The 60,948-nt window shown below is 43.9% G+C and overlaps 3 protein-coding genes and 1 non-coding gene across 8 annotated transcripts; 3 read left to right on the top strand and 1 right to left on the bottom strand.

Annotated features, from left to right (window-relative positions):
- Positions 1-1,559: 1,559 nt before the first annotated feature.
- UBL5 (ubiquitin like 5) lies at positions 1,560-3,157 on the bottom strand. Its single transcript, XM_061150253.1, has 5 exons — positions 3,021-3,157; positions 2,601-2,718; positions 2,359-2,442; positions 2,160-2,197; positions 1,560-1,720 (listed from the first exon to the last, which is right to left on the bottom strand). Exons 2-5 carry the CDS (start codon positions 2,654-2,656, stop codon positions 1,677-1,679), a joined length of 222 nt encoding a protein of 73 aa, XP_061006236.1. The 5' UTR covers positions 2,657-2,718; positions 3,021-3,157; the 3' UTR covers positions 1,560-1,676.
- Positions 3,158-8,038: 4,881 nt separating this feature from the next.
- Positions 8,039-14,809, top strand: FBXL12 (F-box and leucine rich repeat protein 12). 4 transcript variants are annotated; one of them, XM_061150251.1, is made up of 4 exons: positions 8,304-8,369; positions 8,480-8,552; positions 11,064-11,140; positions 13,351-14,809. In XM_061150251.1, exon 4 carries the CDS (start codon positions 13,351-13,353, stop codon positions 14,170-14,172), a length of 822 nt encoding a protein of 273 aa, XP_061006234.1. In that variant the 5' UTR covers positions 8,304-8,369; positions 8,480-8,552; positions 11,064-11,140; the 3' UTR covers positions 14,173-14,809. The 4 variants fall into 4 exon arrangements, with proteins under 4 accessions (XP_061006231.1, XP_061006234.1, XP_061006233.1 ...); XM_061150248.1 differs by lacking the exon at positions 11,064-11,140 and having other exon boundaries at positions 8,039-8,369; XM_061150252.1 differs by lacking the exons at positions 8,304-8,369; positions 8,480-8,552 and adding an exon at positions 8,580-8,650.
- Positions 14,810-30,042: 15,233 nt separating this feature from the next.
- LOC133061916 (zinc finger protein 177-like) lies at positions 30,043-46,928 on the top strand. Of its 2 annotated transcripts, none has more exons than XM_061150246.1 (6): positions 30,043-30,111; positions 38,584-38,672; positions 39,287-39,413; positions 40,821-40,904; positions 42,033-42,115; positions 42,848-46,928. In XM_061150246.1, the coding sequence occupies exons 2-6, from the start codon at positions 38,586-38,588 to the stop codon at positions 43,016-43,018; spliced, it is 552 nt and encodes a 183-aa protein (XP_061006229.1). In that variant the 5' UTR covers positions 30,043-30,111; positions 38,584-38,585; the 3' UTR covers positions 43,019-46,928. The 2 variants fall into 2 exon arrangements, with proteins under 2 accessions (XP_061006229.1, XP_061006228.1); XM_061150245.1 differs by lacking the exon at positions 30,043-30,111 and adding an exon at positions 33,759-34,145.
- Positions 36,985-37,056, top strand: TRNAE-UUC (transfer RNA glutamic acid (anticodon UUC)). Its single transcript has one exon. It is a non-coding gene; the product is annotated as a tRNA-Glu (tRNA).
- Positions 46,929-60,948: the final 14,020 nt, after the last annotated feature.

Raw genomic sequence — 60,948 nt, 5'->3', positions numbered from 1 at the left:
CATGACACAAACTAAAGATTCCACGGCTGCCAAGAAAATAACTAGAAATAAATATTAATTAAAACATTTTTTAAAATGGAAGTTTACAGAAATACACTGAAAAAGCCTTCACCTCAGGAGAGAGAATGGGGCCAGGAGTGGGGTCTTACTTTTAGCTTGTACTTTTCTATGCTGATTTGAAAACAAGGACTCCAGCAGGTCAAGGCTGTCATGAAATTTAAAGAATTGGGGGGAGGGGGTTTCTTTTCTAAGCAGACAGATAAGGAGGAGACTGAGCTAAAAGAGCAGGGGTACCAGCAGACAGACATTTCTGATTTGTCAGGAGGAAGGTGAATCCTAGGGACAGTAGCAAAGTCAAGGGGACAGGTAAAAAGGCCAGCGGAGACCAAGGAGAGACCAGCTTTAGTGGACTATAGGCCAGCATCCCAGGCAGTCCGCAATACTGAGTCCCAAGAAGCTTGATGGCAAAAAGAAAGTATAAGGCTTGGGGGAAGGGGAGGAGCAGTGGACTAGACTTGAACATGGCTATGTCCTGAGGAAGGACCTACCAGGTCAATACACAGGGAGGGGAGAAGGGTTGGAGCAAGGTTCCAGGTGAAACTCTCAAAGCAGCTCCAGAATGTGGCTCTGGGTAAGGACAAGGTCAAGACTGACCACAGGAGCTGTGGCCAAGGGAACAGAAATGGAGTGTTTGATGTCCCGTCTACTCATACCTGAAGGAAGAAGCCCAGAGATGGATATAGCACCGGGCATCCTGCTGTTTTAACTGCATTATCTCATTATCTCATGCAGAGGTGGGTGTCATCATGGTGCCCCTTTTTAGAGGAAGAAACAGAGGATCAGGAAGGGCTGAATAGCCTAGGTCACACTGTTTTACTCTGTCCATTGGCATTTCACAGGTGCCAAGAACTGTGGCTGCTTAATCATGCTTATCTCATCTCTCCTTCACAACATACCGATGAAGTAAACACAATCAGTTCAATTGGATAAGGAAATGAAGGTTAAGGGAGATTAAGTAAGTAACTCCCCAGGGTCACAGTTCCTGGTAGGGCTGGGGTTCCACCCATTGTCTGTCTTAATCTAAACCTGTATTCCTAACTACTATTATTTCTACTAAGGTCCCTGCCCAGAGGATCCTTGGTCTATTGATGACAATAATCCCACGATCTCTTGACCTTCAGGAAAGTGTTAGTCCCTCAGTAGTGTCCAACTCTTAGTGACCCCATGGACTGTAGCCTGCCCGGCTCCTCTGTTCATGGAATTCTCCAGGCAAGAATACAGGAGTGGATTGCCATTCTCTTCTCCAGGGGATCGTCCCCATCCAGGGATCAAACCCAGGTCTCCCGCATTGCAGGCGGATTCTTTACTGTCTGAGCCACCAAGGAGACCCAGAGACATATGGCTAGCCCCAGAGCTCAGGTCCTCCACTCAGGCTCCCAGTCTACTGGCTCCCTCCTTGATCCAATCTTGAAGTATTATTGAGCAGCTGGGTGGGTACTGAGAATACAGTGACAACCAGATACCAACCCTCCCCTTAAGAGAGAACTCTCACTCAAAGATGACAACGAAGCAGCCTCTAAGTTTTTATTAACATGAGTTTCCAAAAACAAGCATCCATATTAGTGTGGGGAGTGAGGGTAGGAGGAGGGGGAAGGGCAGGAAGAAGGAATTCTGCTCTACTGGTAATAAAGCTCCAGGTTCATCCCATCGTGGATTTCATCTGAAGTGAAGGTGTTAAGGAATCCTTACGGTGGGCTCCATCCCCATCCCCATCTCTCACAACTGCCACATTTGGGACTGGATCATTTTGATTTGGAAAGAATCCAAACTTTGTAAAAAGTTCATGTTCCTTCTGCACAACAGACATCCCGGAATCTTGCTCCACCCTGATCTCCTGTCTCCACTCAGGTGGGGCTTAGTAATAAATATTTTGACCAGAAAGTGTCAAAGTCTTACCAGCGAAGTCAAAATATTTCACCACCCTCCTCCCCCAACAAAATAATTAGATGGTTCCCACTCTCTAAATACTTACTATGTGCCACATTATGAGTTAAATAGCTTATGTGCATAGTGCATAATCTCATACAGACCCGAGTATTGAACATTGAGAACCCAGTCTGGGTATGTAGATCCTTCCTCAAGAAGTCAAAAAAGGATACAGTCCCCCAGAGACACGTGGTCCTTAAAAATCGTGTACCTGTGGGATAAAAACTTTTTAGAAAAATGTCTAAGGAGACTCTTCACCCCGGAGACCAGCTGAAAAAGTTCTGCCTAAACAAATGGCTGGCTGCAGCCCTCCCCCAACCAAACCCTTCTGGCCCGCTCCTGTCCAACCCCTAGCTCTACCCCTGTACTCACCACTTCTTCAGTACGATCTTGTTCCAACGGGTGCCAGTTTGGGCTGCGATCAGCTTCTTAAGGTCCCCGATGGTGTCATCCGTACTGGACGCAGAGGAGTTAAGGAAAATGGAAAGGGGACTCTCCCCACCCCTGCCCCAACCCCCGGGTTTAACTACAATCACCCTAAAACAAAGACTGAGTTGCCTGCCTCATGCCAAGCATCCCCCGGAAGCCACAGCCTCTTGGTCGCCAGTGGATACTTGCACTTAACGCGCACCTTCTTCCCCAGACGGTCGTTGCAAACAACCTCGATCATCCTGGCTGGAGCAGCACAAGGCGGGGACCGGGAGGCAACTGAATCGGGACTTCAGGGGTCCCCTAGGCACCAAGACCCCCGGTTATAGAGACTTAACGTTCACGTGCCCATTACTCCCCGTCCCCATCACTCCCCCAGATCGGAGTCTCCCCAGGCCCCAAGTTCCGTGTCCCAAGACTTCGGACCCCAGGGCTACCGCGGACGCCGAGCAGCCGTGCTCCTCCCTTCCAGTAACCCGCCCAGGCCCCGACCCACTTCAGATAGCCTGAAGACCGAGCCGAGCCTCTCGCAGGCCGGCGGATCCTCGAAGGTCAGGTCCCATCCCCTTTCCCCGACTCAGGACTCCCCTACCTGGCCCCCTCACCTCAAATTGCCTGGAAGAAGCAGACGCCACAACCTCGTCGCACTGCTGCTGAGACCAGGCCAGAGTCGCAGCTAAGAACCTACGCTAAAACAGGAAGCGGAAGTGCGCAGCCGGAAGCTCCGCCCCCCAGTGGCTGTCAACACACAGCGGAGTGCTCATCCCAGCGTACGACGTGGGCTTGCAGTTCCCAGGAGCGGTTTTGGGGTCCTAAGCCTGAGCAGGGGGACACCTGTGAACGGAGCGTTGGGCCAAGTGAGGGTCCCGGCTAGGGAGAGGAGTGGAGTGTCAGAGGTCTTGGACCGGCGCCAAACCTTTTGGAGGGCCTTGGTTGAAGGCCCTTCCGTTGTGCCGAGACACCGTCTAGTGTAGCATCTGGTGGGGACGCCCAGGCACATCCCGGGGGAACAGGGTTGACCTCCTGTTCCGGAGCCCAACGAAGCCTCTAACAGCAACTTCAGGGCTACGGGGAGCCTGGATCAAGTCCTGCAGCTGTACTATCCCCCGCCCCCCACCCCGCCCGCCTTCATTCAGGGCTGGACCCCGGAAGCGTTTTGCTCATCCCTCCCCTCTGGCTATCTCGCCTGCCCCCAGGGACATCTGGGGTGCTGACTACAATCAGTAAGTAAGGAGTCTTCTGATTCTGGCCTGGGTACCAGCACTTATCAGCACTCCAGAATGGAGTTCAGCACTTAGCAGAATGTAGCACTGATGAGGAAGCTGGAAACCAGGACACGTGCAACAGCTCCCAGGTCTTCGTCTTCAAGGAAGGTCGCTCCTGCCCTGCAGAGGGCACTGTGTATCAAATCCCAAGCTTGCTTTTCAGCCCCAAGAGCAGCCCCTGGACTGATCTGGTTCCCCAGGGCTGGTGGGACAGGGAACACCCCTTCCTAAGTACAACCTGCCTGTAGAACTCACTATTGGACTGTTTCTTCTCAGCAGACAGGATTCTCCTAGCCTGACGAGCCTAAAAGGATTCACTCTGAAAAGGGGCCAGCAACCTCTGATTCACCCAATCCACCTTCTCAAAATAGGATGTGAGATTAGGCAGAAGACGTGAGATACCTTCCTGGGGAAAGGAAGCTCTGCGACCCTGTCGGGGCTGCTCTGACTTAAGGAACTGGCTCAAGAAGTGCCACCTCAAACACTAGACTCAGGGGCCTTCCTGCCTCAGGACTTTTTCTTTTTTCTGCCTCAGGGCAGAAATCTGTTATTTCTCCAGCCTCTGCAGAATCCCACTGAGTGAGCTTCAGAGGGCAGGGAATCTTAATGGAAAGTTTATTCAGATTGCAGACACAGATCCAGATGATGAATCAAAACCTCAGTCTCATTCCTTAATATTAAGCTGCATGGTCTCAACGGGCTTCCCAGATGGCGTTAGTGGTAAAGAATACACCTGCTTGGGTCGGGAAGATCCCCTGGAGAAGGAAATAGCAACCCACTCCAGTATTCTTGCTTGGAGAATCCCATGGACAGAGGAGCCTGGTGGGCTACAGTCCATGGAATTGCAAAGAATCAGACATGACTGAAGCGGCTTAGCATGCACACATGCACACACATGATCTCAGTACTTCCCCTCTCTGATTCTTCTTTTTCTTATCCAGAAGAATAGGTGGGGCAAGAAGGGAGATGGAAGGTAAGGGGTAAGCTTGAAGGGACTGATGTGCCTGGGGAAGTTTAGAAAGAGCACAGCTTTGCATTCACATAGAAAAACTAGGTCACACCAGGTGTTGATGGTGTTGACCACTAGACAGCAGAATTGCTTAGTCCATATTCCTCTTTTTAGTGCTTTTGGTGTTTTCCCAGTTATCGACAATGAACATATGTTACTCTTGTAATGAGGGGGAAAATAAATTTTTAAAAAATATTTATTGATTGCTTTGGCTGCATGGGGTCTTAGTTGCCGTATGTGGGATCTTTGTTCCCCGACCAGGGATTGAACCCCGGTCCCCTGCATTGCAAGTCAGATTCTTAACCACTAGACCTCCAGGGAAGTCCCAGAAGAAATTTTGGTGTTTTTTTTTTTTGCCATACCACACAGCATATTTGATCTCAGCATCCTGACCCGGGTTTGAACCCATGCCCGATGCAGTGGAAGCACGAAGTCTTAACTATTGGACCACCAGGGAAGTAAGTGTTAGTTAAAAAAAAAAAAAAAGTTCTCACTCATTTTTTATGTTTGATTCAAAGGTAGCTAGGCAATTCCCTGGTGGTCCAGTGGTTAGGACTCTACTCTCTCACTGCCTAAGGCCTAGGTTCTGTCCTTGGCTGCAGAACTAAGATCCTGAAAGCCATGCAACACAGAAAAAAAAAGAAAGAAAGAACTTCCTCCCCTCAAAAGAAACCCCACAAATTAAAAAGAAAAATTTTTTTAATTATAAAAAAGATAACTAAAGCACAAGATTGTGTTGCTGAGCTTATGAGCTGGGGGAGATTGAAAAGGGGTGAAGAGTGCTGCTGCAAGGGGAGGGAAATAAAGCCTGGGATTGTTGGGAACTTGGGGATCTACTGGGGGCCTGCCAGTCCCAACTGGGCTAAGGCATCCTGAGGAAGTGGAGGGAATGGGCCATGGGAAGTTCCAGGACTAGGCTGCCACTGCTGCAAGGACTCTCTCCTCCAGAGCTGGGTGGGAGGGGGAAAGGCCTCAGGAGACAGGACAATTCACGTTAGAGCTGCTGCTGCTTCTGCTAAGTCGCTTCAGCTGTGTCCGACTCTTTGCGACCCCAAAATGGCAACCCACCAGGCTCCCCCATCCCTGGGATTCTCCAGGCAAGAATACTGGAGTGGGTTGCCATTTCCTTCTCCAATGCATGAAAGTGAAAAGTGAAAGTGAAGTCGAGTCCGACTCTTAGCGACCCCATGGACTGCACCCTACCAGGCTTCTCCGTCCATTGGATTTCCCAGGGAAGAATACTGGAATGGGCTGCCATTTCCTTCTCCAGACTCACATTAGAGACTTCTCTCTATTTCCTGATAAATGTCATTCAGAACTTCTCATGAAGAGACTCAGTACCTGCCCACTGGGGGTCAGGACAGCCCCACGCTCCCATCTGGGCCTCAAAAGGATCTGCTGTCATCTGCTACTGGGAGGAGCTAGGTGCTTCCTAGGAAGGAGAGTTCTGAGTCACAACTCAAGGCTCAAGCTGGGCAGGGCCCCTCTGCCCCTTATTACCTAAATTTCTGACCCAGAGGAAAGAGCTTCTATGTGGGGGTGCCCATCCTTCCACTCCTGTTTGCTTGATGGGGAGGAGATGGTTCCTAGGAAACCTGTGTAACTGACAGAGGCATTGCCCCTTCATGATGCCATGGGCTTTCTAGAGAGAATCACAGCCAGAGAGCACTGAGATAGAGGCCCACACTCTGGCATCAGAAAAATCTGGGCTTGAGGCCCTAGCAAGCAACATGACATTTGCAGGATCCCTGGTGGGGGAATTAAGATCCCACATGCACTGTACAGCTGGCCAAAAGAAAATTTAAAAAAGCAAACTCTTAGATGTAGGTGTTAAATTTCTGCAACTATCTACCAACTATATCTGAATAAAGCTTAAAAAACCTATATTGCTTTCACTTATCCATAAATACATACATAAAAAGTAAAACACTGTGGTAGTCACCTGTTAAGACGAGGAAACCAGAAACCCCTGGACTACCGGAGTCCAGTGGACCACCATGTCAACCATTAGACAACCAGGGAAGTCCCAGTTTTGCATTTCATACACAATTTCTTCTCTGTGTGCGTGTATTAAAAACATATTTTGCCAGGGAATTCCCTGGTGGTCCAGTGGTTAGGACTTAGCACTTTTGCTGCAGTGGTCTGGCTTCAGTCCCTGCCTAGGGAACTAAGATCCCACAAGCTGCACAGCATGGCAAAACAACAAAGCCCCCAACAAACAAACAAAAACCATGTATTACCATTATAGGCTCTTGGGAATGTGATTTAGCAAAAGCTATTATATATATATATATGTATATATATATGTAATAATACTTTCTATGTTTCTATTAGAAATACAATTTATTTCTATTTGACAAATCAAACCAGGAATTGGATTGATGTGTCAAAGGACATGTAAAGTTTAGTTTTGAATAGCTTTTGCCAAATCACACTTTCAAGAGCCTATAATGGCAATACACGGTTTTTTGTTTGTTTGTTGGGGATTTTGTTTGTCTTGCCATGCTGTACAGCTTGTGGGATCTTAGTATATGTTATATATGTATATATATATACTTTGGCCACCTGATGCAAAGAACTGACTCATTGGAAAAGACCCTGATGCTAGGAAAGATTGAAGGCAGGAGGAGAAGGGGATGACAGAGGATGGGATGGTTAGATGGCATCACCAACTCGATGGACATGAGTTTGTGCAAAGTCTGGGAGTTGGTGATGAACAGGAAAGCCTGGCGAGCTGCAGTCCATGGGGGTCGCAAAGAATCAGACACGACTGAGCCACTGAACTGAACTGAACTAATAAATGTATATAAGAGAATGTTTAACTTCAGTATTGTTTGGCTTACCTGGAAGCAACCTGAATACTCATCAATACAGGAGTGTTTGAATACATTTCACTACCCTTATGACTTGGCAACTTTAAAAATGAGTGTTATATATGTGGAGGAAGTGTCAATTCAGGCTTTGTGGAGAACAATTTGGCGCCATCAGTAGAAGTAAAAAATTCAGTGTCTTTTAACAAGCTATTTCACTTCTACAAATGTATTCTCATGCACAAAAAAGCATTATTAAGTTAAAAAAAAAAGGGGGGGGGGAACTTCCCTCTCTGCCTAGAGCTCCTCTTTTGGTCCTGCACTCAATCCCGCAGTTTAGGGCTCAGCATCGCCCACTCACGCATTAGGCGCTCGGTCCTAATCTCCAGCCACGCCCCCAGTCTCGTTCCCGCCCTTAACCCCGCCCCAGGCCTCAACGTCGCCCGAGCCGCGCCTTTTGAGTTTGGCCCTCCTCTCCGGCCACGCCCCCGAGTCTTGTTCCCACCCTTAACCCCGCCCTGGACTTCGTCATTGCCTTAGCCACGCCTCCCGGGCTTGGTTCAAGTCCCCGTCCCAGTCTTCTGTGCAGAGTTCTGATACCGTGCTGGTCTGGCTACCAGGTCCAGCCACATCCCCTCAAGAGGAAAGCCGAAACTCCGCCAGCTACCGGAAGCTGCGACCACCTCTCTGTACGCACCCTCTCTTCCCCGCGCTTCTTAGGGCTCCCACAGGGCGAGTCCCGGAGTTCCTTTAGACGGAAGCGGAAGTGCGTGTCAACGGGATCATGGCGACTTTTGCCGACTTGCCCGACTCGGTCCTGCTGGAGATCTTCTCTTACCTCCCGGTCCGGGATCGGATCCGAATCTCCAGGTGCGGCCGCCCCCTGCGGGAGGGAAGGGCCAGGCGGGGGGCGCACCAGGAGATGCACATCTGGTCCTCGAGGAGCCGGGGTCGTTCTAACGGCGGGTCCCCTCCCCCAGGGTCTGTCACCACTGGAAGAAGCTGGTGGACGACCGGTGGCTGTGGCGACACGTCGACCTGACGCTCTACACGGTATGCGGGTCTGGCCGGGCAGTCCTGGGCCGAGGTCGGGTTGGTCAGACTTCGAGGACCACGCCTCCAACCCTGTGTTTCGAGCGAGGCTCTCCCGGGTGCGTCCCGCCCGCGTCCCTTACTTGCTCTGCAGTGACCTCCAGGCCTCAGCTTCCCCATCTCCAGAATGGGTATAACCAAGGTCTTGCAGGAAAAGAGCTTATTGATGAGTTTTCATGGAGAAATTTTCTGTAGTCAACTTAGTTCTAGAATTAATCTCCTGAGTAGTCAACCAAATCATTTCAACTTTCTCCCACTTGGGCTTTATTTATTTTTCTTTGTTGTTGTTCAGTCGCTAAGTTGCCCGACTCTTTCGACCCTATGGGCTGCAGCACACCAGGCTCCCCTATCCTTCACTGTCTCCCGGAGTCTGCTCAAATTCATGTCCTTTGAGTTAGTGATGCTCTCTAACCATCTCATCCTCTGCTGCCCCCTTCTCCTTTTGCCTTCAATCTTTCCCAGCATCAGGTCTTTTCTAATGAGTTGGCCCTTTGCATTTTTCTTTTTATTATGAACTATTTCAAATAGATATAGAAATGTATAGAGGATAATATCTGAAAGTATGTACTCACCACCTAGATTTAATCTTTTTAAACCTTTGGCGTTATTCACTGCAGAACTTGTGAAATACACATACAAATGTTTCAATACAAACATGTGCATACAACATTTGCACATATGTTTCTTGGACTTTTGAAACCCTCCTCAGAGATAACTGGGACTATAAAGTGGGTTTGTATCCCTTCATGTTTTTATTTACTGCCTATGTGTGTGCTTATAAGCAATATACAGTATTATTAATGTGTTTCTAAAATTGAGATAAAACTATTCTACTTTTTAGATAATTAAATGCTATTTTACTTATATTAATATATCCACCCATAAACAACTTTATTCATACATCACTTTTGAGATTTATTCTAATTAGTACTTTAAGTCTGATTCATTCCTTTTAATTGCTGTTAAATGAATATACCACAGTTTGTTTCTCTATTTTCCTGTTGACAGATGGTTAGATTATTTCCAACTTTCTACTGTCACAAACAGCTTTGTAAGACCATGTCTCAAACTTTATTGTGCATATGAATCACCTGTTGGTGTTAGGTTGGTGTTGGTCACTCATTCATGTCCAACTTTTTGCAACCCCATGGACTGTAGCCCGCCAGGCTCCTCTGTCCATGGGATTTTCCCAGGCAAGGATACTAGAGTGGGTTTCCATTTCCTCCTCCGGGGGATCTTCTCGACCCAGTGCATTAACAGGTGGATTGTTTACCTCCAAGCCACTAGACTATTTTATTATGAAAACTTTCAAACATATAATAGTTAAAACAACAGTACCGAGAACACGGAGTTGTCCACCACTAATACTTAATACGTTTGTTTTATCATCTCTTCATCCATCCCTCTTTTCATCAAACTTTTATTTTTTAAATTTTTGTTTATTTTGTTTTCCTATTTTATTTTTTAAGTATGCTTCAAAATCAGTTGCAGATGAGTCCACTTCTAAAACACTTTAGTACACATAATAGAGATTAACTAGGACATTTGTTTTACATTTCTCTTTTTGAGGTTTAATTTTTAAAACTCACACATCAAGAATAATTCTTACAAAAATGTGGAAGTGGTATAACTATGTATGGTGATGGTTATTAACTAGACTTATTGTGATGATCATGTCATAATACATACAAACACTGAATCATTACGTTGTATGCCTGAAACTAATATAGTGTTATATGTTAATTATATCTAAATTAAGACAAAACCAAACCAAAAAAACACTGAAATATTGTCACAAATGAAGCTAAGAGCCTTTGACAGTCATCCCCTGGTATCTCTACCCTTCCCCAGAATAACCACTATTATGTGGAATTTCCTTCTATAGCATTTTCTATGCTTTTGGACCCTTGAGGCTTTATAGGGAAAGAAAGGGCAGTGGTTACAAGAGCAGGATTGGCCTTTGGGGTCAGGCTGTGTTGAATCATAGTTGTATTCTTGCAGCAAGATTCGGCCAATGCGTTTTTTTCAGGCGAGGGGGTGGGGGTGGGGACGGAGACCTGCTGTGCAAGGTCTTTCTAGTTCAATACTCAGCGCTGCGTTTGGCAAACAGTAGTTGCTCAATACAAGTTAACCATTATTGTTGAAATAATTTTCTTCCCAGGTGGGGCTAGTGGTAAAAAATCTGCCTGTGACATAAGAGACGCCAGTTCAATCCCTGGGTCAGGAAGATCCCTTGGAGAAGGAAATGGCAACCCACTCCAGTATTCTTGCCTGGAGAATCCCTTGGATTGAGGAGCCTGTCGGGCTACAGTCCATGGGGTAACAAAAGAGTCAGACATGACTTAGCAGCTAAACAACAAAAATACTATTGTTTCTTTTTTCTTTAACCTTGAAGGTATCCTTTTACCACTCCTTCCTGCATGTCTTGAGGAGTTACCCATGTTTGAATCTTTGAATCCTCTTTGTTCTTAGTTGCTATCTACATGGCTGTTATCACAGGACATTTTTGCTGTTAAAACCAGGATGTCAGAAACCAACATTTCTGTAAGGTAAATTCCACAAAACAGGTATTACTAGGTTAGGCAGTGTGTTCATTTAAACCAACTAAAGAATTTGTTTAAAAAACATAAGTGGGGGAGGAGCCAAAGATAAATGCACAGAATTGAAAATGTACAAAATTATAAACATTGGAAAGTAAGGTCTCTCCCTGCTTCTGTCACCCAAGTCACCTTATTCTTTCCCAGAAAGGCAGTAGATGGTCCCGTATTTTTAAAAACAGAACAGGTGCCAGTGGGTGTCCATATTTTAAATTTCAGTAAAAACCAGATTGCATTTCAAAGTAGCCAGACCAAGTCCCACCAGCAGGACCCAAGAACTGCTTCTTCACATCCTGGCTAGTGTTTGATATCATGAAACTTAAAGGATTTTCTCATTTTGTCTTTTTACAAGTAAAAATGACTCAACTTCTGGCTTTGTGGCCATTTGATATTTTGCCAACAGTGGCTTCCACTCTTGTGAGTTACCTTTTAGTGGCCAGTGTTTCTAGTGAGTCCCTTTCCTCAGCCCAGATTTGCAGGTCTAAATTTGATCATTAAGATTTGATTCCTCTATCAAGAGTAGTTAACAGGGGGAGGGATAAATTAGGAGTTTGAGATTAAAATATACATACTACTATATAGAAAATAGATAACCAACAAGGACCTACTGTATAGCACAGGGAGCAATACGCAATATCTTGTAATCTAAAATGGAATAGAATGTAAAAAATATATACAGATCCAGCCATATGTATATATATTCACCCATATATATATATATACATATGGACTTCCCTGGTGGCTCAGATAATAAAGAATCTGCCTGAAAAAAATAAAATAAAATAAAATAAAATCTGCCTGAAATTCAGAAGATCTGGGTTTGATCCCTGGTCAGAAAGGTCTCCTGGAGAAGGGAATGACTACCCACTCTAGTATTCTTGCCTAGAGAACTCCATGGACAGAGGAGCCTGGTGGGTGACAGTCTATGGAGTCACAAAGAGTCAGACATGACTGAGTGATTAACTCTTTCACTTTTATATATATATATTATATATATACATGTGTGTATATATATATAATATATATATATTGCTGTACACCAAAATAGCAATCACTGAATCACTTCTCTCTGCACCAAAGCTAATGCACTGTAACACACTGTAAATCAACTATATTTCAATGAAAGTGTGAAAAACATGAATTTAGGAATAAAAGGATTAGGAATACCAGGAACCCAATAGAAAAGGAGTAGCTGAGAGACAGCAGACTATCATCTTGCCTGGTCATAGATTTTGCTAATAAAAAATTCATATTTACCAAAAAAGTCAACAAATTCTATGGTATGCAATTTCTTTTTTCTGCTTTTTTTTTTTTTAAAGATAAACTGTACATACAATAAAATACATGAAATACTAGTTATAGTTTGTTGTTTTCTACAAGTCTAACTTCCCAGGGTTAAATTTTGCAGCTTTCACTATTACTAAGCTATGATTTTTTTTTTTTAAACCTAGATCTAATTTACCCTGGGCAGTTTTAACCATTTTCAGTTTTTATTTTGTGTTGCTCATTTCTATGAGGAGGTGGTCATTAAGAATGGGATAGGCACTTCCTTGGTGGTTCAGTGGTTAAGACTCCAGACTTCCACTGCAGGAGGTGAGGGTTTGATCCCTGGTTGGTGAACTAAGATCCCACATACCACATGGGATGGCCAAAAAAAAAGAAAAAGAGATAAAAATATTGCTGGGTGGATTCACTTTTTAAAAAAAATCTTAAAAAGGTATAAAGTTTTATTAAACCTGGAATCAATAGTATTATTTCATAAATTAGACAGCAGTAACATTTTCCTAGGGTATATATACAGATCACAATGGTTTTCATTGTGCAAGGAGTTGAAAGGTTTAGAAACAGGCTTTTTGTTGTTGTTGTTTCACTTTCTTACTTATTCCAGAAAGTAATGAGACTCCCTGTCCTGGTAAAGACAGATATGTTATGATGATATCCACCATTGCTTTTGTTCAAACTTAAAGGTCAAAGTGGTGGGGTTAAACCATCCTGTTACTCCTGGAAAGGCATCTGGTTGAGTGAGGCTGGGGAGGGAAGGACAGAATTCCCAGGGAGCCTCAGAACCCCAGCTAGGGCTTGTCTGTCTCCAGGTGGGTGGGGTCCCTGGAAGATGCCCCATGTCTCTGGTCCAGACACCCTCCCACCTCTGGCTCTTGCAGATGCGGCCCAAAGTCATGTGGCACCTTCTCCGCCGGTACATGGCATCCAGGCTCCATTCCCTGCGGATGGGCGGCTACCTGTTCTCAGGCTCCCAGGCTCCCCAGCTGTCCCCTGCCCTGATGAGGGCCCTGGGTCAGAAGTGCCCCAACCTCCAGCGCCTCTGCCTGCACGTGGCCAACCTGAGCATGGTGCCCATCGCCAGCCTGCCCTGCACCCTGCGGACCCTGGAGCTGCACAGCTGTGAGATCTCCATGGCCTGGCTCCATAAAGAGCAGGACCCCACGGTGCTGCCCCTGCTCGAGCGCATCGTGCTGGACCGCGTCCCTGCCTTCCGCGACGAGCACCTGCAGGGCCTCACGCGCTTCCGCGCCCTGCGCTCGCTGGTGCTGGGCGGTACTTACCGGGTGACCGAGACCGGGCTGGATATGGGCCTGCAGGAGCTGAACTACCTGCAGAGGCTGGAGGTGCTGGGCTGTACCCTCTCGGCCGACAGCACCCTCCTGGCCATCAGCCGCCACCTCCGAGACGTGCGGAAGATCCGGCTGACCGTACGGGGCCTCTCGGCCCCTGGCCTGTCTGTCCTGGAGGGCATGCCAGCCCTGGAGAGTCTGTGCCTGCTGGGGCCGCTTGTTACCCCGGAAATGCCTTCCCCGCAGGAGATCCTCGCCTCCTGCCTCACCATGCCCAAGCTCAGGGTCCTTGAGCTGCAGGGGCTGGGCTGGGAGGGTCAGGAGGCAGAAAGAATCCTGTCTAAGGGGCTACCCCACTGTGTGGTCATTGTCAGGGCTTTGCCCAAAGAGTCCATGGACTGGTGGATGTGACTGCACCCCCAACCCCCGACCCAGGGACCCCCCTCTTAACTTTCATTAATGAGATCCAGACCCTCTGGGCAGCACCTTGCCAGAAGGCAAGTAATCAGGTTGAAGCGACCTGAAGACCACGGGTAGAGAGAACCCAGGCCTTGGCATCTTCAGGTGATCGGAATCGTGGTTCACCAGCTGTATGGCCTCTGTGACATGAGCCAGCCTCTCGGAGGCCCTATCCTCACATCTGGAAATGAAGAAGACCACAGCTACCTCATGGTTACCTTGCAGAGCCTTAATGTTTACCACCCCCGGGCCCACCAAAGGCCCTCCATGAAGAGCTGTTCTCAGGAACAGGACGGTGTGGAAGGGCAGATTAGGAGTTAGGGAGACCTGAGGGGCTGAGACCCCTTAGGAAGCCTGGAAGGGCTATCTGTGCATGCACACCTGCACACTAACATGTCATTGACACGCAGACACACCACTGACAGACCTACATGCACACAGGAGACATGGAAAGGAGGGCAGATACAACTCACGCTTTGATGATCAAAATGTTAGTAAAGATTCGAAGCTGTCCTTTCTGTGTTTTGTATTCTGGATTTTCCCAATTTTCCATAGTGTGATTTTGCTATTAAAGACAATCATTTTTTAAAAAAAAGCATTTGGTTTATTTATTCAACAAATGTGTCTCAAGCTATTTTGCAGGGACTATTCTAGGCACTGGGACCACAGCAATGAATGAAACACACAAGGAGGAAGGCAGGGTGATGAACAGGTGAACACATGCATGGAATAGTTTGAGACTTTGAGCTAATAAACTAGGGCCACATGATGGACGCATATGTGTTTGGTTGGGTAGGCAGGGTGGGCTTCTCTGAGGGGAAACCTGGGAGGCAATATGGAACCAGCCCTGGGGAGCGCTAGGAAAGACAAAAAAAGCAAAGACCTAAGATGGAAATAATGAACTTGGCATTTTCTGAGGATGGGAAGAAGGTCCGAGTGGCCGAGGGAACAAGGGGTGAACAATAGTGAAATCAGACATGATGGGGAGACGTTGGAAGGGCCTCACAGGTGGCTTTGGTTTTAGGGGTTCAGTAAGTAGCAACTTGTTTTCCTGCCTTTTGAGTCTGAACCATTTGAAAGATGCAGGTGGCAGACAGATAGCGATCCTAAATGCCTACCCTTGAAATGAGGTGTTTTTTTTTTTTTTTGAAGTAAAGTTGATTTACATGTTATGTTCATTTCTGCCGTACAGCAAAGTGACTCATGACTCAGTTATACATATATGTATGCATGCCTTTTTTTCTTTTTTTTGCAACATGGCATGTGTGATCTTAGTTTCCCAACCAGGGATCAAACCTGTGCCCCCTGCAGTGGAAGTGAAAGAAGCTTACAGTGAATGGTGTTGCCGGGTTTGTGGTCCCTAAAGGAGAAGACTTAACTCCAGACCAAAGACAGTCTCAGTCACTCAGAGCTTTGTGTAGATTTTTATTTGAAGTGAAAGTGACAGAAGAAGCTTCTGACATAGACATCAGAAAGGGGCAGGAGAATACCTGGCTTGCTATTTTGGGCAGGGCATTATATACTCTTCTGCCAGCTAGTGAAAATAAATAAAAATAATACCTCAAGGTTTGTAAAAGTTTCACCATACCCTTTCCCAAGGCATACATCCTGTGATAACTTTGGCACAAGATTAGCCGGGGGGATGGTCCTGGCCAATGTCTCCTGTCGAGATATACTATTGCTGTGTCATCAGGGCTCCAAGTCTTGAGAAGCAGGTTCCCAGGCAAGATTTGTTACAATTATAATTATTCGTAGAGTCTACAAAGAGCATTTCCATGAGTAAGACATTGTGTAGTCATTAGTTCCAGACCTAAAGCAAGGCCAGTTCTCGGGCAAGATACAATGTTGCACAAGGCTTAAGGAAATTATGAGCCAGAGTGTTCGCCTCTTTAAAGGGCCCAAAGCTTTAACTCTCTCAGAAGCAGGGTGTCTTAACCTACTGGACCACCAGGGGAATCCCTATACATTCTTTTTTATATGTTTTCCCACTATGGTTTATCCCAGAATATTGAATATAATGGACTTCCCAGATGGCTCAGTGGTAAAGAATCTACCTGCCAATGCAGAAGACATAAGAGATGCTGATTCGATCCCTGGGTTGGGAAAACCCTGTGGAGGAGGGCATGGCAACCCACTCCAGTATTCTTTTTTTTTTTTTCTTCACTCCAGTATTCTTGCCTGGAGAATCCCATGGACAGAGGAGCCTGGTGGCGGCAGTCCATAGGGTCACAGAATCAGATAGGACTGAAGCAGCTTAGTACACATTGAATATAGTTCCCTGTGCTATGCAATAGGACCTTGTTGAGTCTTTTTTTTTTTTTTTTTTGTCTTTTCTGGCCACACCTCACAGCTTGTGAGATCTTAGTTCCCCGACCAGGAATCAAACCTGTGCCCCCAGCAGTGGAAGCATGGAGTCCTAACCACTGGACCAAGTGAAGTCCCTAGGACCGTGTTGTTTATCCATGAGTGTTACTTCTGACTGGAGCTGGGTGTGTATGGCTTTGCAGGCTCACCACCTGCCTGCCAGTTCAGCGTGCCTGCTTTGTGGTGGGCAGAGCCAGGAGATAGGAAAGGGGGCTGAGCTGGGTACCCTTTGTTCTTTTTTCCAAGTTCACCTATCAGAGAGGACCCAGATGTTTCATTCTTTTCCCACTGGGGCAGTCCTTCCCATCTGACCACATGAAGACCAGGGTATGACTGCTCCCCTGATGTGGCCATAGTTAGGGTCTACTTGTTCCACACTGGGACCAAATCTAGCAGCTCCTGCCCAAGGCATCTAGGGGAACAGGTTGATCCAGGCTGGGGCATGGGCCCTGGGAACATCTCAGGAAGGGAAATGACCAAGCAATCTGTCACCTTGGTAGAGGGTGTTTGGAGATCTGGTATATACTGTTGGGAGAGGGGGTGTGATGGAGAGATCGACAGAAGCCCTGTCCTGGCCTCTGCTGGTCGCCCTGGAGATGGAGTGTTGTTTAATCACTAAGTCATATCTGACTCTGCAACCCCATGGACTGGAGCCTGCCAGGCTCCTCTGTTTGAGGGATTTCCCAGGCAAGAGTACTGGAGTGTGTTGCCATTTCCTACTGATATTCAGCCTGGAACAGCTCCTTTCCTGCCTTTCCAGTGGGAATGGAGCAACAGATATGGAGTTAGAGGCAGTGGTGTACCCAGAAATGTTTAATGGCTGGGGTTAGCAGGTGGTGGTGGGGGCGGGGGGTTGGGGAGTTCTGATTCCTCCGCCCCGCACTTGTAGCATGTGCAGATTTTTGTGGTGTAAGACTCTCTGCCATGGCTGGTTTCAAGCTACCAACAGTTTAACAACTTGGCTCAAGAAATTCATGAAAGTTTAGCAATCAGCTCCGCTACGCTGGCATGAACTGGTTGCAGCACACCACTAGTTAGAGGTGTGTTTTTCCCAGGATCACCTGGTGGAGGCTCATTCTATCTTAGTGGTCCCTTCCTTGAGTTTAGCTCTGAAGGTTGGTGGAGTTGTAGGACATCAGACAGCTCCTCCTCACTTGAGATCCTCCCCATCACAACCAGTGCCTTTTCCTAGATAAGGAATTGGGGACTTAAGGCTGTCCTCTGTTTTAAAATGTTTCTGGGACTTCCTGGGTGGCACAGTGGATAATAATCCACCTTCCAATGCAGGCATCACAGGTTCGATCCCTGGTCCGGGAGGATCCTCTTGCCATGGAGCAACTACATCACAATTACTGAGCCTGCGTCCTGCAACCACTGAGGCCTGCATGCCTAGAGCCTGTGCTTCAGAGCAAGAGAAGCCATGACAATGAGAAGCCCATGCTCTGTGACAAAGAGTAGCCCCCCATCATCACAGCTAGAGAAAGCAGCAGCCAAGACCCAGCACAACCAAAAATATACAAGTACCTGGACCATAGTGAAGCCTTGGGGCAGGAGTCCTGGTTCTCCCCTCAAGCAATAACATTGTCTTTGAGCTGTCTTTTAGATACTGTAAGTCCCTACATATGAATGAGTTTTGTTCTAAGAGTGTGTTCATAAGTCCTATTTGTTAACCTAGGTATTCAAATAACACAATTGCTGTATAGTACTATATTGTAACAGGTTTATAACAATTTTCACAAAAATAATACAGAAAAACAAACACAAAAAATATGGAAAACATTTTAAATCTTATAATACGGTACCTTGAAAGTCCAGTTCATTTCAGTTCAGTCACTCAGTCATGTCCAACTCTTTGCGACCCCATGGGCTGCAACACACCAGGCTTCCCTGTCCTTCACCATCTCCTGGAGCTTGCTCAAATTCATGTCCTTCAAGTCAGTGATGCCATCCAACCATCTCAACCTCTGTCGTCCCCTTCTCCTCCTGCCTTCAATCTTTCCCAGCCTTAGAGTATTTTGCAATGAGTCAGTTCTTCACATCAGGTAGCCAAAGTACTGGAGTTTCAGCTTCAACATCAGTCCTTTGAATGAATATTCAGGACTGATCTCCTTTAGGATGGACTGGTTGGATCTCCTTGCAGTCCAAGGGACTCTCAAGAATCTTCTCCAACACCACAGTTCAAAAGCATCAATTTTTCGGCACTCAGCTTTCTTTATAGTGCAACTCTCACATCCATACATGACCACTGGAAAAAAACCATAGCCTTGATTAAATGGACCTTTGTTGTCAAAGTAATGTCTCTGCTATTTATATGCTGTCTAGTTTGGTCATAGCTTTTCTTCCAAGGAACAAGTGTCTTTTAATTGCATGACTGAGGTCACCTTCTGCAGTGATTTTGGAGCCCAAGAAAATAAAGTCTGTCACTGTTTCCATTGTTTCACCATCTATTTGCCGTGAAGTGATGGGACCGGATGCCATGATCTTAGCTTTCTGAATGTTGAGCTTTAAGCCAACTTTTTCACTCTCCTCTTTCACTTTCATCAAGAGGCTCTTCAGTTTCTCTTCACTTTCTGCCATAAGAATGGTGTCATCTGCATATCTGAGGTTATTGATATTTCTCCTGGCAATCTTGATTCCAGCTTGTGCTTCCTCCAGCCCAGTGTTTCTCATGATGTACTCTGCATATAAGTTAAATAAGCAGGGTGACAATATGCAGCCTTGAGGTACTCCTTTCCCAATTTGCAACCAGTCCATTGTTCCACGTCTGGTTCTAACTGTTGCTTCTTGACCTGCAGATAGATTTCTCAGGAGGCAGGTGAGGTGGTCTGGTATTCCCATCTCTTTCTAAGAATTTTCCACAGTTTGCTGTGATCTACACAGTTAAAGACTTTGGCGTAATCAATAAAGCAGAAATAGATGTTTTTCTGGAATTCTTTGGCTTTTTCTATGATCCAACAGATGTTGACAATTTGATCTCTGGTTCCTGTGCCTTTTCTAAATCCAGCTTGAACATCTGGAAGTTCATGGTTTATGTACTATTGAAGCCTTGCTTGGAGAATTTTGAGCATTACTTTGCTAGCATGTGAGATGAGTGCAATTGTGCTGTAGTTTGAACATTCTTTGGCGTTGCCCTTCTTTGTGATTGGAATGAAAACTGACCTTTTCCAGTTCTGTGGCCACTGCTGAGTTTTCCAAATTTCTTGGCATATTGAATGCAGCACTTTCAAAGCATCATCTTTTAGGATTTGAAATAGCTCAACTGGAATTCCATCTCCTCCACTAGCTTTGTTCATAGTGATGCTTCCTAAGGCCCGCTTGACTTTGCATTCTGGATGTCTGGCTCTAGGTGAGTGGTTACACCATCGTGGTTATCTGGGTCTTGAAGATCTTTTTTGTATAGTTCTTCTGTGTATTCTTGCCACCTCTTCTTAATATTTTCTGCTTCTGTTAGGTCCATACCATTTCTGTTCCTTATTGTGCCCATCTTTGCATGGTATGTTCCCTTGGTATCTCTTATTTTTTGGAGGAGAACTCTAGTCTTTCCCCTTCTATTGTTTTCCTCTATTTCTTTGTATTGTTCACTGAGGAAGGCTTATCTCTCTTTGCTATTCTTTGGACCTCTGCATTCAAATGAGTATATCTTTCCTTTTCTCCTTTGATTCTCTTCTTTTCTCAGCTATTTGTAAGGCCTCCTCAGACAACCATTTCGCCTTTTTGCATTTCTTTCTCTTGTGGATGGTCTTGATCACGGCCTCCTGTACAATGTCACAAACCTCCATCCATAGTTCTATGAATGGAGGCACTCTATCAGATCTAATCCCTTGAATCTATTTGTCACTTCTACTATATAATCGTAAGCGATTTGATTGAGGTTGTACCTGAATGGTCTAGTGGTTTTCCCTACTTTCTTCAACTTAAGAAAATTTATTGAAAATTCAGTAGTACAGTACAATGGCTGGCAAACAGGAGCTGGCATCGAGTGAACAGGCAAGAAGAGTTACTGACTGGAGGAGGGAGAGGAGGTCGAAAATGGTAGAGCTGAAGGACCATCAGCAATAGGAGATGGAGTGCAGCTGCAGTTTTGTTAACGCATGACATTGATGGCACAGGTTCTGGTTTCTGGCCGGAACCAGATTATGTTTGTATCTGCAAAAGTTCTCAACTTGAAGGTTCCTATAGGGGACTTACTGTAACAAAACCCCCACCAGGTGGGAGAAAGTAGCTGTGTGCTCTCCATAAGCACAGAGACCCCAGAATGGTTGGAACCAGAAAGTTGATGATGTTGACTCCTAGCTACCTCACCACCAACCAATCAGAAGAATGTCCATGAGCTGATCATGCCTTCCTCTTTGAAGTATTACTATAAAAACGCCTCACTGCCCCTTCCACATCGGGACACACAGTTTTAAGGGCATTAGCCCTCTGTGGCCCCCTTTGCCTGGCAAAGCAATAAAGCTACTCTTTTTTACTTCACACCCCCACTAAAAAATACAAATAAAATAAAGGAAAATGTACCTGGAGCTTGTTGAATCGTGTATAGTAGGGTCACAGATGTGGAGACATTGGTAGGATGGCTGTTAGCATAACTGACGCCATCTTGGGCCCTTATAATTCCTCCTGTCCTTCTGCTGACCCCATGCAGAAGTGTACTGTACAGTAAACCTCTTCTCTGTCATCAAGGGCCTTGTAGTTAAGAGATATTGTTTAACAGTCGTTAGGATTGGTTGGCCTCTATGCTCTGATAGTCCCCAAACAGCGATGAAAACTTTCACTGCTGATGTATTCCCAGTGCCCATGAGACTAGTTACTCATTTATAAATCTTGACTTAGCAATGTACATTCTGTTTCCCAGCACCTTCCCCCAGACCCTAGGTTAACTAAACATTGTCCAAAGGTCCCTCAGGGGTGAGAGTGAGGCATGAATGCTTCTCAATTGTCATACATCTGATCCCACCCTGTGAGCAAGTTGTGAGTGTGTTAAGTTGCTTCAGTCACGTCTGACTCTTTGAGACCTATGAACCAGAACCTTCCAGGCTCCTCTGTCCATGGGATTTTTCCAGGCATAAATACTGGAGTGGGTTGCCCTGCCCTCTTCCAGGGGATCTTCCCAACCCAGGGATTGAACCTGCATCTCTTATGTCTCTTGCACTGGCAGCACCACCTGGGAAGCCCATGAGCAAGTCACCCTCTAATAAATCGATCCATTGACTATATGAAGCTGCTTGCCTTGTTTTTCAGTCTCATTTCAGTGGTCACTTCAGCCTTCTCATTTCAGTGGTCACTTTTCATTCCCTATATCCTCCAACAACTGTCTTTTATTTATTTGTTTTTAAAACTTTATTTATTCATTTGTTTATTTTTGGCTGTGCTGGGTCTTGGTTGCTACATGCAGGCATTCTCTAGCCGTGGCTAGCAGGAGGTACTTTCTAGTTGTGGTGCCTGGGCTTCTCACTGGGTTGGCTCCTCTTGTTGCAGAGCACAGGCTCTAGGCAACCAATGATCTCCTTTCTGTCACTAGAAATTATTTTGCTTTTCTAAGAATTTTGTGGAAATAGAATCATATGGTGTGTTTGTGTGTGTGTGTGTATTTGGGAGGAGAGGTCTTGTTCCTTTTACCCAGCATAAAAATTTTGAGATTTATCAAGATTGTTTCAAGAATCTATAATTTTTTCAAAGTAATTCCTGGGTGATCAGGTGATTAGGAATCCTCGCTTCCACCGCAGGGGGCCCAGCTTCGATCCCTGGTGGGAGAAATAAGATCCAGGAAGCAGTGCAATATGGCAAAAACAAACAAACAAAAAAAAACCCCACCAAAACTCCAAACATGAACCAACAAATTGTCCCCTAAAAACCAAACAAACAGAAAAAAATAAGTAAAAAACATTTCTTCCTAACAAAAAGAAAAAAGAAAAAAAAAGAAAACAAACAGACAAACAAAAAATATCTTCCTGAGTAGTAGTCCATCATATGACTAGAGGCAGTAATTTGTTATCCATTCACCTATGGATGGTTATTTGTGTTTAAACATAGAATATTTGAGTGGGAATTAACACAACACTGTAAATCAACTATATTTCAATTAAAAAATAAAGTATAAAATAAGCCACGTGGGACTTCCCTGGTTGTCTAGTGGCTAAGACTCCATGTTTCCAAGTGCAGGGGACTTGGGTTCAATTCCTGGTCAGAGTACTAGATTTCATGTGCCACAACTAAAGATCCTGCATGCCAGAACTAAGACCAAGAGCAGCCAAGTACATAAGTAAATATTAAAAAAAAAAAAAAAAAAAAGCCTTGAAGACAGGGTTTCCCAGTTGGCACAGGGAACTATCAGTGCAGGAGACACAAGAGACTTGGGTTCAATCCCTGGGTCAGGAAGCTCCACTAGAGTAGGAAATGGCAACCTGCTCCAGTATTCTTGCCTGGAAAATTCCATGGACAGAGGAGCCTGGCAGGCTGTAGTCCATAGGATTGCAAAGAGTCATGGACACCCGAGAGACTGAGCACACACATACACATACAAGCCTTGAAAACATATAATTTTTGGTTAAAAAGAAATTCTCCTGATGTTATAAATATATATATATATTTTTTGCCACCCCATGGGATGTGGGATCTTAGCTCCCAGACCAGGGATTGAACCTGTGGACCCTGCAGGGAAGTCTTAACTGTTACAGTCTTAACCACTGGACCGCCAGGGAAGTCCCTTGTAAATAATATTAACGTTACAGAAAGTGAGTCTATTTCTAATCCTAGACCCCACAGGGAATCACTGTAAGAAGTTTGGCTTATCATCTTCTAAAATGTTGTCTTGTTGACTAAAAAATGAAAAGCACAATGTAAGAGTTGTGATTTAATTTTTATTTGGGACCAAATGAGGACTAAAGCTCAGGAGACAGTCTCTCAGACAGCTCTGAGGAATTGCTCTCAAATAGGGAAGGAGGTGAGTAGATATATGATTTTAGTGAAGGGTGCAATCCAGCCACATGTTGGTAGAAGGTTTCTGTTAGTCTCAAGGAGCAGATGTCTCTCTTAATAATTTTAGTGCTTTTCTAAATATGAGAAGATGCAAGAAATTAGACTCGGAAAATCTCCTGAAATATCTAACCCTTGGAAGACCTGTACTGCCAGTTTTTCTCTGTGCACAGAGTGCCTCATTCCTGATTTCTATCCTGAACTCCTTCCAGGGTGTGTTGAAGTCACTGCAGTGGCTAGTGACTTTATTCTTTTTTTTTTTTGGCGACACAATGCAGTTTGTGGGATCTTCCTCAACCAGGGATCAAACCTGGGCTCCCACACTAAAAGCACCAAGTCCTAACCACTAGACCACCGGGGAATTCCCACTAGTGATTTCATTCTTATAGAATCAGAGGGCAAGCGACAATTTTCAGTTGGCATTCTATTATTGCGACTTTGGACAGAAAACAATCATTGGCATTTCTTTGTTTTGCTTCTGAGGTCAAGACCAGTCACAGGAACTAGCAATGAAAACATCAGCTTCATGGCCCATAAAGGCAGGACTGGAACACGTGGCTTCATTATGCAACTCGATGGGTTTTCTGACATTTCACCCCTTAATGTGCCCAACCTACTCAGGCATGGCACGGCTAGTCAACCACAAGGCTCCTCTGGATATCAGCTACATGGTCCCAACCTGACCAAAATACCCTCTTGAAGTGGGAATTTCTAATAATGTACTGTCACAGCCTTGAGAAATTTCATAGAAATAGCACCTGGAAAAACAGCATATATCAAGAAACTGTGTTGATGATATATCAACAATGATAAAAAACATTTTTTTTATCATGTTTTTCTTAGAATAATAGCCTTGTTACAGACCCCAAGGCCAGACCCAGAAAGGAGTATGACTGGGGCCATGAAAGCATGGACCTTGGAACAGCGGGTCAGCTTAGGTATGAACACTGTCTACACAGTTGTTGACTGTTCCCTAGACTATCCCAGAAGGGAACGGCCTGGGGTAAAAACAAGATCTGGACTATGTCAACATAGTATCTTGGGAAAGATAGATCAAAGAAAGTTTTCTAGTCTGCAATCAGGAATAAAAGCTGGACTCAGCGTGGACTCTGCACCTCAGTCCAATAGAGGTTGCAGGTTCCCTGATCCATTGCACCAGATTTCATGTTCTGTCACTCTCTCCTGGACCTTTAGGGCAACACCCTCTCTCTGGGGTCCAGCTGACTCCAAAAGCCAGAGAGAAAAGGCATGAACCATTCAAACTCAGCTCCTTCTTCCAAATCCACTAGTCAAATAAAGTGTGTGGGTGTTTTATGTGCAGAAAAGAATCAGAACTGTCACTTCAGCTGAAATTTCCCCTACTTGGACCTAGGAAGCCAGAGAAATGGAGTCTCTTCCCTAACTCAGACTAACTTAGAGGCATACCTGTTTTGATGTGAAAGTTGGACCATAAAGAAGGCTGAGTGATGAAGAACTGATGCTTTTGAATTGTGGTGCTGGAGAAGACTCTTGAGAGTCCCATGAACAGCAAAGAGGTCAAACCAGTCAATCCTAAAGGAAATCAACCTTGAATATTTTTTGGAAGGACTGATACTGAAGCCGAAGCTCCAATACTTTGGCCACCTGATTTGAAGAGCTGACTCACTGGAAAAGACCCTGATGCTGGGAAAGATTGAAGGCAGGAGGAGAAGGAGGAGAAGGAGAAGAAGGAGATGGTTGGATAGCACCACTGACTCAATGGACAAGAGTTTGAGAAAGCTCCTGGAGATGGTGAACAGGGAAGCCTGGTGCATGGTATGCTGCAGTCTGTGGGGTCGCAGAGAGTCTGACATGACTTAGCAACTGAACAACAGCATATTGATAGAGTTGCTATCATCTAGGGGTGCCTGGGCACTCACCTGGGCCCAGACTCATTGGGATGAGCCCCTGTGGACATTCCCCCAATGGGGGCCAACACTGTATGGCTGGACTGGCCTTTATGGTTTCTTATTATGGTTGTGATGAAATAAACTTATTTTAAGGCAGGGTGAGAAAAAATGTAAACATAGGATTCTCTCTTTGCCCATTTGGGCCACTACCTCCTCCCCTTTGTGTGCAATGTGTATCTGTATTATAGACAAATCAGACCTCCTTAGAAGACACAGGAATACCTGCTCAATTATAAAGAGCAAATTTCTCCAGCAAGGTAACTCCTTGAGAGATAATATTCCTTTCACAACCCTGTTAGAATCACAGTGACCCATTATATATCCAATCTGTACTTTGTAAACTCTCAGCATGTCAATTTGATTTTTTTCTTTTCTTTTCCTGGAAAAAAAGTATATAACTGTGCTTTGATCTCTAACCAATGGAAAAGTCCTCAGGGCTTTCTAAAAGACTCTCTCCCAGGTTATACGGATAACCCTTAGCTTGGCTAGAATAAAATCTATATTTCTTTCTTGGATTGACTACTAATTAATTGTTTTGTTGACAATTCCAAGAACCACTTCATCAATGATCATCAGGGAACTTGAAAACACAGGTTCATTAGTCACAGGTCCTAACGGGTCCAGGGAGATAGAAGGAGATAGAGTGCTGGCTTAAAAAAAATAAAAAGCACAGAGTGAGACTTGTGAGTTAAATTTTGTTTGGAGCAAAATGAGGACTGTAGCCTGGGAGACAGCTCCTCAGATAGCTCTGAGAAAATGCTCCAAAGAGGCGGGGGAAATGTCAGTATAGATGTTATTTTGGTGAAGGAGGAGTACATGCAATCAAGCACATACTTTTTGCAAATGGTGTCCCACTCTTTCTATTCTCCCCTGACATGTTTGTTCAGACATTTCCATCTGTCATCAGGATTATTGACTTAACTTTCTTTTTTAAAAAATAATTTCTTTTATTTATTTGGCTGCTCCAGTTCTTTGATTTTCATTGCACTCAGGATCTTTGATTTTCATTGCAGCACATGGGATCTAGTTTCCCTGACCAGAGATCGAACTTGGGCTCTCTGCATTGGGAGTGGGAGTCTTAGCCACGGGACCACCAGGGAAGTTCCCGCCTTAACTTTTAAAATCATCCTCCCCAATTCTATCTTTGCTTCCTTGGAGTCACACAAAAGACGTGCATGCTCAGTCGCTTCAGTTGTGTCCAGTTCTTTGCGACCCCATGGACTGTAGACCTCCAGGCTCCTCTGTCCACGGGATTCTCCAGGCAAGAATACTGGAATGGGTTTCCATGTCCTCCTCCAGGAGATCTTCCCTACCCAGGGATCAAACTCTTGTCTATTGTGTCTCCTGCATTGGCAGGTGGGTTCTTTACCACTAGCACCACCTGGGAAGCCCCACACAGAAGACAGAGATCTTTTAAAAATATATATCAGATAATGCTCCTCTTGTAGCTCAAAGCCCTCAGGGGTTCCCCACTGCACTCAGAGTTAAACCCAATATTCTTATAGTTGCCCAGATAACCCCCATATACTCAGACACTGTTACTTCTCTAATTTTATTTCCTGCTGGTTTCCATCCTGCTCAGTTCACTTCCACCATCTTAGGTACTGAGCTTCTGCTGTTGGACAAAGAGGCCAAACATTTCCTGCCTCAGGATCTTTGCACTTGCTGTTCATTCTTCCTCCAGAAATTCTAAGACAGTCCCTAAAATCCTTCAGTCTGATTGTTGGGGGTGGAGGGGGGTGGGTAATGTGGAAATACTGTGTCTAGATAACTCTGAGTCCTAGTTTTCTCATTTGCCAAACTGTCATTCCTTTTCTGCCAAACCCTAAGCAGTAAGCATTGTTAGAACCCAAAGCTATCCTGGGAAAGGAAAATTTACTTATGGAGGAGAAGAAAAGAGTGGCTTTATTCCTTTTCCAGGCAAAGAGGGAATACAGCAGGCTAGTGCCTCATGAACGGTACTCCACTCCTTAGGGAATAGGGAGAGGTCTTATAGACAGGGCTAATGCTCAGGCGTAGGTGATAAGGATCAAGGGAGTGATGGGCTTGAATTCTTCTGGAGCACTGGTGGTGTGGTAAGTAGGAGTCAGCATCATTAACCCTCAGGTCCAGATGATCTAGGGTCTTCATGCTTGTGGACAGCCTACCATCATTAATCATTAACTTTTTCTACCTGGAGTGGGTGTCAGTATCTTGTGTCTGGACTTCCTGAGACTCAGCGATTTTTATGTCTCAGTGCAGAAGGAATCCAGGATGCTTGTGAGAGATGCAAGTGGGCAGGCAAGGGGGCTTTGCCAGGAAAATGTTTTTTTTTTTTTTTTTTAAATGAGAACTATCCAATACAGAAAGGATTATTTTGTGGTTGGTTTCTAGAGCAGCTGCTTGAGACAGCACATGATACCCTTGATCCCCAGCAGGTGGCAACACATCATTATATTTGCCATGTAAATTATAAATATAACTTTATAACAGGAATTAAGAAAGCTCTAACATTTGTATTCCCCTTCATTCCTCATAAGGGGAAAAATAAAGGAATGCATATTTGTTGGGCATCTACTTTATCAGGTGAATACTGATTTACATCTTTGATTTAAATCAAAGCGGGTCCCTCAACTCTCAGAACTCCCCCCAAGCAATCAAATGGGAAATTAAACTAAAACTTAGATGTATGTATCTATAGTGTCTACAATTTGGAAAACTCAGCAGGGGCCACAGGACTGGAAAAGGTCAGTTTTCATTCCAATCCCCAAAAAAGGCAATGCCAAATGATACTCAAACTACTGTACAATTGTGTTCATTTCACATGCTAGCAAGGTAATGCTCAAAATCCTTCAAGCTAGGCTTCAGCAGTACCTGAACTGAGAACTTCCAGATGTACAAGTTGGATTCAGAAAGGGCAGAGGGACCAGAGATCAAATTGCCAACATCTGTTGGATCATATAAAAAGCAATGAATTCCAGAAAAACATCTACTTCTGCTTCATTGACTGCACTAAATCCTTTGACTGCATGGATAACAACAAACTGGGGAAATTCTTAAAGAGATGAGAATACCATACCACCTTACCTGCCTCCTGAGAAACCTGTATGCAGGTCAAGAAGCAACAGTTGGAATTGAACATAGAACAATGGTCTGGTTCAAAATTGGGAAAGGATTATGACAAGGCTGTATATTGTCACCCTACTTATTTAACTTATATGCAGAGTACATTATGCAAAATGCTGGGCTGGATGAATAACAAGCTAGGATCAAGACTACTGGGAGAAATATCAGTAACCTCAGATATGCAGATGACACCACTCTAATAGCAGAAAGTGAAGAGAAACTTAAGAGCCTCTTGATGAGGGTAAAAGAGGACAGTGAAAATGCTGGCTTGAAACTCAATATTCAAAAAACTAAGATCATGACAACTGGTTCCATTACTTCATGGCAAATAAGATGGGGGAAAAGTGGGAACAGTGGCAGATTTTATTTTCTTTGACTCCAAAATCACTGTGGGCAGTGACTGCAGTTATAAAACTAAAAGACACTTGCTCCTTGACAGAAAAGCTATGATGAACTTAGTGTAAAAAGCGGAGACGTCACTTTGCCTACAAAGGTATCATCAAAATTATGGTACAGATGTGACAGGTGGACCATAAAGAAGGCCTAGCACTGAAGAATTGATGCTTTTGAACTGTGGTGCTGGAGCAGACTCTTGAGAGGCCCTTGGACAGCAAGGCGATTCAACCAGTCAATCCTAAAGGAAATCAACCCTGAATATTCATGGGAAGGACCGACTGCTGGAGCTCCAATATTTTGACCACCTGATGCAAAGAGCTAACTCATTGGAAAAGACCCTGATACTGGGAAATATTGAGGGCAGGAGGAGAAGGGGGCAACAGAGGATGAGATGGATGGATGGATTCACCAATTCAGTGGACATGAACTTGGGCAACCTCCAGTGAGATAGTGAAGGAAAGGGAAGCCTAGTGTGTTGCCAGTCCATGGGGTTGCTGAGAGTCAGTTACGACTGAGCGACTGAACAAGTCTCAAGATTAATATACAAATGTAAGAGAAGTTCTTCCCAGGTGGCGCTAGTGGTAAAGAAACCAGCTGCCAACGCAGGAGACTTAAGCGTTGCGGGTTCTATCCCTGAGTGGGGAAGGTCCCCTGGCGGAGGGCATGGCAATCCACTCCAGTATTCTTGCCAGGAGAATCTCATGGAGAGAAGAGCCTGACGGGCTACAAAGTCCACAGGGTCGCAACGAATCGGCCACTACTGAAGTTACTTAACACACAGGTTCAAAGATAATAATAGAAATAAAAAACTGAAGAGGGTTGTATTAGTTATCCACTGCTGCATAACAGACCACCAGCAAACTTAGTATGCCTTAGGGAAAGGAAGTACTAAGGAGTTGCTAGAGCTGGGAGAAAAGCATTCTCAGTGCACGAGGACCGGTCCAACCCACCTCAGTGGCCCTGGTGCCCCGCCCAGCCCGAGCCTCCCGCCTGGCCCCGCCCCCAGGATCCCTATTGGAGCCTGCCCCGCGGGCCCAAAGGCTCCGGTGGGAGGATACTGGGACTCTCCGGCCCCGAGGCTAGAAGGTGCTGTGGTCGCCGCTCTCGCCGCCTCAGGTGCTGCTAGGTCGGTCCCCGAGTTTTCCCCCTTCTAAGGAAATGGAGTGGGCGTCCCTGGAGCGGCCATCCTTATCGAAACCGCGCCACTGTTTTCCTAGCGACCTGCCTCCAGCCACCGAGGAGCAGTTCCGTGTGCGGTCCCGCCTCTTGGGGGGCGGGAACTCGGCGAGGGCGAGGAGAGGGTGCTTGTGGGGTGGGGTCTGGGTAAGGACTTGGAGATGGGGCTCGGGAGGCAGGTGACGGTGCTCGCGGAGCGGGGTCTTGAGAAGGGCGGGAAGATGGGCCTCTGGGGGCGGGGTCTAGGCGGGGGCAGGGGCGTACGATCCAAGGGGCGGGCTCTGGGCGGGGAGACCGGGCTCAGCGGGGCGGGGTCTCGGCGTGAATGTGGAATTCTGGGAGGTGGGGCATAGGGGGGAGGGGGCGTGGAGCTCCAAGGGGCGGGGTCTGAGAGAGGGTGGGGCCTTAGGCCTCCGGAGGCGGGGATTCGAGCGATTGGGTACCCAGCTGGCGTTGACCTTCCGTCCTCGTGTCCTTGGGCTCTCGTGATCTGGCCGTTTCGTTCGTTTTTCCAGCGAAAGGCGCCGGTGAAAAATTTTTTTGTGTGTGCCCTTGAAATTTAGTCAAGGAGGTCCCTTTCTGCCTTCCTTGTACAAGAGAATTTTACTTGTACAAGACTTTTGCTTTCGTGAGCGGCATTAAGGTGAGGTTAAGATAAACTTGTTTTCAATTTTTATTTATATTTGACATTCATTTGGGAAGATAATTTCAGGATTCTAGGGTGAGTATAAATAAGCAAGTGTAATAAAGAAAACGAAGGAGGAGAAGTGAAAACGGAAATAACAGGTCTTAAAATTAAAGTAAGATTATTCAATTCTTTACATCCAGAATCAGCTCCAACTTTCCTCCAGTGGCTGTGATCGCCGCTGAGTTTAAAAATATAGGGATCTCTTAATATTGATATTATTAAAAGGGATTTTGGTGTTGTATATTTGCAGTGAAAGCGTGACAAGAATCCAAAGTGAAATACATGAGATTGTATTTCATTAAAACAAAAGGATTCTTCAGTAAAAGGGAGGAAGCAGCTTTCTTAATATTAGTAGAAGAAAATCGAATTTAGTAGCCTTAAACGAGATGTGTTTCGACCAAGTGAGATTTTTTTTTTTTCCCAGTGAAGTTAAAAACTCATGGGTGAAAAATTGGAGGAAAAATGATTGTGGAGGAAATTCAGCAACACGGGTTCCTTGTTTCTGAAAATACTTCTCACACCTTGTTGTTCAGTCGCTAAGTTGTGTCTGGCTCTGCGACCCCATTGCCTGCCTTACCGTTTCTTAAATAACATGAGTGGCTTATATTGTGGACAGCCATTTAAATTAATTCCAGTGTTAATATTTGTACTGTATCTCTTATTGGATGTGTGCACCTTCTCAGTCTAGTTGTAACTGAACATTGTCCAGGGCACTCAACAAAACTCACTGGGTGCTGAGTGTGAGCCAAACCTAAGTCAATGCATGGGCACCAGAAAAATAAAAAATGCACAGTGCTGTCTCCCCCCAGTAGGCTGTTTAGAGGAGAAACAGATGTGAAACTGATATGAGGGCCTATAATGGACAGATGAGCTTAATTATATGGACAAGCAGGGAAGGAGGCTTGATATTAAGAGGTGCTGATATTTAAAAACTGAAAGATAAGTAGGACAGAGCTGGGCAGAGGCTGTGGAAGAAGAGGGTCTGAGAGGTGGATGGGAAGTTCAGAATCCCAGAAGCAGGACAGAGCCTGGTGTATTGCCTAAATGAAGGAAAGAGAGACCTGACCTGGAAGGGCAGAGAGTGATGAGAAAAGGAGGCAGTGTTACCTGAAATGTGGGTTCATCTCTTGGTGGGCATCTAGCCAAATGACATAACCAAGCCAAAGAGCAGGAGAGGTAAGGATTTATTACTTGCAGCAAGTAAGGAGGACACTGGGATCTTTCCCAAAGTAATGACTGCTTGAACAGCAAAATTGGGATAGTTTTGAGCTAAGGGTACATTCCTACTCATGAAGGAGGTTGAGCAGAAGAGAATTCAGCATGGAATTGGGGCAGAGGTTGCCATTTGTCCTTATGCAATTTTTAACACTTGAGTTATCTTCCATCTGTAGTTGTGGCTGCAATCTCATGCCTGCTACTTTCTGGATAAGAGTCTAACTCTAGAGAGAGGTGAGAAGGAATCATTTTTGGTATATGTAGAAAGGGGAAGTGAATATTTCTAAAAGAAACAGTGCTGTGCTTTTCAAAGTAAATATTGTAGTTTAAAACAGAAACAAACTGAAAATGTTACATGTCATGTATCTTTTGTTCTGTGCCGAGTTGAAAAGTCATTTTGCATGGTAGTGTTATTTTATTTTTTTAATTTTTTAAAAATAAAGATGAAAATCTATTTATTTTTAATAGTTTATTTATGTATTATTTGGCTGTACCAGGTCTTAGTTGCAGCATACGGGATCTAGTTCCCCCGACCAGGAACGGAATTCAGGCGGCCTGCATTGGGAGCACCGAGTCTTAGCCACTGGACCACCAGGAAAGTCCCTACTGTTATTTTCTTTAAACAATTAGTCAAAACACATTTTATTTCAGCTAAGCTTGCCTGGTGGCTCAGACGGTAAAGAATCTGCCTGCAACGCAGGACATGTGGGTTTGATTCCTGGATTGGGAAGATCCCCTGAAGGAGGGAATGGCAACCCACTCCAGTATTCCTGCCTGGAGAATTCCATGGACAGAGGAGCCTGGCAGGTTACAGTCCATTGGGTCGCAAAGAGTTGGACACAACTGAGGGACTAACACTTTCACTTTTCACAACTTCCATAAAGTAGGAATTGTGGAAGGAATATTTATATTATTGAAATAAACTGAATATGAAAAAATTAAAGTAATTCAGGAAACTGTAGAGTAAAAATACCAACATTTCCCTTCATATTTCCCCTGCCAAATATCCATGAAACAGTGTTGTGCTCTTCTCCAGAGGGTCCCAGTGTTACCTATCTCAGTAGGCCTTTGCAGTTTTTTTGCAAATTGTAGTAAATGATATATAACATATAATTTTCCTTTTAACTTTTTAAAAGTTTTTTTTTTTTTTTTTTTTTACTTAAACCATTTAAAAAAAAGTCTTTAGTGAGTTTGTTATAATATTGCTTCTGTCTTTTGGTTTTTTGGCCCCAAGGCATATGGGATCTTATTAGCTCCCACCCAGGGATCCAGCCCTCACCCCCTGCATTGGAAGGTGAAGTCTTCATCACTGCACCAGCAGGGAAATCCCAGTTTTTAACCTTTTTTGAGGGTACTTTTCAGTAGCATTAAGTATATTCACATTGTTGTTCAGTCAGCACCACCATCCATCTCCAGAACTTTTTCATTTTCCCCAATGAAAACTGTACCCATTAAACAGTAACTCCCCAGAACCCTAACTTCCAGACCCTGGTACCCTTTATTCTGCTTTCTTTCTCTGTGAAGTTGACCCTTACCTACGTACCTCAGATAAGTGGGATCATATGGTATCCGTCCTTTTGTGTCCAGCTTATTTCACTTAGCATAATATTTTCAAAATTCTTCCATGTTGTAGCATGTGTCAGAATTTCATTCCTTTATAAGGCTGAATGGCTTCCCTGTTAGCTCATTGGTAACGAATCTGCCTGCAATGCAGGAGGCCCCAGTTCAATTCCTGGGTTGGGAAGATCCTCTGGAGAAGGGATAGGCTACCCACTCCAGTATTCTTGGGCTTCCCTTGTGGCTCAGCTGGTAAAGAATCAGCCTGCAATGTGGGAGACCTAGGTTCAGTCCCTGGGTTGGGAAGATCCCCTGGAGAAGGGAAAAGCTTCCTACTCCAGTATTTTGGCCTAGAGAATTCCATGGACTATAGTCCATGGGGTTGCAAAGAGTTGGACATGACTGAGTGACTTTTACTTTTCACATTCCATGGACAGAGAAACCTGGCGGGCTACAGTCCATGGGGTCACAAAGGGTTGGACACGATTGAGCAACTAACACACAAGGCTGAATAATATTCCATTGTAAGTATACACATGTTGCTTATTCATTCATCTATTGATGAACATGGGGACTTTTTCTACCTTTCCTCTATTGTGAATGATGCAGCTATGAATATTCATGTGCACATATCTGTTTGAGTCTCTGTTTTCAGTTCTTTTGGATGTATATACTATTGCTGGGTATGGACAGCCAAAAGAATGGAAAAACTCGAATTGCTGGGTCTGTAAGGTAGTTCTGTGATTCAGTTTTTGAGGAACCATCACACTTTTTAACAGTAGCTGCACATTTCACATTCCCACCAGCAATGCATAAGTGTTCCAGTTTCTCCACATCCTCTCCAACAATTGTTAGTTTTTTTTCTCGTGATAAGGGTCATCCTACTGGGTATGAAGTGATATCTTGTTATTTATTTATTTATTTGCCTCACCAACCTGTGGGATCTTAGTTCCCTGACCTGGTATCCAACCCACGGCCCCTGGAAGTGTGGAGTCTTAACCACCGGACTGCCAGGAAAGTCCCTCAGTATGGTTCATGTTTGCATTTCCCTAATGATTAGTGATGTCAAGCATCTTTTTGTGTGCTTATTGGACATTTATGTATTTTCTTTGGAGAAGTATTCATTGAAGGCCTTTTTCTCAGTCATATTTAACACATACATATATTTTATAAGCTTCCCAGATGGCACAGTGGTAAAGAATACACCTGCAGTGCAGGAATTGCACGTTTGCGGTGCAGGAGACTTGAGTTTGATCACTTGTTTGGGAAGATCCCTTAGAGTAGGAAATGGCAACCCACTCCAGTATTCTTGCCTGGAGAATCCCATGGACAGAGGAGCCTGGCAGGCTACAGTCCTTGGGTTGCAAGGAGTTGGACAGGCTGAGCCACTGAGCATACACATAATTTTATAGATTATGTGAATGTATTTAATACTTCAAGATCTATGTCAGTTTTTTGGTTTTAAAAGCCATAATCATATCCCACATACAAATATCTGGTCAATCTTTAGCCCCTTGCTATACTCTAATGGATATTTTGGTTAGTTCTAGTTCTTACCCATTATAAACAGTTTGTATAATAGTAAACAAGCTTGAATATACATACACATCTATTTATCTGTCTATATCTACACAGGTGCCAAGGTTTCTCTTAGCTACAATCCTGAAAGTTGCTAGTTGAAGGCATGGGGATATTTATAATTTTTATACACATAAATTCAAATTATCCCCAGCACAGTCCCAACTGCCACGGGCCCCTGGTCATCTTTGTCATCTGTGGCAAAGACAAATTTTTCTACTGGGTACTGAGGGCAGGTGGCTGCCTGAACCTGGAGCCCAGATAAGACATCCCTGGGGAACTTCCCTGGGGCACTTCCCTGGTGGTCCAGTGGCTAAGACTCCATGCTTCCAATGCAGGGGGTGCTGGTTTGATCCCTGGTCAGGAACTAGACCCCACATGCTGCAACTTAGAGCCAGTGTAGGGCTCCCCCCCCAAAAAAAGAGACATCCCCTGAAGCTCTCTCTCAGCCTGCTGGTCCACCACATTTTGAAATTATTCCCCCCAGCCCCTGTCACTCCCACAAGCCTAAGAACAGGCCTTGATATCCCTCTTGCAAAAAACAAAAAAACCCTCTGCTGTATCAAGCCTGTCTCCGAGGGAGTCTGCCTTGTAGGGGTGGCGCTGCCGCAAGAGGAAATTTCCTTTACCTTTCTGAAACCTCCAGCTGACAACAGCCCCCTCCTCTTTTGCCAAGGAGAGGGGAGAGCATAGTCAGAATGAATAGACGCCCCTTACCCTCTGTCCTCCCAAGTTCACTAGTGCCTGAGCTTTCTGGGGTGTATGTGTGATGTGTATGCTCAGTCGTGTCTGACTCTGCGACCCCATGGACTGTAGCCTGCCAGGCTCCCCTGTCCATGGGATTCTTCAGGCAAGAACCTTGGAGTGGGTTGCCATTACCTTCTCCAGGGGATCTTCCCAACCCAGAGATTGAACCCAAGTCTCTTGCATCTCCGGATTCTTTACCACTGCACCACCTGGGATAACCCTTTTAAATTTGATGGGAAAATATGCCATTTGTTAAATCTGTAAAATACATAATGCATATTGTGTGTAAAGTATATATGATATATGCATATTAATTTTCACATGTTATACAAAATACATATATTTTTGCCTCTGCCAAACCTCACCTTGAACAAACTTGCTTCTCCTCCATCTTTCCCTCTCAAGTAGTGGTCATCTTTTAGCCAGTGTACTAATATTGTAAGGAGAGACTTGCTGTAGGCTGAAATCTCCCATCTTAGGGTCAGGCTTTATTTTTCTTTTTGGCTGCACAATGCAGCATGTGGGATTTTTGTTCCCCGAACAGGGATTGAGCTTGTGCCCCCTGCATTGGAAGCCTGGAGTCTTAACCACAGGGCTGCCGGGGAAATCCCAGGTCAGGCTTTCTTTGATAGGAAAGAATAAACAAAGCTGAGAAGTGGGATGACTGATGGGGTGGTAGGGTAGTTTGTCAGGGCGGACAACTGGTTTCCAGGTTCATGGGTGGGTCAAAGTTCAATGACCCAGGAGGGTTGGGGGGTGAGGGGTGGGGAGAAGCCTGACTGAAGCTTGGTGAAGTTCTGTCCAGGCTGTTCAAGGGGGACAGACAGTTCAGCTACTCATTCACAAGACAGATATTGGGAATTCGGATAGCCTCTGTCTGGCCTTGTCCTAGGTAAACAGGGTCATCCTTGGGTCTTACCTGAGTTGTGTGGGGAAGGGTGTTTAATGGCAGGACAGAAAGGGTTGGAGAGGTGGTTCTTACCCATCACTGTTTTCTAGGACCACAGGGCTCAGGTATAAAGTTCAGTTGTTGCGAATTCTCTGGTTGTCCAGTGGTTAGGACTCAGCGCTTTCACTGCTGGGGCCCAGGTTCAATCCCTGGTCGGGGAACTAAGATCCTGCAAGCTGGGCCTTCCTCCCTTCCCCACCTCCAAAAGTTCAACATTGTGAATATAAAAGATCCAGTGACCCTCCCTTGGTTTCTTTACCTTCTCCCATTGGCTGAGGGTCAATTGGCCCCCTTCCACCCCACTTGAATTCCCTAGCAAATCCTTTGGTGTTTCCTCTGATATGTATACCATACTAATGACTTAGAATGGTCTCTGCTGCTCCTGGCCTCTTCCAAGGCGTTCTGGGCCCTGCCACTGCTGCTTACCAGCCCACTGCTTCTATTTCTGCCCTCCCCAGTTCTGTCCTGTGAGCAGCAGTCAATATGATATTAAAAAAATAAAAATAGGAACAGAACACTCTTGGTGCCAAATTCTTCTGCTCAGCTAGTCATGGGATATAAACCCACATGTCCCTTTGCCCTGGTCTTTTATTATTATTTATTTAGTTTTGGCTGCACTGGGTCTCTGTTGTTGCGGGTGCTTTTCTCTAGTTGGGGGCGAGTGGTGGGGCGGTGGGGGGGGTGGCTACTCTCAGTTACGTTGCATGGGCATCTCATTGCTGTGGCTTCTCTTGTTGTGGAGCATGGGCTTAGTTGACCCACAGCGTGTGGAATCTTCCTGGACCAGGGATCAAACCTGTGTCCTCTGCATTGGCAGGAGGACTGTTAACCACCAGACTCAGGGAAGTCCATCCTTTGCTCTGGTCTTGACTCAGCTCCTGGTCCCTCTGCTCCTTCAGTTTTCCTCCCCAGACACTCCAATCACCAAGCTCCAGCCACTCCCACACGGGCTTTCTTCCCCCTTGAGCCCCCTCCCAGAGCTAGTTTGTGCCCTGGCCAGTATTTTGAGACCCTCTTCCTCCAGGGCTTCCAAAGGCCAGGACGAGGTGGGAGTGGAGCCCCAGGAGCCCCTGCGCCCCAGGATTGATGCTTTTTAGGGTTTTGGATATTTGGGGGATAATATTGTATTATTCCTTGCTTCCTTCCTTCCCCCCTCCCTCCCATCCTTATTTTTGGCTGTGCCTGACCAAGGATAGAACCCTGGCCCCCTGCACTAGGAGTGCAGGGTCTTAACCCCTGGACTACCAGGGACATCCCGTTCCTTTTTCTTTCTTTTTTCTCCCCCTTGCTAAGTGGCTTGTGAGATCTTAATTCGCCAAGCAGGGATTGAACCTGGGCCCTTGGCAGTAAAAAAAGCCTGGAGTCCTAGCCACTGGACTGCCAGGGCATTCCCCTCCTTGTTTTCGATTTATAAATTTGGACGACTGACTTGCAAAACTGTTCTGAAACTTGATTACCCACAATAGTCACGGGAGATAACTAGGCTTCCCCTGGGCAGCAAGGTCCACAGGCCTCTTTTCTAAATATGAGAGATACAGGGCCTCCCTGGCATTTTAGGAAACCTCCCTGAAGGCAGGTGGGCAGGCTTGCCTTTGCTTCATTCAGGGTGGTATGAAGTAGTGTCCAGGCTTGGGTGGAGTGAAATCCAGCCTTGGCCTGTTTCTCACAGCATCTCCCCTGTCCTCTAGCTATGCCTGCTCGGGACCCCACCTGTCACCAGGAGGGGAACATGGAGGAGGAAGCAGTAGCTGCAGAGCTGCCAACAGCCTGGTCAGAGGTAACTGGAAATCCCCCTCCATCCAACATGGCGTCTCCCTTCCCCGAGGGTGGGTGGCCTGGAGCCTGCAGCCCCACCGGGACTTGTCCCTACTCTTTCTTCCTCTAACGGTGGCGAAGGAGCTTCCCAGAGAATGCTGGCACTGCCTCAGTATTTATGAACTTTTCTCAGTATAGTCACTTCTGCGCTGTGACAGAAAATCAAGAAAATCTGTGAGACCACTTTGTCTCAGGAACTCTTGGGAACATCGCTCATTCATTTATCTAAATTAAAAAAAAATTAAAATTTGTCACCATTTATTTATTTAAAAAATAATTTTTATTGGAGTATAGTTGCTTTAACTCATTCATTTACCAAGTATTCTTCCAGGACCTTGGGGAGCTCAGGGCTGGGTGTACCTGACTGAGGGGACCCAGGCAGGATGGGTTCACAGACAAGCTGGAGAAGAGTTCAACTGTGTGTTGAAGAATGAACATATCAATGGGGCTACATGGGGCTGCTGAGGTCAAGGTCACCTTTTTGTCTGAACTTCCCAAGCCTCAGTCGTCGGGCTCCATCTTCCTGATGCCCTGGCCTCCTGGGACACTGATGGAGATGAGCTTGTGATATTTCAGGACCCAGTGACCTTCCAGGAAGTGTCGATGGACTTCTCCCAGGAGGAATGGGCCCAGCTGGCCCCCGCTCAAAAAATCCTGTACCAAGACGTGATGCTGGAGAACTACAGGAACCTGACTTCTGTGGGTGAGTGTGGTCGGCCACCTCTCTTTGTTAGTAGGTTTTGTTTGTTTTTGTTTTTCAGAGCGATCAGTGGTTTAATGATGGGGGAGTTTACACGTCTGAAGCAAGGTCCTGGAGCAACACCCCACCATATGTACACAATGGGCAGGATGTCATTCATAGGTTTTTTTTTTTAATTATTTATTTTATTTTTTTGGCTGCACTGGGTCTTTGTTGCTATGTGTGGGTTTTCTGTGGTTTCAGCGAGCGGGGCCTACTCTTCATTGCAGTTCACAGGCTTCTCATTGTGGTGGTGTCTCTTGTTGCAAAGCACAGGCTCTAGGGTGCAAGGATTCAGTCGTTGTAGCACACAGGCTTAGTTGCCCCTCAGCATGTAGAATCTTCCTGGAGCAGGGATCAAACCCATGTCCCATGCATTGGCAGGTGGATTCTTATCCACTGTACCACCAGGGAAGTGCCATTCATGGGTTTTTGCTGCAAAACTTTCTCAAGCACCTGCTGTGTTGCAGGAACTATTCTTGCTCTTGGGAGGAGTATGTGGCCCATCCTTAAGAAGTGATATTGTAGGGACTTCTCTGGCAGTCCAGTGATTAGGGGTCGACACTTGCCCTCTGGAAGGGGAATAGGTTTGATCCTTGGTTGGGGAACTGAGCTCCTGCAAGCTTTGCAGCATAGCCAAAAAAAAAAAAAAAAAGTGATTGTGTAGAATGGGGGTGAGCACTCTTTTTGTTAAGGGGCCAAGGAGTGAGTAAGTTCAGCTCAGTGGACCCTGGGTCTCTGTTGCAACTGCTGAATGCTGCCACTATGGTGTCGAAGCCACCGCAGATGGCATGTAAGCAAATAGGCAGGGCTGTGTTCCAATACAATTTGACTTACAGAAGCAGGTGGCTAATGTCTGGGCTGCAGTCACTAGCCCCTAGTCTCCTGTCTGCCTTTTGAGAGTGAAGATTTATTCATTATATCAACCTGATTTTCTTCATGATTGGAAGCTTTCATGCCCCTTATGTGTGTCTCTGAGCTTGGGTCTGAGGATCCCTGGAGGGCATGATGTGAGATAGTTTCGGGTCTTGGGTAATCATGTTGGTCTTCCCAGGTGCCTCAGTGTTGAAGAATCCGCCTGCCAATGCAGGAGATGCAGGTTTGATCCCTGGTCTGGGAAGATCCCCAGAGAAGGAAATGGCAACCCGCTCCAATATTCCTCCCTGGGAAATCCCATGGACAGAGAAGCCTGATGGGCTACAATCCGTGGGGTCACAAAGAGTGGGACACGATTGAGCGACTAAACAATAACCATCATTGTGTTACTGCTCATGGGGCCACACATGCTGAAACTGTTGGCCCTACTCTGGGCAGAGTTCCCGTGTCGACCCTGCACACCCCCCACCTCATGTGTCTTTCCCCATGTGCCAGGGTATCATCTCCGCAAGCCCCGCCTGCTCACCCAGAGGGAGCTGAGAACCCGGAAGAGGAGACTTCTCCAAGACACCTGTGCAGGTGAGCCCTGGGGAAAAGGAGCCCCTTTACAGAGCTTCTCAAAGGTCATTTTTGTCTGAGAAATTGTGTCCAGCCACTTGGGGTGAATTTCCTCTTGAAACTTCTACTTTCCTTCCTCTCCTTCCCTTCTCTCTTTTCTCTCCCATTTTTTTTTTTTAATTGAAGTATAGCTGATTTACAATGTTGGATACATTTCAGATGTACAGCAGAGTGATTCGGTCATGCATATGTTGTTTTAGTCGCTAAATCATGGCCACCTCTTTGTGACACATGGACTTAGTCCACCAGCCATATGTGTATTAATATATATGTATATAGGGTGTTCCTCAGGGCTCAGTGGTAGAGTTCTATCCCTGAGTTGGGAACATCCCCTGGAGAAGGGAATGGCTACCCACTCCAGTATTCTTGCCTGGGAAATCCCATGGACAGAGGAGCCTGGTGGGCTACATAGTCCATGGGGTCGCAAGGAGTTGGACATGACTTAGCGACTAAACAACAACATTTATGTATATATCTATATTCTTTTTTTGTTTGTTTGTTTGATTCTTTTCCATTGTAGGTTATTACAAGATTTGAACATAATCCTTGCTGTTTCTACCACTTTTGCTATAAGAATAAGCACTGTCCTGCTTTCTCTTTTTTTTAATTCATTTTTATTGGAGTATGGTTGATTTACAATGCTGTGTTAGTTTTAGGTATTCAGGAATACCTAATTAGTTATGCATATGCATATATCCATTCTTTCTTAAGTTCTTTTCCCATTACAGAGTACTGAGTACTGCTTCCTCTTTCCAGAACATTCCTAAGTGTGCTATTTGCCCATTTTCCCACTGTCCTCAAAGTTTGCTTGCCCTCTTTTAGACTATTAGCAGTTGTCTCATTCTTAACAAACTTGTTCCCTGACCTGTCACTTGCCATTTTCACCCCTTGTTTGTGTCCTTGTCAAATTCTATACCTTGCTGAAATCCTAAGTCTGTCTTTAGCTGCTGGTGCATTCTTCCCTGTCACAGTGACTAAGAAGAGTCAGTATATGAAAGAAAAACTCCATGGGCCTCTGTTTGTTGTTTTGTTTTATCTAACCATTTATTTCTCCATGAACTTAAACGTTTTTTATTCTGATCATTTCAGACCAGAATTCTCAGCTTAAAACCCAAGAGACCACGGCTGGAAGGAATAAAGTTTGGGAAAAACCATTTACTGGCAGGAAAGGGGTAAGGCTCATGAGGGTTCATTGCTGGTTCTCTGCAGGGGGAAATTGCCATGAGATAGACAAAGAGCACAACAACCTGGGGAGACACGAGGGGCCAGTAGGCTTCACACAAGATAAGTCATGTCTCAGGAGAGAGCCTTGGGGTGCCATGAATTTGGGTAATATCCTAAACTGATGTCAATAGCGATTCATAGATAGATCCCACAAATAAGCAGGTCCATAAATATAACTTAGAATTGAGTTTTTGTTTTACATAACTATCAGAAAAAAAAAAGTCTGTACATAAGAAGTCTTATGAATGCAGCCATGATGGAACCTTATGGTAGAGCATTCCCTGTATTTACCTGGTGGCTCAGATGGTAAAGAATCTACCTGCAATGCAGGAGACCCAGGTTCAATACCTGGGCTGGGAACATCCCCTGGAGAAGGGAATGGCTCCCACTCCAGTATTCTTGCCTGGAGAATTCCATGGACAAAGGAGCCTGGCGGGGCTATAGTCCATGGGGTCACAAAGAGTTGGACCCAACCGAGCGACCAAACACTTTGACTTCATTCTGTACGCTCAATTTGAACTCAGACAGGGCAGAAGCAGTGCACTTGCTCTGAAAATGGTAGCAATTTCTAAGGTAGGAATTTGCTTTCTTTACTCCACACACTTCCTATGGGGGAGAATTCCCATGAGTGCAATGAAAGTGAGAAAGCCTTTAGTTACTGCCTATCTCTTCATTGACAGGCACCAGCTCAACCTAGAAAGAAGTCCTATGAACACAGTCTGTGTGGAAAAGCCATCAGAAGGAATCCTGACCTGACTACTAAGAGGAATTACACAGGCGCGAAACGTGATGAACGTAAAGAATGTGGGGAAGCATTTAGTTATCCTTCCTTCCTTGGGGTGCACGTGTGATCACACACTGGTGAGAAAACCTACAAATGTTCTCAGTGTGGGAAGGCTTTCAGTTGCAACTCCTTTCTCGGGCCGCACGCATGAATTCATCCTGGAGAGGAACCATGTAAGTGTAGCTAGTGTGGGCAGATCTTTGGCTCGACCTTGAGCCTCGCTGTAGCCAAGAGGATGCACACTCGGGAGAAGCTGTGTGAATGTAGTGACTGTGGGAAGGCCTTCGTCAGGAGCAGTGACCGGACAGTGCATGGTGCACACGGGCGAGAAATGCCGCCAGTGAAGTGATGCGGCAAAACCTCTAGCAGAAAGTTCTTTCTGATGGCGCACATGAGAACCCATACTGGGGAGAAGCCCTACCCAGTCAGCACCTGCAGAAAAGCCTTCCATACGAGCTCTAAGGCGACTGCCCACAAGAGACTACATGCAAGAGGGAAGATGTTGCAGTGTCGGAAGCTCTCCAGTCATCATTCATCACGTAGGAAACACGTGAGGATGCACACTGAAGACAGGTCTGGGAGTGGAAGCAGAGAAAGGCTCATCGGTCCCACAGGAGAGCAACTCTGTGAATAGCTTTGGTATGGGGGGAAGCCTGCTGGGGCTTAAACTACTGCACAAGGAAATTCAGAGTGGCAGGGAAAACATATAAACGTGAAGAATGTGGGCTTGCTTTTATTAGGTCCTATCTTGAAGCTGGAAATCTAGCTCATTAATTTTCAGTCTGTGTTTTTGAATTTAAGCAGTTAAGGCCATAGATATCCTGCTAAATACCCTATTTGACTACATTACATGTGTGTGTGCTCAGTCATGAAGCCGTGTCTGACTCTTTGCCACCCTAGGACTGTAGCCCTCCAGGCTTCTCTGTTCATGGGATTTTCCAGGCAAAAATACTGGAGTGGATTGCTATTTCCTCCTCCAGGGGATCTTCCTGACCCAGGGATCAAACCTGCGTCTCCTGCATTGGCAAGTAGAGTCTTTACCACTGAGCCACCGGTTGAACCCGCACATGGGTTTTAAGCTAAGGTTTTTAAAACTTTGGTTTAGTTCTAAGTATCAGCTGATATATCTATTAGACCTGTTTTAACTCACAGTGTCACTTTACTTTTTAAGCCTATCAAAATACTACTTCACTTGAATTTCATCCAGACTCTCTCCTTCCCCCCAGTCCTCTAATACCCCTGTGTCTTCCATGGTTTGGTGGGACACCCGGTGGTTCCTCAGGGATGTCGTTTCCTGTGTAACAAGTTGGTAAATCCGACCTTGTTACACTATAGGTTTTGTCCCTGGTGGTCTTTGGCTGATTTGTGTTGGGACAATAATGTGTAGTCACGAATACACTCTGCTAGAAATGAGAATACATTGAGATTCTCATCTTCTAAAATGTTCCTAAAATACCCTTCTAAAATGTCTTCTAAAATGTTTTCCTATACATTGTTGATTTTTATTTATGGTGTCAGGTTTTGTTGTTCAGTCGCTAAGTCGAACATAATTTCTGTTCAAAGTTGGGAGATGGACTCCAGGAAATGGAATTTTGTGCTGATTGTTGAACCACAGTTTTTTTTTTTTTTTTAATTTTTAAAAAATTTTTTTATTAGTTGGAGGCTAATTACTTCACAACATTTCAGTGGGTTTTGTCATAACATTGATATGAATCAGCCATGGGTTTACACGTCTTCCCCATCCCAATCCCCGCTCCCACCTCCCTCTCCTGAACCACAGTTTTTTAAACATCTCTGCTCATTTTATATCTGCCATTTCCAAGACCAAGAAAAGAAATCTTTAAATGTATTTTTCATGCAGGCAGCTGTTTCTTTGAACCTCTCTCTGGAGAATGATGTTTAATTTTATAATTCTGTCTGAAAACTTACCTTGCATGTAAAATGCACCATTTTAAATGTCACAGGTTGATGAAATTTGACCAGTGTGTAAACCTCTATAATCACCATCCGAATTAGGATATAAAACATTACCATCTTCCCAGAAAGAATAACATTGATTTTTCCTATCATTAACAAAGCTGTAAACTGTGGAAATGAAAATGCTTTTGTGTTCCATAATAAAAGCAGCAATTTGATAGGGAAAAAAAAATTGCCTGGTGGAAATTTCCAGTGGGTAGGACTCCATGCTTTACTGTAGGAGGTGCATGTTCTATCACTATTTGGGGAACTTAAGATCCCGCAAGCTGCCTAGCAGCAAAAAACAACAACAAAAACCCTCAATAAACAACATGACTTTAAGCCTGGCAGTTTAACCTGAGTAGACAGCCTAGAAGCTGATTGCCTCATCACGCATGGCCACATCACACGACGTGCTAGGCCAGTGTCCTTCTCAGTGCCCTAATCAAGAGCTTTGTACAGTACTCTAAACACCTTAAAGCAGTTGCGTTGGGGGTTAATTTGCAGAGCAGATTTACTGTTCTAAGTTAGGCCAGTCTGATGTATTTCTTTCTCAGCCCTCCAAAACAGTAGGGTTTTTAAAAATTGTATATTTAAATTTATTTGACTGTGCCAAGTCTTTGTTGTGATCCGTGTGATCTAGTTCCCCAACCAGGGATCAAACCCAGGCTCCCTGCATTGGGAACACAGAGTGTTAACCCCTGGACCAACAGGGTAGTCCCCCCCACACACACTAGTTTAACTCTCTGTGTTTTGTGCATATTTCTAAACCTACACTTTAAGACAGGGGTTTGCAAACTTTTTTGGTAAATCGGGAGATATTAAATATTTTTGATTTGGTGGGCCAGATAATCTCTGTTACAACTACTCAGCTCTACCATGGCCACAGAAAATACATAAATAAACAGGTGTGGCTGTGCACCATCAAAACTATACAAAAACAGAAGCCAGGCTGGCTTATCCTTATTTTAAGGCAGAGGTTGCATTAAGAAAGTGGAAAAAGGAGACTCGTGCTTTCGAAAAGCACTGCACCTTATTGGCTTATTTATTTAAAAAAAAAAACAAAAAAACACTCACAGAACTTTGAAGTGTGGACACTGGATCCTCAGTATGTAAGAAATTGGGAATTTCCTGACGGTCCAGTAGTTAGGACTTGGTGCTCTCACTGCAATGATTCTGGGTTCAGTCCCTGGTTGGGGAAGTAAGATCCCACAAGCTGAGAGGCCTGGCCAAAGTTAGAAATATTAAAAAAAAGTTAATTTCGATCGACAAATGTGATCTTGAGGGAAAAGGGAAACTAGGAAATGCAGCTTCCAAAGTTCAGAGAACACACATTGCTGGTGGGAACTTAAAATGGTGTTGGTTGTAACTGAAAACCACTTGACCCTAAAGAGAAATCAAAAGCTGTCCAAAGACTTGCACACAAGTGTTCAAAACATATGATAGCCAAAAAGAGAAAACCCAAAATTTCCGTTTGGGGAGCTGGAGAATGAATAAATAAAATATAGTTAACTGTACAATGAAATATTATTTGGCCATACAAATACACGAAGTTTTTTTTTTTTTTTTCCTTTCAATTTTTTAACTGTGCCATGCAGCATGTGGGATCTTAGTTCCCCAACTGGAGATAGAACTTCTGCAGTGGAAGCTTGGTGTCTTAACCACTTGACCACCAGGGAAGTCACGGAAACGAATGAACCTTGCAAAACATGCTCAGTGAATGAAACCAGTCACAAAGGACCACAGACTGTATTAGCCCATTTATGTGACATATCCAGATTAGGCAGAGAGGGCATAGAAACAGAAATGAGGTCCACTTTTGCCTGGGCTGGTGGGGAGAACCCGATTAACTATGCAGGCATGAGGGATCTTACTGGGGTAATGGAAATGTTCTAAAACTGGTTCATGCTGATAGTTGCACAGTGTGATACGTTGACTATAAATCATTTGAGCTGTACATTTCAAATGTGTGAGTTTTATGGTATGTGAGTGATACCCCACTAAAGTTGTTTTAAAAGCTTCTTCCATTGTGCATTCATTTTGGTAAACATAGCTACTGTCTTCATCATGGCAGGATAGACCCATAATGCTCAGTTGTGAAGTCATCCTTGTAATTGTGGCATTCCTCGGAGAGGACAGTCACTGTCTGTTTTCTCAAATGCTGGTATTCAATTGTTAATGAATCTTCTTTGGACTGAATGAATGATCTAAAGAGTGCAACACTCTTTAACTCATTTATTGGGGTTCAGTTGGGGGTATTTATCTTGGAGTGTCATCTTCTCTTTCAGGGTCTTCTTCCTTTTAACCCATAGTTTCCATGCTACACTTTTTAATTTGGTTCTTTTCCTTGTGTTATTTAGACGTCTTTTTGGACTTCTTGTGAGAAATGGCATGGTTTTCTTTCCTAGAATCTGAATATTTCACACTGTATTTCTGAAGAAGACCTAGAGGTATATGTGTCTTGCTGGTCCTCATAGAGAGTTCTCTTTGTTGAGTCTGTTCATAGCAAATTTGATACACTCCTGTCTAATAACTGATGGGTAGATCGTTGGGGGGATTTTTACAGATAATCATATCTACATATACAGATAGATTTCATTTGCTCCTTTTAAATTCTTACCACTTTCTTATGCTCTTGTTGCCTATCTCTGGCAGGGGCTTTTGAATCCTATTGATTAGAAGGGGCCTTCTGCACCTCCTGATCTTAAAGGGCATTGTATTCCTATTGTATCAAAGTGTTGTCTGCTGTTAAATTTTGGTGGATGACTTTATCAGGATGAGAAAGTTGCCTTCTTCTCCTAGGGCATTAGTGTTCTTTCTTAAGAACAGGCATTGCATTTTTTTTTTTTTTTAACAAAATCGAATGTCTGTTCTGCATCTCATGAGATGATAGTATTTGTTCATTGATGTATTTCAAAACCCCTGGAACAAGGATAGATCTCATAGCAGGCACTCAATAAGTATTTGTTGAATGAATGAATGAATACAGGTAGCTTTTTTTTTTTTTTTTTAAAAGATGTCTGTGTGGTAAATGACTTGAATTGACTCTTCTACTGTGCTATTAACCTTGCATTCCTGGCTAACTCTGCCCTCTCATATCTACTACACAGCACTGCTCCCAGTTTGCTAGCTAGGATTTTTGCATTGTTGAGTGACATCAGATTGCAAATTTCCCTTTGTGATGCTGTTCTTTTGTTGTTGGGATATGCCAGCCTCATAAAGTTAGTTGGGGAAATTCCCTCAAAGTCCATGCCTTCACTCACCAATTATCAACTTTTTTTTTGGACAACTGTTTTATGTTTTCCCTCCTCATGTATGTCCAGCTTTTTTTTTTGGACAACTGTTTTATGTTTTCCCTCCTCATGTATGTCCAACTTGTTGCGACCCCATGGGCTGTATAGCCTGCCAGGCTCCTCTGTCCGTGGGATTTTCCAGGCAAGAATCCTGGAGTGGGTAGCCATTCCCTTCTCCAGGGGATCTGAGCCACCAGGGAAGCCCCCTTTCTTTTTTTAATGGGTGAGCCATTACAAACATAAGACTTCGTTAGCATTCATCCCAAGACCCGGGATATTGTCAAAAATAGAAAGATCTCCCCTTCCTCCAGGCTGACCGTTAGTCTGCCACAGTTTCATGGACGTTGGCCAGAGACACCAGATTTCTGGATCAGAGACTTAAGGGCTTTATTAACAGTGCAGGAGGCCACAGATTCTTCACATTCCTGTTGATTTTCCTTGACTCCCAAGTTGCACAAGGGTGATGTGAAATGACACACGTGGCTGCTACACATGAAGTCAGTTTGTGTCACAGCTCAGGAACCCCAGGGTTTTCTAATGAGCTGTAAACAAATCTGCCCCATCTTTGCCTGGGAGGGAGACTTAACTTTCTGACACTGGATTGCAAACATACCTGCCCTCTGCTCCAAGGATGTCTACTCGATAAGCATCCTCAAGGACACAGTCCAGAACAGAGCAGGACATGTGGAACTGTGAGTTATCCCATGGAGAACCATCTCCCAATGGACATTTCCTCTGTAATCAAAATATAATGAATATACATATGAAATTTAACATGGATAAAATGTTAGAGCATACAACCTCTAATCAAATTTCTCCCCACAAATATCCTTTCTTGAAGATTCAAAATATAATTTTTTAAGTTATTTTTAAAAAAAACCTTGGGAATTCCTTGGTGGTCCACTGTTTAGGGCTCTGCACTCTCTGCCAAGGGGCCTGCTGGGTTCAATCCCTGGTCTGGGAACTAAGATTCCACAAGCTGCGAGATGCAGCTGAAAAAAAAAAAAAAAACTTATATAACAAGTCCTGGGAAAATAGACACTTAAATATAGCCTTCTGAAAATAGTGACTTGATTCAACCCAGAAGAATCAGGTAAGACAGGAAATGGATGCTCGCACAGAAAACTTTTCTTTTCTTTTCTTTTCATGGAAGTTGTGAAAGCCCTCATGAGCACCCATCCTTCTATGTCACACGTAAGGACAAATAGAGAAGGGTCGTGTTAGTGTAACGACTATGGATGGGCCTTCAGATGGGACCTTCGCTTACTATTTACAAGAGAACTCATTTTGAGAGAGGGGCTCTGTCAATGTTATGAATGTGGGTTTGGCTTTATGCTACATTCTTTTTTTAAAAAATTACTGAAGTAAAGATGATTTACAGTGTTGTGTTAGTTTCAGGTGTTCAGCAAAGTGATTCAGTTATATGTGCCTGTATATATTGTTTCCAGATTCTTTTCCCTTCTAGACATAGCCCCCAATGCTGCATTTTTTACATGGACCCCGAGCTCATTAGTTTCTTGGCTTTTCCTTGCGTAATATAAATACTCAAGGCCACATATATCACTCTAAATGTCCTCCAAGTTATTCAACAAGTTGTGATAGGTGATCTTATTACTTATTGTGGCTCAGTTCTAAATACTGTCTTATTTCCGTTTTGACAGCCCCTTACACATGGGTTATTCAGGAATATGTCTTCTAGATGCGGTGCCGGGGTTTCTTGGTCGCCTTGTTTTTCATTTCCATTCTAGTTGTTTGTGGTTGGAGTCAGTGACCTGTAGGATGTAGAATCTTTGGCATCTGTTGGGACTTTATGGGCCCAGTGCAGCACACATTGCTCTGTGTCCACTCTTCCCACTTCCTACTATCACAACCTGGGTTTTGCTCAACTTGTTAAATGTTAGCAAAACAAAAAACAGCAAACCCAGCTTGCTCTCTCCGTCTTTTTTCTTTTTTTAAAAATTATTTATCATTGGATGTGCTAGGTATTTGTTGCTGTAGACAGGCTTTCTGTAGCTGGGGTGAGCAGGGGCTACTTTCTCTTATGGGGTGCAGGCCTCTCATTGTGCTGGCTTCTCTTGTTGTGGAGCACGGGCTTCAGTTGTGGTGGTGCAGAGGCCCAATTGCTGCGCAGCATATGGGATCTTCCTGGGCTAGGGATCGAACCCATGTCTCCTGCATTGGCAGGCAGATTCTCATCGACTGAGCCACCAGGAAAGTCCCTCCCCATCTTTCCTGAAGGAATGCCTCACAGCCCTGGCACATGGCAGAGAGGCAGAATCACTGGTGTGATTTCTAGGAAAGCTGTTGAAAAGGGGACAATCCCATGTCTGTTATCTTACTCTCTTTCTCCTTGGGCCTTCCTCCTTCTTTCTGCCTGGAAAGTAAATACAATGCCTGTGGTTGGAAGAAGGTGACCAGTAGGCAGAAGCCACAGGCAAAGATGGTGCTGCCAGAACACAAGGCTTCCTTGCTTCTCAGCAATTTCTCTGAGTGGCTGTACCGACACTGAACTGCTTATCTCTAGACTCATGGTACATGAGAAAAAGAAAGATTCTTTTTTTTTTTTTAAAGTCTCCACTGTAGTTTCATGATGGGGGAGCTATCAAGAGTTTTTTCTTTATTTCTCTTAGGAGTTTAAAAATTTTTTTATTTGACTGCATTGGGTTTTAGTTGCAGCACACAGGATCTTTGTTTCGTCATGTGGGGTCTTTTGTTACGGCACACAGGCTTCTCTCTAGTTGTGGCTCACAAGCTTAATTGCTCCACAGCATGTGGGATCTTAGTTCCTGGACCAGGGATTGAACCCGCATTCCCCTGTGCTGCAACATGGAATCTTAACCACTGGATCGCCAAGCAAGTGGTCCTGCCAAGTGTTTATCACTCCCGTTGAGTACGGCGTCTGCTGGTGTGGTTGCCAGGAGAGCCCGCATCTTGGGTTTCCACCTCATGGGCTTGGTTTGCTAGTGGCCTGGTTGCTGCCCCGCGCAGAACCTCCCTCTGGGGTCGTGCTAAGACTGCTCCTGGCATGGACTAAGCCTGGCAGGAGTGCTAGTACAAGCCCATCCCTGTAGGTCATGGGCTCTTCCACTGATGGCCACGGTTCAAGAACCCCCCACTGGTCTGGCCCAAACTTGGCTAGACTGTTCCTCTGTCTGGGACTGTCCTGACCCAGCCTTCCTCCACCTTTCTCTGTTCCTTCTGACTGAACTTGACCGCAGGTAACAGAATATCAATGGGAGTCATTGATAAACTTGTCAAAGCTGATTCTGTGACCTGCTGTCCACAAAAACCCGATTGAAATGGGTTCAGAAGAAACTAGGAGAAAAATTGGAGACAGCAAGGAGAAAGATTTTTTTAGGTCTATTTTGTTCAATATTATTATTAATAAAGCCACGCCAGTCTTCTGTCAGATAGTTCTCCCGCCTCATGTTAAGCCTTCGGTGTACTTTAGAGGTGTCTCTTGTAAAAAGGATGTAGCTGGATCCCAACCCCCATGTCAGTCCACTCTGAAAGTATCTTTCAATCTGTAAACCCGTCTAGTTTTTTATTGTGATTTCTAATATATTAGATTTAACTTCTACCACCTCATAGTTCTGATGTCTATTCAGATTTCTTTTAAAAAATGGCAACAGAGAAGATTTGACGCAAATGTATAGGTACAGTTAAAAAACAAACAATAAACTTGTGATGCTTTAGTTGCTAAGTCATGTCCGACTCTTACGACCACATGGACTGCAGTCCTCCAGGCTCCTCTGTCCATAGGACTCTCCAGGCAAGAATACTGGAGTGGGTTGCCATTTCCTTCCCCAGGGTAATATTATGTATCCCCTGCCAAAAGAAGAAAAAAGAATGCAAGTAAACAACAGGTGAAATACAGATGTCTGTACCTGAGTTAATAATATTCTGGCAATGTCCGTATTCTTATCTGGATAATGAATTACAGTTATGTAAGGCATTGTCATTAGGAGATGCCGCACAAAGAGTCCGTGGGACCTCAGTACTATTTTTGTAATTTCTTGTGATCCTTAAATTATTCAAAATAAAACATGACTAAAAATTGAGAAAGGAACAACACTACCTAAATGAATAGTGTGTTAATACTTTCCTACTTTTGCTCACTCATTTTTGAGATTTATTTAAGTCACATGAAACTATATAATTTATATAATTGCTACATAAGAGTCTTTTGTATGAATGTACACAACTTACTTATCCAGTCTACAGTGGATGGGCCTCTCTGGGTAGTTTGTAGCTTTTATCCTTTATTTAAGAAGTTGCCATAAACATTCTTGTACACCTCCCATGAACTCACTGGGTGTAGAATATTTATGTTCAGATTTCTTTTGTACTTTATGTAAAATGTATCTCATTGCTGATTACTAATGAGAATGGGCATCTTTTTATCTTTATTGGCTCTTGTGAATTTCCCTTTGGAAATTACCTTTACATGCTTTTGCTAATTTCTGTCTGTATCTTTGTCATTTCTCTATGTTATAGGAGTGTGATATTTCTGATGCCAGTTCTTTTTTCCTTGTCAATGCCCCTCTTTATGGCGTCTTGATGAACAGTGATTCTGAACTTTAATCTGTTAGTTTCTGTGTCTCATTCCCAAACTCCAATTATAAATATGTTCAACTTCATTGTCTTCTTCAGCTTTTGATGTTTGGTTTCATGTTTAAATTCTCAATCAACCTGAAATTGACTTTTGTTTGTGACAGAGTATGACAAGTTTATTGATAATGATTTCAGATTCCACAGTGCAACTAATCTTTAATAAATAAATGACCACTTGGTAATACTGGTACTGTATCAAAGAAGACTTTTCAATTATCTGAAGAGGCTATAAAAATACTTCCCCCTTTCCATCTGTGTATCTGTATGTAGCTGAATTTCTTCACCTACTTCAATCAAAACAACATACCACAGCAGAATGATTGTAAAAGCAAGTATGAGAATACAACCGTTCCTGTTAAGTAGACATTAAAGAGATAATGCAAAAAATGTAAAATAATGCCACTCTTTTAATGTTTTGTTTTGGAAAATATACTTAAAAAATAAAGTACTATTTATTTATGTTTACATGTAATGACTTATTTTTAACAGATGAGTAATAATATTTCTTGAGTAATATTTTAAAAAAACCCAGTTTTAACATTATTCTTGAAATTTGACATTGTTTAAGAAGATTTTAGCAGAGCCTTACAAGCTTTTATAGAAATGAGAGAAACTTATTTCAAAAAAATAGGTAAAGAGATCAAAATAAGATTGTATGTCTAAGAATCAGTTGATAAATATTAAAATTCACAAATAAGTAGAAGAATATTATATAAAAATACAAAATGCTTTTTTATTACCTAACATTATCTCTCTTTTCTTTCTTCCTATCAATCTTTTAATCAGTCAATCATATTAGTTAAGGTAATGCAGACTGTTGAAACAGGTAAGTCCTTAAGTCCAATGTAGCATTAAAGATGTATTTTGTATATTCTTTATATGTGCTGAATGTAGAACTGACAAGATTTTGTGGTAGATTACATGAGTACTAATCTATACTAATTCATGTTGAGTTTTGACAGAAAACAACAAAATTCTGTAAAGCAATTATCCTTCAATTAAAAAATTAATTAAAAAAGAAAAAAGAATAAAAGGTGGCTTCAAGGATTTTGGCTTGAGCAACTGCTCAATAATGGAACTGTCATTTACTGAAATGGGGTAAGACTGAGCAGGAACAGATGTGGGAGAAAATCATGCATTAGTTTTGGGCATCTTAAAATTAACATGACCATCACACCCAGTAGTGGAGATGTCAAGCAGGCATCTCCTTAGGCCGCTTGCCATGGTCACTACAAAGACATGCTATGACATGCTAGTTTCTTTGGAAAAAATGTCACTTGATTATTTAGAATTTATCAGAGCATGAAATGTCTTTTTGACCAAAAGTGGATTCCCCTTTTGCCCCTTCTATCAACTTCTTTTTTTTCTCCACGCTGGATTGCTTGGGGGATCCTAGTTCCCCAGCCTAGTTCAATCATGAGATTGAACCCATGCCCTCAGCAGTGAAAGTGTAGAGTCCTAACCACTAGACCACCAAGGAATTCCCTTAACAATCTTTTTTTTCTTTAAACTTTTTATTTTGTATTGGGGTATAGCCAGTTAACAATGTTGTGATAGTTTCAGGTGATCAACTTCTTATTTTTAAATATTTCAAACTTGCCATGAAGTTGAAAAAATATACTGGTAAGCACATGGAGAAAATGAAACTCTTGTACATTGCTGGTGGGAATATGAAATGATGCAACTGCTGTGGAAATCAGTCTGGAAGTTCCTCAAATAATGAAATAATTATTATGTTCCACTCTGGGTATAAATCCAAAAGAACTGGGAAAGAAAAGTGAAAGTGAAGTCGCTCAGTCATGTCCAACTATTTGCAACCCCATGGACTGTAGCCTACTAGGCTCCTCCGTCCATGGAATTTTCGGTTCTGGGTATAAATCCAAAAGAACTGGGAGCAGGGACTCAAATATTTGCACAACAATATTCAGAGCAGCATTATTCACAGTAGCCCACTAACGCCAAACTCAAAAATTTACAAATGCAGGGTTTTTTTTTTTTTTTTTGGAGTTTTTATTTTATCTTTCCTTACATAAGTTCTTTAAACAAAATTTTTTTTTAAATTAAAAACAATTTTTTTTAAAAAACCTTGCTGTGTGGCCTGCAGGATCTTAGTTCTCTGACCAGGGATCAACCTGTGCTCCCTCCAATGGAAGAACAGAGTGTTAACCACTGGACCACCAGAGAACTCCTAATTATTTTTTTTAATTTTTATTTTATATTGGATTATAGTTGATCAATATTGTGTTAGTTTCAGGTGTACAACGAAGTGATTCAGTTATACATACATAAATTCATTGCTTTAAACATAGCCCAAACAAGGAGATGGAGAGTTTCAGTCATTTAAGCATAGCTGCTTAGCATACCCCAGAAATAAAGTCTAAAACTGCCCACCACGAGAAGATAAATCCTGGGGCTATAAAGACCCAAAGTGCTGTTGCCTTTCAGAGCTTTCTGATCCAGAGACTCCCCATGAGGCTTCTGAACATCACCTAGACACATAAACCGCCTCTGCAACTGCCTTTTCCTCCTGCTCCCCCCTTAAAAGTAGTAACCCTGATGCTATAACTTTGGTATTTCCTGGTACTTTGCTCAGATGCAAACCTGTCAACTATGGGCTCAGTCGTGTCCGACTCTTTGTGATCCCATGGACTGTAGCCCACCAGGCTCCTCTGTTCATGGGGATTTCTCCAGGCAAGAATACTGGGGTGGCTTGCCATGCCCTCCTCCAGGGGATCTTCCCAACCCAGGGATCAAACCCAGATCTCCCACATTGCAGGTGGATTCTTTACTGTCTGAGCCAATCTATCCTTCTCCAGGGGAACTTTCCAATGCAGGAATCGAACCAGGGTCTTCTGCATTGCAGGCAGATTCTTTACCAGCTGAGCTACCAGGAAGACTGAAACTTAAGTTCTACCCAAATAAGGTGTCTGTACTGCCACCTCATGGTCATATATTTTTCCTTAATAAGTCCAGAAATCACTTGAAGACTTATGTGTATGGCTTCCCAGCTTCCCCAACATACACATTTAGATCATTGATCCATCTGGAGTTTTATTTTCGTGAGTGGCGTGAGGTACATGTGTAATTTTATCTTTTCCCAGATGGCTAACTAGTTAGTTGTCTTTGCACTTTTCATTAAAACTCTATGTTTGTCTCAGTGATTTGAAATACCACCTTTACAAAATAAAATTCCATATGTTCTTGGGCCTATTTTGAGAGATTCTTCTTTATTCCATTTGATTCCTATTTATGTGACAATACTACAGTTTTATAGTGGCTTTGGGCTATGTTTTAACATCAGTAGGGCAGCATCCCTTATTTTTCAGTGCTTTCTTGGGTATCATCAGATGTTTGCTCTTCCATATAAACTTTAGCATCAATTTGCCTAATAAAAAAAAGGTTGTTGGCACTCATATTAGGATTATGTTATGAAAGTGAAAGTCACTCAGTTGTGTCCGACTCCTTGCGACCCCATGGACTATAGTCCATGGAATTCTCCAGGCCAGAATACTGGAGTGGGTAGCCTTTCCCTTCTCCAGGGGATCTTCCCAACCCAGGGATCGAACCCAGGGATCAAACCCAGGTCTCCTGCACTGCAGGCAGATTCTTTACCAGCTGAGCCACACGGGCCGGAGAAGGCAATGGCAAACCACTCCAGTACTCTCGCCTGGAAAATCCCATGGACGGAGGAGCCTGGTGGGCTGCAGTCCATGGGGTCGCTAAGAGTCAGACACAACTGAGCGACTTCACTTTCACTTTTCACTTTCATGCATTGGAGAAGGAAATGGCAACCCACTCCAGTGTTCTCGCCTGGAGAATCCCAGGGACGGAGGAGCCTGGTGAGCTGCCGTCTATGGGGTCGCGAGGAGTCGGACACGACTGAAGTGACTTAGCAGCGGCAGCAGCAGCAGCACAGTACATCATGACTACATCAGTAGTCACGTCCACATGTGAGAGCTGGACCATAAAGAAGGCTGAATGCCAAAGAATTAATAGTTTCGAATTGTGGTGCTACAGAAGACTCTTGGGAGTCCCTTGGACTGCAAGGAGATCAAACCAGTCAATCCTTAAGAAAATCAACCCTGAATATTCATTGGAAAGACTGATGCTAAAGCTGAATCTCCAATACTTTGGCCACCTGATGCAAAGAGTTGACTCACTAGAAAAAGAACCTGATCCTGGGAAAGACTGAAGGCAAAAGGAGAAGAGGGTGGCAGAGAATGAGATGGTCAGATAGCATCACCAACTCAATGGGCATGAATTTGAGCAAACCCTGGGAGACAGTGGAGGACAGAGGAGCCTGGCGTGCTGCAGTCCATGGGGTCACAGAGTTGGACATGGCTTAGTGACTAAACAGTACAGTCCAGGGGACACAGTCATGTAGACTGAATGCATGATTGCCCGACTGTGGACATTACAGTATTGACGATGGCAACAGGTGTGACTGTTCACCAGCTTTGCCTGGGTCATGACGGATTCATGTTGGTCTTTTCTAACCCATTCTCTTCTGGACCTGGCTGTCTCCATCAGCCTCCAGTGGGGCCATCTGTTGAGTTTATCCCATTGGCTTTATCCCTTCGGCTTTTGGGGATCCAGTCAATGCAGCTCTGGTCCTTTCTTTACTCTTCACCTAGAGCTGCCACTCTCACAGGCCGCTGTCTTCCTCCTGACTGCTCAGTCACTCATCACATAAAGAATGGCTTGTGATTCCTGGGGGACTGGGACATTCCTGTTTTTGAGAGGCTGAGGCAGCTGAACTTGTGAGCCTACTAACTTCCCTATTCAGGAAACCTGCATGTGGGTATTTTAAAATTCCATCTTCTGTTAGATGTTTTATTCAGGTGTTTTTTGTTTTGTTTTTCCTTTCTGTGAAATGCTGTCTGAGCGAGTTGCTTTATTCATTTTTTAACTCAATACATCTCTCAGTTCAGGGTCTGGTTTTAGTAGCAATTTTAAAATCTAGCCCTTTAAAAATCTGATTTTTTGTTGGTTAGTTGGTTTAAAATGTCTGTTCTAAATACATGCCTCAGATATATAAATTAGTGAAACCTCAAGCACGTAAGAGCCTTCTATATTGGATGGGTATTTTGTTGACCTGGGACTCTACGAAAGGCACTGTCAGCCAAGCCTATTTAGAATTTCTTTTTCCCTGGAAATGGTACTTTACGAGATGCCTATAAATAGTACATAAAATCTCCTTCCACAATTTTTTACTATGATAAAATATACATCACATATTATTTACTCTCAACCATTTAAACTGTGTAGTTCAGGACTTTCCTGGTGGATCAGTGGTTAAGAATCTGCTTGTCAATGCAGGGGACATAGGTTCAATCTCTGGTCCAGGAAAATTCCACATGCCTCAGGACAACTTAAGCCCGTACATCACAACTACTGAAGCCTGACTGTCCTAGAGCCCATGCTCCACAACAAGAGAAGCCACTGCAATGAGAGAAGCCGATGAACAGCAACTAGAGAGTAGTCCCTCTCCCCACAGCTAGAGAAAGCCTGCATGTAGCAACTGAAGACCCAACATAGCTAAATATAAAAACAAATAAAAAAAAAAATGAAGTGTGTAATTCAGTAGCATTAAGTATATTCTTATTGTTATGAACCATCACACCACCTACCTCCAGAAATTTTTTACCATCTCAAATTGATACTTGGTACTTAAACACTAACTCTCCACTGCCCTTTTCCCTAGTCTTGACATCTATTCTACTTTCTGTCTCTGCCTATGAAATAGACTCCTCCAGTTAACTTATGTAAGCTGAATAATACAGCTTATATCTTTTATTTATTTATTTTTGTATCTGGCTTATTTCACATAGCTGAATGTTTTCAGGGTTCATCTACTATATCTTGGCAGGTGTGTTTTTCATAAGCATATTGAGAAAAAGCAGAAGATTGGAACTTTTGATATACACAAAAAGTCTCTAGTTTGGATATCAAGATGTAGCAATAGCAACTGTTGCACCAGAGCACTTTTTGTCTCTACATGGACAGATTTTACATCCCCTGGAGGACCATGTGTCACATCAAGCAATAAGATCCAGTTGTTATTATATCAAGGTACTTTCAACAGTCTTGTGAAGGATCTCAGTTGTCTGTTAGTCAGAAATCACTGGGTGTGAATTCTCTAGCGGTCTGTTTGGTTAGGACTCTGCACCTTCACTGATAAGGGCCCAGGTTCAATCCCTGTTAGGGAACTAAGATCCTAAAAGCCATGTGGCATGACCAAAAAAAAAAAAAAAAAAAAGATCACTGGTGCCTTTACTCTTTGCTGAGCAAGGCTCTATGTCATTGGTAACCAGATGAAACATACTACTGCCCACAATATGCAAAAACTCTCCAAACGGAAACAGAAGCAGACCCTACTGTCAGTCTGTGTAAACTTCAAAGCATTTCTACAGATGGAGTTAATTATACACAAAATTCTGTTTCTTCAAAATATAAAAAGTTGAGATGTGCATTAAGAGCCACTTAGTAATATATTTGTAAAATATATAAAGCAATGCTTGACAGAAATACAAGGAGAAAAAGCCCACAATTTCACTGGGAGACTTGATCACCTCTCTCCCATAATGTTTCTTCAAACAGGAGAGAAAAATTAGGTAGGATACAATGTGAAAATGATGAGCAAACTGCCTAATATATGTATGCAGTATACCGTGTCAAGTAACCGTTAGAAATTAGAAAGTGTTTGTCTGCAGATAATGGTGTGGGAATGGACTAAAATGTGCAAGGGTCTTTTGCGGAAGATTAATATGTTCTATATCTTGTGTAGGCTGGTGATTATATAAGTATACTCAATTTTCAAAAGTCATTTGCAGAATACTTAAATGTGTATTTCACTGAACAATGCAGTCACCATGAAACTAAACTCTTCTGCGGACCTGTTGAGCACAAGGTTTCCTAATTTGAGGACTGTGGTATTAAGTACAATCTCTACTAGGCAGTAGATAGTGGTTTTATCTATGGTGGTTATAGTGGTTTTTATCTATGACCCTATGAAACTTCAGGGTAACAAAGAAATATTAGAAAAGAGAAAACACATAGTGCCTCCCACAGCATGCAAAATCTTTCCATAAGAAAGCAGATCCTAATGTTGGATAACATAGACTATTCCATGATTTCAGGTTTCAGGCTTCTCATCCTGAGGAGGGTGAATTTGTTTCATGCATAATGACCAGTGGAACTTTCCAAGATACCATTTTGGGGATTACTGGTTAGGCTGAAAGGGTAAGACTAGAGATGTCTTCAAGAAAATTGGAAACATCAAAGGAACATTTCACCCAAAGATGGGGCACAATAAAGGACAGAAACGGTAAAGACTTAATAGAAGCAGAAGAGATCAAGAAGAGGTGGAAAGAACACACAAAAGAACTGTACAAAAAAGGTCTTAATGATCGCTTCTTGGCCTTTTGGCTAAGATCAAGTGTAAAAAAGGTCTTAATGACCTGGATGACCACCATGGTGTAGTCTCTCACTCAGAGCTAGACATTCTGGAATGTGAAGTCAAATGGGCCTTAGGAAGCACTGCTGCCAATAACGCTAGTGGAGATGATGGAATTCCAGCAGAGTTATTTAAAATCCTAAAAGATGATGGTATTAAAGTGCTGCACTCAATATGTTAGCAAATTTGGAAATCCAAACAGTGGTCACAGGACTAGAAAAGATCAATCCTCATCCAAATTCCCAAGAAGGGCAGTACTAAAGAATGTTCAAACCACTGGACAACTGCACTCATCTCCCATGGTAGTAAGGTTATGCTGAAAATCCTCCAAGCTAGGCTTCTGGATTATGTGAGCCGAGAACTTCCAGATGTTCAAGCTGGGTTTAGAAAAGGCAGATGAACCAGAAATCAAATTGCCAACATTCGGTGGATTGTAGAGGAAGCAAGGGAATTCCAGAAAATATCTACCTTTGTTTCATTGACTATGTTAAGGCCTTTGACTGTATGGGTCAAAACAAACTGGAAAACTCTTAAAAAGAGATGGGAATCTTACCTATCTCCTAAGAAATCTGTATGTAGATCAAGAAGCGGCAGCTAGAACCCACATGGAACAACTGACTGATTCAGGATGGAGAAGGAGTACGACAAGGCTGTTTACTGTCACTCTGTTTATTTAAC

Source organism: Dama dama, chromosome 9 (assembly GCF_033118175.1).
Source record: "Dama dama isolate Ldn47 chromosome 9, ASM3311817v1, whole genome shotgun sequence".
NCBI lineage: Eukaryota > Metazoa > Chordata > Mammalia > Artiodactyla > Cervidae > Dama > Dama dama.
Note: the sequence above shows the minus strand (reverse complement) of the source record. Positions and strands in the feature narration are given on the sequence as shown.

Excerpts from the sequence above, each read along its gene's own strand:
- LOC133061916 (XM_061150246.1), top strand. The coding sequence starts at position 38,586 with ATGCCTGCTCGGGACCCCACCTGTCACCAGGAGGGGAACATGGAGGAG. Across the intron at positions 38,673-39,286 it reads TGCCAACAGCCTGGTCAGAG|GACCCAGTGACCTTCCAGGA; the intron begins GTAACTGGAAAT and ends GTGATATTTCAG. Across the intron at positions 42,116-42,847 it reads CATTTACTGGCAGGAAAGGG|GCACCAGCTCAACCTAGAAA; the intron begins GTAAGGCTCATG and ends CTTCATTGACAG.
- FBXL12 (XM_061150248.1), top strand. The coding sequence starts at position 8,284 with ATGGCGACTTTTGCCGACTTGCCCGACTCGGTCCTGCTGGAGATCTTC. Across the intron at positions 8,370-8,479 it reads GATCGGATCCGAATCTCCAG|GGTCTGTCACCACTGGAAGA; the intron begins GTGCGGCCGCCC and ends CCCCTCCCCCAG. Across the intron at positions 8,553-13,350 it reads TCGACCTGACGCTCTACACG|ATGCGGCCCAAAGTCATGTG; the intron begins GTATGCGGGTCT and ends TGGCTCTTGCAG.
- UBL5 (XM_061150253.1), bottom strand. The coding sequence starts at position 2,656 with ATGATCGAGGTTGTTTGCAACGACCGTCTGGGGAAGAAGGTGCGCGTT. Across the intron at positions 2,443-2,600 it reads AAGGTGCGCGTTAAGTGCAA|TACGGATGACACCATCGGGG; the intron begins GTATCCACTGGC and ends CTCTGCGTCCAG. Across the intron at positions 1,721-2,159 it reads CCACGTGTCTCTGGGGGACT|ATGAAATCCACGATGGGATG; the intron begins GTATCCTTTTTT and ends CCTTCACTTCAG.